At 39.4% G+C, this 72,089-nt stretch overlaps 3 protein-coding genes across 3 annotated transcripts; 1 reads left to right on the top strand and 2 right to left on the bottom strand.

Annotated features, from left to right (window-relative positions):
- Positions 1-34,943: 34,943 nt before the first annotated feature.
- Positions 34,944-38,867, top strand: LOC121785006 (malate dehydrogenase, mitochondrial-like). Its single transcript, XM_042183326.1, has 7 exons — positions 34,944-35,241; positions 35,747-35,920; positions 36,027-36,195; positions 36,278-36,339; positions 36,425-36,546; positions 37,137-37,254; positions 38,376-38,867. The coding sequence occupies exons 1-7, from the start codon at positions 34,993-34,995 to the stop codon at positions 38,514-38,516; spliced, it is 1,035 nt and encodes a 344-aa protein (XP_042039260.1). The 5' UTR covers positions 34,944-34,992; the 3' UTR covers positions 38,517-38,867.
- A 6,916-nt stretch (positions 38,868-45,783) lies between these two features.
- LOC121784873 (multiple organellar RNA editing factor 8, chloroplastic/mitochondrial-like) lies at positions 45,784-48,038 on the bottom strand. Its single transcript, XM_042183130.1, has 4 exons — positions 47,583-48,038; positions 46,972-47,069; positions 46,821-46,886; positions 45,784-46,706 (listed from the first exon to the last, which is right to left on the bottom strand). The coding sequence occupies exons 1-4, from the start codon at positions 47,972-47,974 to the stop codon at positions 46,018-46,020; spliced, it is 1,245 nt and encodes a 414-aa protein (XP_042039064.1). The 5' UTR covers positions 47,975-48,038; the 3' UTR covers positions 45,784-46,017.
- Positions 48,039-48,960: 922 nt separating this feature from the next.
- On the bottom strand, positions 48,961-55,209 carry LOC121783551 (dol-P-Man:Man(6)GlcNAc(2)-PP-Dol alpha-1,2-mannosyltransferase-like). Its single transcript, XM_042181656.1, has 10 exons — positions 54,872-55,209; positions 54,236-54,323; positions 53,987-54,146; positions 53,312-53,529; positions 52,865-53,160; positions 51,397-51,511; positions 51,157-51,295; positions 49,653-49,849; positions 49,461-49,550; positions 48,961-49,381 (listed from the first exon to the last, which is right to left on the bottom strand). Exons 1-10 carry the CDS (start codon positions 55,135-55,137, stop codon positions 49,247-49,249), a joined length of 1,704 nt encoding a protein of 567 aa, XP_042037590.1. The 5' UTR covers positions 55,138-55,209; the 3' UTR covers positions 48,961-49,246.
- Positions 55,210-72,089: the final 16,880 nt, after the last annotated feature.

Genomic DNA, 72,089 nt, shown 5'->3' with positions numbered 1-72,089 from the left:
TGGACTACTTATGAGAAGTCGGAATTCAATCCCAACTGACTACGCCGGGCACGCCCCAGCAGAACGGCGTAGCTGAAAGAAGGAACAGGACCTTATTAAACATGGTTCGATCGATGATGAGTTATGCACGTCTGCCTATTTCGTTTTGGGGGCATGCCTTGCTTTCCGCAAGTCACATTTTAGACAATTTACCATCAAAATCCGTACCTAAAACTCCATATAAGTTGTGGACTGGGCGTAAGCCCAATCTAGCACATTTCAAGGTTTGGGGTTGCCCGACTCATGTATTGGAAAAGGATCCAACTAAGCTAGGATCTAGGACGGAGGTATGTTTGTTTATAGGATACCCCAAAGGAACGAAAGGTTATGAATTCTTTAGTCTCCGAGATAAGAAAGTCATTGTGAGCACTCACGCGACATTCTTAGAGGAAGACTATGTAATGAATCATAAACCCAGCAGTGAAGTGGCTCTTGATGAGCTAACTTCTGTCACAAGTTCCATTAACCAAGAACAAGTACCAAGTGTACAAACAATTCCCCAAACTTCAACTTCTACTCAAAATATTGTAGTGCCACGCCGCAGTGGGAGGGTCTCACATGAGCCCGACAAATACATTGGTTTGGGAGAATCTATGGAACACTCCTCGGACAGCAATGTATTAGATCCCTGGAACTTTGCGGAGGCGCAGGCAGATATCGATCATTGCGAATGGGTAAAAGCAATGGATTCGGAACTACAATCTATGATACACAAAGACGTCTACGATTTGTCCGTCCTACCCGAAGGTTGTACTGCCATTGGGAGCAAGTGGATATATAAACGTAAACGTGGACCCGATGGACGAGTTAAAGTCTACAAAGCAAGAATAGTGGCCAACGGGTATACCCAAAAGGAAGGCATCGATTATGATGAGACCTTCTCCCCAGTGGCTATGCTCAAATCGATCCGGATACTGTTGTCTATTGCAGCTTATATGGATTAGGATGTATGGCAGATGGACGTTAAGACTGCATTTCTAAATGGCAGTCTTGAGGAGACCATCTACATGGAACACCCCGAAGGATATGCCATAAAGGGCAAAGAACACATGGTTTGGAAGCTTAAGAAGGCCATTTATGGCCTCAAGCAAGCATCCAGATCGTGGAACCAATGTTTCGATCTAACTGTTTGCAAGTTTGGATTCGAAAAGTGCCCAAGTGAAAGCTGCGTGTACAAGAAAGTTGATAAGGGGAATGCGGTGTTCTTAGTTTTATATGTAGATAACATTCTTCTAATTGGAAACAATAAAAAGATGTTGTCATTAGTTCGAACATGGTTATCAAACCAGTTCGAGATGAAGGATATGGGAGACGCGGGACACATCCTCGGGATCAAGGTTCTTCGGAATCGAGAGAAGAAGATGCTGTGCTTATCTCAAGAATCTTACATCGAAACAGTACTTAGTCGTTTTAGCATGCAGGACGCCAAGAAAGGTTTCTTACCTTTTAGACATGGCATCCATTTATCTCAAGAGATGTGCCCTAAAACGCCGTCTGAGATACAAGCAATGAGAAGGATTCCATATGCTTCGGCAGTTGGAAGTCTCATGTATGCTATGCTTTGTACTAGACCAGATATTTGCTTTGCTTTTGGCATGGTGGCAAGATATCAGTCGAATCCAGGCCAAGGACATTGGACTGCCGTAAAGAACATACTCAAGTACGTTAAACGGACTAAGGACTATGCTCTAGTTTACAATGCAGCCGAGCTCTGTCCTTTGGGATATACTGACTCAGACTTTCAAGCTGATCAGGACTCGAGAAAATCTACTTCAGGATATGTGTTCACCTTAGGAGGTGGAGCCGTAATTTGGAAGAGTGTGAAGCAGAAATGCATCACGGACTCGACCATGGAAGCCGAGTATGTGGCCGCTTCGGAGGCTGCAAAAGAGGCTGTATGGTTCAAGAACTTCCTTATGGAATTAGGTGTGGTTTCGAATCTGCCCAAGAGCATCACCATTTATTGTGACAATTCTGGTGCTGTGGCAAACTCAAAAGAACCAAGAGCTCACAAAGCGAGCAAACGCATAGAGTGGAAGTATCATATCATTAGAGATATAGTGCAGAGAGGAGACATAAAAGTGGTCAAGATTGCGTCAGAGAACAACCTGGCAGATCCTTTTACAAAGGCTTTGGCGGTAAAACCGTTCGAGTGCCACGTTGAAGGGATGGGAGTTCGACTCATTCAAGACCTCAACTCGCTTTCAGTATAAGTGGGAGAAATTTAGACGTGTACACTACTATTTAGTATACTCGAAAGCTGTTTTGAGTATAAGTGGGAGATTGTTAGGTTTTTGTATACTAGAAATCACCTTTCGAGTGATTGGATACTGTAAAACTCTAATGTTTATTTTCCAATAAATGCAACAGATTATTTTTGTCATAATGTTGTTATGTCTTACATTTAATGGTTGTTTATTGCATATTTAAATGTATGAGCAAACGTAACAAAGTCTAAGTCTTTGTTTTAGTAGACCGGTTGTGGGCGTAGTCCAATTTAAGGTAACACGGTCAGTTCTAAACAAAGAAAAATAAGAATTTCACAACCTAGATATGCCTAGACTACCTATCGCGAAAGGTTGCAATGTCAGTCCGATTATTTCTAAACCTTATTGAAATAAGATGACGTTGGTGTGGTATAGCACTGAATGGATCTAACAGGAAGACGAGTCTTTATGCTATCTACTGAAAGACGGGGTCTTGATAATTAATTTCTTAATTAATGTACGTTAGCATTGAGCATACGATATTGAGTATCCACTACTTTGACTTACCAAAGGTGCGGGTTTTTCGTAACCCAACGATCCAGGTATATTGGGTAGTGGTGATCATTATCTAGAGGTGCTAGGATTGCTATTATGTTGAAACGTGCGCGAGGAGAGTCTCGTTTGATAACATCCACAAGAGGAGCTCGAAACGAGGTTTTATTATTTGGAACCTAGCTAGTTGGAGTTTGATTACTCTATGAATAATAAATAAGAGTTTCTTGCTAAGTCCACTCTTGGAATTCGAAATATGTTAATTAATTAAGTCTATAGCAGACATTAATTAATGGATGTTTCTATCTTAAGCGCGGGAAATAAATCAAAAGCAATTAAAGGAAACCCGGAATACTTGTAATTTTGGATTTGGAAGGCAGTGCAATATTACTTCTGTAGTGGCTGCTCGTAATATTCCAATATAAGCTTATATTAAATTGTGGGTTCAATTTAATTAGTAAAAAGCTAATTGGGTAAGGCCTGTTCCAAATTCTTCCTTAGATCCCTGACTGTGCCCAATATGTGACTTATATAAATAGGAGAATAAAGCAGACAGAAAACACAACAATTATTGGTCAAAAAATTTCGTCCCCCCCTCTAAAGAGAGATTTCAAAAATTGTGCTCCCTCCATGAGCAGTTTCTGTCTTCCATTATTCGAGTCCTAGTACGTTGGTGAGATTTGCCCACACAAATATCAGCGTATAGTCTGGGACACCAGTCAGAAGATCCGAGGTCTTGTATTGAAGATCTTCACGTGGAGATGGAGCAAGCCATCAACGATTCTTGATTGAATCAACGAGGTAAATTGGCTAATTCCGCAGTAAGCATGTTTTAGGGATTTTATGTGCTAAAGCATGTTTTAATTCAAGTTATGAGCATGATACATGTGATAATTATGCGAATAGATTTTGTCTAAATAATCTGCTAAATAGATCAAATTCATGTGATCCGTTATGAACGCACGCTTCCGTTGCCAGCCCCTTCAGGGTCTAAGTGTGAGAAGATTATGCATGTTTTTCTATGTTTGTTTTGCTTGCCTATGTGTTTTGGGTTTTTGTTTTTCTGTTTTGATTGGCATGCTTTGATTGTTGGCACCATCTCCCACTTAGCTCAGTGTCTGGTCTAAGTGTGAGAAGTTTTTCTTGGTTTGTCTGTGCCGTTGCCTAACCATTTTTCCACTGCATCAAGTCCCTCGAGGACAAGTTCATATGCAGTGGGAGAGGGGAGGGTTAGCCTCAATTTAATCATTCATGTCGATTTATAAAAATGCAAAATATCAGTTAGTAATAATTAGGGCAGTATGCATGAAATTGGATAAATGAAAGACTTGATTGCTTTGGGAAGAGTACGAAAAATGAATCAGTATGTTTACATATAGAAACTTGATTGCTAAACTTGATCAGTTTGAACGACGCAAGTATGATGGAAATGCTCAATTTTAAAATCATCTGTGACGCCTCTCTATAGGTGAGTTATAAGCCAAAGTAGAACACTTTCTACTATTTTTACAAAAGATAAAATACGAGAGGCTGCTTTTTAATATTTTGATGAAAATTGCACAAGTAGTAAGGACTAAAGGCACTAGGACTTAACCATTTGAGCTTTTTTCTTCTTTCATTTCACAAACCCGCCTCATCAAATAAGGCACCCCCTAGTTAACCACGTTGAGCCCATATACACTCTTACCCGTTCTTTTAAACTAAAACCCACATCTTTATACTTTTTTTACAAACACGTGAGGAAAAGGGGTCAAGAGATGAATCATTTCAAAGAAAGGGGGATAACGATAGAAAGTCGGAATAAAGGGGTAGCCGGGTTGATCAGGTTAGTCAATCAGGTTGATCAAGTCACAAAATATATATATATATATATGTTGAAACTATAAGAAAAAAAAGTTTGAGAAAAAGAGGGCAGGAAAAAGTTATAACTAGACCTAGTAAGTCGAAAGTTAGGGAATAAGCCAAAAATTAAAGGCTAAAGGTCGCAACTTGACCCAGTGAGATATCCAGTGGCAAAATAAATAGTTCAGTCTGATCCAACAAGTTTGTTCAAGATCATTGGTCTCTTGACTCATGTGTTTTTCTTTTTCTTTTTACCGTTTATACTTTTAACATAGAACCCCTAGGACCCTACCTTAATACATTACTCCTCTTTAGCCTCATTACACCCGGAACAAAGACCTTAACGAACTATCTTGTGCAGTCCGATTTGAGATATTAATTGAGTGAACAGTCCTAACATCTCTGGTGAGAAATGAGTGACTGAGTGAATCCAACAGTTGGTTTTTAATTGAGCAATCTTGACAAACTGACACCTTGATCAAGTGAACGCGAAAGGGAAGAAACATAAGCTGCTGGCAAATGGATTGACCTCGACTTCGGGTATAATTGTTGAAAGTTTATTCGGTTTTATGCATCTATGTGAATATGTGTTTTTGTTTTGAGTCTTGTTTTTCTTTTCGTCTTCTTTTATTTTCTTCAAATGAGTAAACCATGCTTGAAATTTACCGTATCTTTTTCTTTTCTTTTTCTTTATACTTGGGGACAAGTATATTTTAAGTGTGAGTAGTTTGATAAGTCTTATTTCATGCATCGGTTTAGGGGTAAAATGTATGCTACTTGATCAGTTTATCGCGCAAAGCAAGTGTTAATTGTGCAGGAATGCCGCTTGACCAAGGCAACAAGGCCAAGCTGATCAAGTTGGTACAAAAGGCGAAAAAGGCCAAAAATCGGGTGAAATGATCAAGGGGGTGATCAAGTAGTTAGGCGGGGACCACTGCGTTCTAGAAGAAGGACACGTGACGCTAATGAGCTGGATGATGATCATCATTCTGTTATCAAGGACGACGTTCTAGAAGGGGACACGTTCTGAAATGCAAGACGCAAGGACGGAGCGACGTCATTCTAGAAGGAAGACACGTATCAACCGATGAGACGCTCGATCACAGCGTGGGCGAATATCCTCTTTCGAGATCGTTATCCAGCTGGAGGTCATTGCGGCGAGCTTATAAATAGAGGATGTGTCACCATAATTAAAAAATCTTCTTTTTAGCTTCTCCTTTTCAGTTTCTTCTTTTATTTTCCTTTTTTCCGTTCTAGTTCAGTTTTGAGTTTAGTTTCCAGTTTCGAAGGTAGCTTAGTTAAAGAAATAGTTAGAGAGAGAGCGACCGAAGGGAGCACGACAGAATACTCAATATCTGTTCAGCGTCGTCCCAAGTTTCCAACCGAGAGCTCCTCGGCCTTACTCGCTTTCTTACTTTCTGAAATTGTTAGCTTAGTTTAAATTCAGTATTGTTCCGTAGTTCAAGTTTTGATCTTTTTGTATTCCGCATGTTCACCGCACTGTTCTGAGCTATAAAAATCGGAGTTGTTTTGTTTTCGTCATCCTGTTTACTGTTCCAGTTCAGTTTCGCTTTTTAGTCCTTGATTTAGTGTTTAATCATGATGAATGGCAGAGTGTTTGTGTTTCTCGTAGCATGCCTAGGTAGTTAAGCTCTTATTTCTGCATGTCGCTTACTTGATCCATTAATTAAGTCAGCATGATAAATAGCTTGATCAAGTAGTTAGTTTACATTCTGCCTAGCATAAATACAGTAGCATAAAAACTCCCAACTTAAAGCGTGGCAGCAGCCGAACCCTGTTCACTACTCACACACTCGATACACCGGTTTCTCTGTGGGATCGACCCCGTTCTTGCCACTTTACTGTTAAAGTAGTGCGAGTTTGGGAGTTATAAATTATATTGGTGGTGAGCGAGAGCGAGAACGCCTTGATCAAGTGCCAACGACATTTGCTAACTGATCCACCCGATCGGTGATAATGTGATATTACTTAATTCGCTCATATCTCAATTCACTCAACCTTCCCACTACCCCACTCCAAGTAAGCTTCGGGATCGAACTTGCCATGAAATTGGGGTACGTTGTGCTTCAATGTCTTGGAAGGGTCATCAAATTGAGGCCGAAACTCCTCCCCATGGAAACCATCCCTTCTGAACCGATTTCTATATGGCTCCACCTCCGATGTTGATTCCCTACCCCAAAGTGACCATACACTTCATTTCCTCCCCAAACCTACCATTCTCCATGTGATTAACCCTATTTCTATCATTCCCACTTTGCCATCCCTCATACACCTCTTCTTCCATCATTAACTCAGGGGCAACATTAGGTTGATGGTTGCCCCTAGGAGTAGGAGTCCTAGATGTGCGTCCTACCTTCAAGGTGTTGAACTCTTCAACTAGAGTGTGTTGGGCGGCAAGCATACGATCCTCGGACTTCTTCATTCGTGCCTCCATCCGTGCCTCCATCCGGGTATCCCTTTCTTTAATCTCATGTTAAAAATCCGCCATCATTTGAGCCATCATGCTCACAAGGTCCCCCTCGGGTGTAGGGTGGATCATGCTTGTTTCCTTCCCCTCCGCACTTGTCCTCACCATTTTGTTGGACCGGGTGCGAGGAGGCATAGAGTAAATATCTACAAATAAAACAAACACTAGAAACTAGTCCTAGAGGTTAGTAATAAAAGAAAAGAGAGTTTAAGATGATGAACTCAACCTCAGTGTCTCAAACCCCCCTCAATTCACTCCCCAATAACTCTCGACAAAGGCTTAGAATATCATGAGAGGTGGATTCACTCACACTCGCAACTCCAATTCCAAGTTATAGGTTCTTGAGGTGGATCAATCAAGGTATACTCCTTGGCAAACAACAATCAAGAAGACTTAGCTATAAACACATAGTAGCAAGATGCAAGTAGGTTCAAGGCCTTAAGCAAAACACACACAAGCCAAAGAAACAAAACAAGGGATGAAGCTTTTTGCTGAAATTTAGCTGATCTTTATGAATTTTTTTGGTATTGATCCTCACTCCCAATTTGGATGAATTTTGGTGGATAGATTCACAATCAAGTCTGCATCTAGGAAAAAAATATTCATATATAGTCAGATCTAATAATTGGATATGATTTGTATGGTTTTCCTCAACTATGCTGAAACAGGGCAATGATGTTAATCCCCGCAATTAACTAGGCAAACGAAGGAAATTTTTTATGACATTTTTCAGGAAGCTAGGTCACATAACATAGATCATGCACACCAAATTTCAGCTTAATCTAAGCACATTGGATCAATCCGATCATCCTAACAAAAACATAGCAAAACAAGGAATAATGATGTGGATCTATGTTATCCATGTAATTCATGATCCATTTCCCAAGGAATTACCCATTTGTGATACTTGATCTAGATATTTTTGTGGGATTGATTTTCAATTTATCAATAAAAGCAAGAGGAAAATTATAGACCCAACAAGAACTAAGAAATCTAAGGTGAACAAGAAAGAAAATAACATTGGATAGGGTGGAAATTGGAATACAAAGCCATTGATGAAGTAAGCTAAGGCACTTACAACATAACTAATATGCATTCATGGCTAGATCTTCAAGGCAACCACAATCCTCAAAGCATACATTTACTTGATCCATACTTCACTAAGAATTGAAAAACCAAGCAACCTAAATCTAGGAATTAGATAGGAACCCTCTTCAAGAGGAACAAATCTCTCAAGCATCTAATTTCATCAAAAATTAAGGAATAAAATGGGAAAAAAGGGTGTTTATATTTTAGGCCCAAATCCCAAGAAAAAGGCCCACACAATCTATTATGCGTCACTCTGCCCGGACGGGTGAATATTAGGGTGCTAAATCACTCGGCTGCGCGAAAGCCCCTGGTTTCTTCATGCCTTCAACGAAGCACATGGGCGGGTGATGCACTTTTTATTAGCACTAAATAAACATGCAAGTATACAGAGTATATATATAGTATAGCTAAAGGTCAGTACTTGATATCGAACACGGGGAATAAAGTCACACACTGGCTATCTTCTATTATGCTTTGTTCACGATTTGGAAAATCAAGAATTTTGGAATTTTTGAAAACTAAAAACAGTTTAAAAGCAATAAAACAACTAATTGCAAATTATTAAAGAGGAAAAAGTATGAAAGATAAGAGAATTCCAGGGATGTGCATTTACAGTTATGGTTATACAAATTCCAACTACAATACCCTAGCACAACTTATACTTTGATAGAACGAGTCACATAAGTTTTTCCCATACGGCACAAGCGTAGATTACTAACACTAGAGTTGTCAATCCTAGATCCGTAACTCCCAAAAAGCTCCTAAGACCCTTATAAAGTCCTCACTCTCAATTAACAATGTCGTTTTAAGGGAAGCTAATTGTAGTGTCTACTAAGTGGATCTAACTCGCCAACCTCCTCTCACGATTATGTAGCAAGTTATATTAAATCATCACCAAATGTGTCACTCAAACATGAAGTATTATGGAACAACTTAGGGAAGAAACGAAGTAAAAACAAAACGGATATTAAATAGCAAAACAGAATTGTATAACTAAAGTCGTTACTAACACATCCCTCGAATCCTATGAATTTAGTTACACATAATTGAATAAGCTAAAAACATAGAATGAAGGGAAAACAAAAAGAACATAAGAACAAAAGCAATAAAACCCAAAGGTTGAATCCTTGTAGCCTTGATCTTCTCTTGATTCCTTCTTCAACCTCTTGCACAATGAAGAACTCTCTCAATTTTATGTTCTAGAATTATATGGCAAAAAGAAGATTCTAATGAAGACGTTAGAAGGGGTATTTATAGAGGAAAAATCGAGCTCCATCAAATAAGGAAAAAAGTGGCTAAGTTTGGTAAATCTTGGGGAGAAAGTAGGTCAATTTCGTGCGCCGCATTTTTGCAGCGGGCGCTGCACAATGATCCGTAGCCTCTGCCTCTTGGATTGCGGTCGCTTCACTTTGTTGCAGCGGTCGCTGTGAATATTCCAGTAGCTTCGGAAACTCTTCGAGCTGTCACTGCGCACTCCTCGGCGTTCGCTGGGCGTGTTCTTCGTTTCAGCACAACTTTCTCCGGAGCGGACCTCTACTGGTTCGGCGGTCGCTGAGCCCCAGCGGTCGTTGTGCATGTTGCAGCGGACCGTTGGGCATCTTGAATGCTCCAGATTTCCAACTTCGACCTTTTGTTGTCTTTTTAGGCTCAAATATGCACAAATCTCACAAAACATGTCAAAATACCAAAATAGAGAAAATATGTAAAATATGGACATGAAATGTGGTTTTGACATTAAATACGAACTAATAAAAAGCCTGAAAATAGTGCAAAATCCGAGCTTATCAACTCCCCTATACTTACATTTTTGTTTGTCCTCGAACAAAACAATAAGGACACAAAATAGATGCACGGAATGTACAAGGACTAGACGTCGTAATTGCCTCAAAGTATGGAATAGATAGATCAAGCATGTATTAATGCAATCAAATCAAGCAAGGCTTATTAGTGCACTTTCATTACTAACTCGTGGAACACCTTGAATTCATGCACCACATGTGGCAAACATCCAAAGATGGGAAGTGATTATTTCTCTCACTCTCAAAGTGTATAAAGGTAAAGTGTATAAGCACTCAAATTATGCATCATGCAAAGTTTACCATAGGCTTGCTCAAAGTCTAATCTCTCATCTACTAGATGTGATTAAGCATCAAAAGTCCGAAATGTCTTTATTTTTTGTTGTAATATAGGTTCTTTGGTAGGTGAGGAATTTTTGGCTAAAAAGTGACTCAAAAATAAAAATATCTCAAGTATAGTTAAAATGACTCCACTTTTCTAAAATCCCAAGACACTTTTAACACTTTATTTTTCTCCTTCAACTCACTTCCCAATCCTTTCATTTTTCTTTTCTTTTCACAATCTATCTTTCCTTTTCTCTTTTCTTTTCTTTGTTGTAGACATCTTTTCTAGATTAAGCACACTATTTCACAACTTGCACTTTTATACATTAAGCACACTACTTTTTACAACTTCTTCCTTATCTCTCCAATTCTTTTATAAAAGATATCAAAAGCTAACTAACCTAAGGAAATGTCCTCATTTATTTGGCTTCCAAAGAATAGGCTTAAAGGCTCAAAAGTTGGCTCCAAAGGGAAAATTTTTTAGAGGGTCGAAAAATTTGGGTATAAAAGTAGCTAAGAAAAGATGGTCTAACATCCTCCTAAATCAACTTAAACACTATGTAAACTTAGGCAGACTAGGAGCAAGTTCTAGAAACATATACATGAATGCAGATAAATCACACAAGAAAGAATTTAGGCTCAAATCTCACAAGGTATAAGCATGATTCAAGGTGAACAAGCAATTCACTAATTATGCACCTTTCCACCAAACCATCAAATCAAGACGTCAAACCATACTTAAACATGGATGGAATTAAAAATCATCAGCAACTCGGTCTAATGTGACCCTAAGCATGCGTATTTCTAAGTACTTCATGCTAAGTTCATGACATGGATTCACCTTCGGGTTTTTAAAACAAAAACTATAACTAAAACAATTAAAACAAAAACCTAAACTCACGGTCCACCACTTCATCTCCCCAAACTTATTTACAACAAAGTGTAAAATAAGTTTGTAGAGTTGGTAGGGACGTGAGTAAACTACTAAAAAGAAAACGTACCTTGAAAAATTTCGCGTAGTGGCTGGATCGGGCGAAATTCAAAAAATCACGCTGGAAACTGCATTTGGGCAGCGGTCGCTACGACGAGTCAGAGCCTTTCCAGAGAGTGGCCAGCGGGCCGCTGCGGACGCTACAGCGGTTGCTGCCTATTGTCCAGAAACGAAAATTTTCATCAACATAAAAACGAAAATTAAACCAAAAGGTACTCAAAAACTTAACCAAAAATTGTCAAAACACAAAAATAAAATTGTCTTAAAACGAAAACAAATGATACAATTGCTCATTTAAAGTCATGAGCTTGATTTCATCACTCTCGGGGAAGAGGGAAACTGGCATTGAGGTCTTCAAAGGCGCCAATGAGATACGCGATGTCGCCCCTCATGGTTTGGCGCTATTCTCTAGCCTCGGCGGCCATCCTTTGGAGCTCGGTGATTTGTTGACGTTGTTGTACATCCGCGAGCCTTTGAGCCTCCAAAAAATCTTGCTCTGCCGCCTGCCAATCGCCTTGCGCCTCCCTACCTTGTTGATAGAAGGTGTTAACTTGTTGTTGTTCCACCCAACAGTTGTCCCAAGTGTTGGACATGTTTTGCATGTAGGAGAACATCTCTCCTAGTTGGGCGGAAGTGTCGGCTTGGAACTCTTCGGTGGGATCCGGCCTTCCTCGTCGGCGGTTCCTCCTTGATAAGGCTAATTTCATGCATCGGTTATGGGGTTAAATTCAACAATTTGCGGGGTCTAACACACCTTTTAAGCCAGGTGTGCAGAAAAAATCACCAAGTCCAGGAAGGAAGGAAGATAATCACCTGGCGATGGAAATTGGCGAAGAAACAATTTATCCGCTTTCATTTCGTTTTCTGTTCAGAATTCTACCGAGTCTTCGCTGTTCGAAGCTCGACTTTGGTTATTTGTTGAACCTTGCTTATCTATCTATGGAATTTTTATTTTCTGTCATGATGATGTTGATTTTGAGTTTTGATGATGTTTGATTCTGAGTTTGGAGTTGTTTACTTGAATGGATGCTTTTCGCACTTTATCTGGTGAATTGGAATTGAATCGTGGTAGGATTGTTGTTGATCGGAGTGGATTTGTTAAATCGGAGTTCATGGAGTTGTTTTTTATCGTAGTTGGGTTCGGAATGCTTGGATCCGGAGTGGATTAAGCGTTCGACGTGTGGATCTGAAACAGAGTTGGTTGATTTTGCATGAATTTGATGACTCATTTCTGTGTTTCTGTTTACTTCGTCTAATAGAAGTAGATCTGTTCGGTTTCCGATTAATTGCCAGTTTCCGACGTCTGAATTATTATGTTCAGTTTGAATCTGGGTTATTACTCTGTTTTCTCCATGTTTGAGCTTGAATCAGGTGACGAGATGCAGAACGTTGTTGGTTAAATTCATAGTTAGTTATATGCAGCTTTTCATCCGTACTTTACTGTTTTCGGGAAATGGTCCCCACTGCATGTTTGATTCCTGTTTAGCTAGATTAGGTAGCGGTTTGCTAGGTCGAGGAAGTTTGTTGAGATATTGAAGTTAAGATGATGTTCCATGCTTGCATGATGTTCTCTGTTTCCTAGGTCTAGTGTCAGCCAATTTTCATTCCCCAGCCTAGTTATAATTTTCTCAACCCCAAAATTGCATGGCAGCAGCCAACCCCCTTTCTAGAGTCTCTTAAATGCATTCTTACGCATCTGTCTTCGTGGGATCGATCCCTACGTCGAAGGTGGAGTCCTCCTCCGGGTCGAAGATGGGCGTGCGCAACGTCATGTTCCTCTTCTTAAACTCCCCTTAAATGGGGTAAGCCTCAATGGCTCTCTGGTGGGTGGCGATGTCGAGCTTCCAATTGGCCTTGTTGTCCCACGTATCGACCTTGGTCAAATATGGGATTGGAACGGGAAAGTGATCCCGCTCCACTTGGAGAAAGAAAGCTTGGCCATTTGAGTCAGTCTTCAAAAGCCCCACCGCAAAAATACTTCATATGTGATGAACATCTCACCCATATCCGGAGTGAAGTCCGTGGTCAGAATGCCAAGGTGTTCAGCAATCGCCGTGATTAAGCCCCCGCAACAAATAGTGCTCTCGTCCTTCTTCGAGATGCGGTCGCCATAGATAATGAAGAGGATCCCAAAGTTGATCCCCTTCTTGTTGAGTAGACTCCACATCACGTCCAATTCGGTTTGAGAGACGCTTCCACCGTCGGTTCGAGCAAACATCTATAAAGTCATCGCCCGGTGGAGGTACCTTAGGATGGGGTTGCGGATGGAGGAAGACTTGGCATAAGCCGAGATGAAGTCCTCCCCCTCGATAGTCATGGCACCCCACACATCGGAGTAGCCGTACTCCACTTCCTCGCCGGGGTTGAGGTTGTAGCCTTGAAACACCTCGCATAGAGCCTCCATGGAGAAGAAATGGTTGCGGTTGCTGAGGCAGAAATCTATCATCTTGGGGATGCGGGAACGGTGGTTTTTGTGCACCTTGAGTGTCACGACCGCCCAAACTAGGGGTACTACAAATGAGGCGATCGTGACCACGGGATAACATTAAAGACAACATTTAAGGATAACATTTTATATGAAAACTTAATTAGCTTAAAGGAATAATATTTTAGTTCATTAAAAGTTTAGACAATAAATTTTTAGTTTAAAGAAACTTAATGTTATAAATTTATTATTAATTAGCAACGACTTATGGCAAAGGATTTTTCAAAAGAAGCAGCGGAGAAAATAAATATTAAAACCAATTAACTTCCAAAAGAAAACATTTGGTTTACTTCACGAAAAACCATTTTATTGTAACAGGGTAAACATCAGATTAACGCCTAACACAATCAAACATGCTCAAACACAGTACGAAACAGAATAAAGTCTTGAGGCATAGTTCAAAAATATAGCAGCGGAAATAAGGTTTAAAGAGAGTCAAGGATGACGTCTATGTATGAAGACACAACGCATCCAAAGTTCCTAGGCCAACTCAACATCCACCGCAACATCCCACTCAACCTGCAAATAGGGAAAAACATATGCAGGGTTGATTACTTGTTGTACTCAATGGGCTCATGCCGAAAACATTTATACAGTTATGACATCCATACCAGTGATCTCGAGTTTTATACGTAGTAAAGAAATATCATCGAGAACACAAAAACGTTTCATAGACTGGCCAGTCAAATAATCTCTCCATTTTCTCAACAATCCATCAATCACAATCATCAATCCACAGTGCGACGAAAGTGTGGCCACACTATTCACCCACGAGACCGGCCGACTAGCAAGGACGGCTCCCGATCTCACCAGTGTACACAGCCTAATAGGGTTTGCGGCCCTACTCAGACCCGAATTCGTTTCACAGCACAGCCATATAGCCTAACGGAGTAAACTCAGACGAACTAGGCATCAGGCACACAATCTCAATCAAAACAATCTGTGGCATGACATAACAAGTTAAACCACCCTTATAACACCACATCATATTTTCGGAAAATAAAAAGATTTGTAAGGAAAGCCCACCTCGTTGGTTTAATCAATTCAATATCCACTTAAGGCAACCCTCGTTCCTTGTGCTCACGTACACACAATAACCCTTGCCAATCATCGCAACACAAATCAGCCTTCCATAAATTCACATTACCATGCATGTCCTATCGTTCCTTTTATCATTCCCTTAATTTACCCATCCCAACATTCATCAACCTAAGGAACAACATGCCATAATATTTCTCAGCGTGTCACACATAATCACGTCACAGGATACCTTCCTAAATCATACATGCATCATATAATTCATTAAAACTTGGCAACAAGTGATATTTCCACATAACAACAAATCTGCCAGAACTGCGCGGTTTGTTTGTAAAAATCACCAAAATTCCATCTGATACCCATTGAGGCTGAAATTTTCACAAAACACATAAGACACTTCGAATTTCATCCAGTTCAAAATTCACATCAAAATGAGGCCATTTGGTCGATCAAATAGAAAACGACACTTTCTGGGCGAGAATACAAGTTTCTGGCAGAATTACGCAGTCGAATTCAAATATTTATTAAAAATTCATCTTTCATCAAAAGGGGCTGAAATTTACACACCACACAGAAAACACATTGAAGTTTACTCAGTTAAAATTCGAACCAAAATAAGATCCTTTGGTCAGTCAAACACACGTCGGAATCCACTGTCCGAACACCACAATTTTCAGGTCTCAAAATTTCGTAATTAGGGTTTCTTCCTCATTCAACCAAACACAATTTTTCATGCTTCCCACACACAAACATGCTTCAAAAGGTTCTCACAATCATGTTCTCATATAACCACACATCATTCACCAATGAATCATTCAAACTTTATACATATTCATTCACAATCGCATCTTCACAGTTTTTCTCATACAAACACAAATTCCCACCGATTAGTTTTGCGATATATGATTCCTACACTCACTATATGCATGAAGAAATCAAGAACAAGGTTTCAATGGAGAAGATGAGGAAAATATTTAGTTATACCTTCTTGAATCGAAAACCAAACGGTAGAAGCAAAGATTGATGCGATTAGCGGGAACTCTTGAAAATCAAACTTCAATGGATGCAAGAACAATGATGGAAGAAATTTTGGAGAGGATGAAGAGAGGGAGGAGAGGTGAGGCACGAAAATTATGAGGGAGAATGGGGGCTAGGGTTTAGTTTAGGTGAGTATATAGTCCTAGGTTTAATCCCATTAATTAATTAATTAATTAATTGTGGAGGAATAAAATAGAGGCCAATAAATATAATCCCACAATTAAAAAGAAGGCAAATTTTCGAAAATTAGGTTAATAAATTCAATAAGGAATTTATTTGGTATTTACTTGGAGAGCAATAGATTCACAATTTAGGAAATAAGTCAATGAATATTCCATAAACAAGGGAACAAAATAAATTAAATCTCCAAGTAGGAAATAATGAGGGGAGGGGCGAAAATCTTGATGGTGTGCACAAGGAAATTATTTAAATCCTCAATTAAATAGAATGGGATTTAAATTTGGTAATTTCTTTATAGGAAAAGACTCTCATAAAATAGGCAGCAATAAAACAGATTTCCCTCAAGGAAATTAAGCTAAAAAAAAGTGTGGGATGGAGACACAATAAGGAAAATATTCACATCCCTAATTAATTTGGCTTAGGTATTAATTTGGTATTGAATAAAGGGAATTCCACAAAATAGGAAACAAATATATTCTCCTCTACAAATAGGGGGCCGAAAATTGGCTTAATTAGCCACAAGAAAATAATGCAACTCTTAATTTAATTGGGGTGAGGGAATAAAATGTGGCAAGATTTAATTGGATTTAAAATAAATGAAGGAATCAACAAGGTACCAATTTTATCAAAGAAACTAATTCATCCTCTTAATTCAAGTAGAGGATATCCGAAACTCACAAAAATAATATGTTAGGTTTCGAGTTTCATGTAGCACAATTTAGGGATAATTTGATTTGGATTTAATTTGGATGAATATCCCAAAACAATTAATTAAATCCAAGAAAATTTCCAATAATTGGAGGGGCCGACATTAGCCACTTTACTTGGCTAGAACAAGATGCATGATCTTTATTTAAATTGATTCCCCACATTAAATATAACTAGCACTTCATTCCAATTTCCCATGACGATTTATTCCACATAATCAAACTCAATCACGTAGCAACAATTTAAATTTCATAAATGAAATTTCCAATCGACATATCTTAAATAAATGTCACAAAATTTGGGATGTTACATCCTTCCCCTCTAAACAGAAATTTCGTCCCGAAATTTGATCGTCTCACATAAACAACTCTGGAAACTTTTCTTTCATTTTATCTTCTAACTCCCACGTGGCTTCCTCGGGACCATGGTGCTTCCACAACACCTTCACGGATGCTATCGACTTGTTTCGCAACTCTTGCACCTTCCGATCTAGGATTGCCTCGGGTCTTTCCTCGTAGCTCATGTCGGGGGTTGAGATCACTTCTTCTTGATGAATCACATGCTTGGGGTCGAACACATACTTGCGCAACTGCGACACATGGAACACGTTGTGCACATTCCCAAAATTGGGAGGTAACGCTAAGCGGTACGCTATAGGGCCTACTTTATCAATAATCTCGTACGGTCCTACAAAACGCGGTTTCAGCTTGCCCTTCACTCCAAACCTCACAACTCCTTTCGTCAGGGATACTTTCAAGAATACTTTGTCACCAACATCGAATTTGATTTCCGTTCGACGCACGTCAGCATACTACTTCTGCCTAGCTTGAGCTTCTTTGATCCTTACGCGGATTTGATGTACGATTTCTGTCATTTCCCTTATAGCTTCGGGTCCTAACATCTTCCTCTCGCCAACTTCATCCCAATAGAATGGGGATTGACACTTCCTGCCATACAAAGCTTCATACGGAGCCATATCGATCGTAGCTTGATAGCTATTGTTGTAGGCGAATTCAACCAACGGTAGAACAGTTTCCCAACTTTCCCTTCGATCTAAGACAACGGCTCGCAGCATATCCTCAAGTGTTTGAATCGTCCTCTCTGACTGCCCGTCCGATTGCGGGTGATAAGCAATGCTGGAGTTCAATTATGTGCCCAATTCCCGTTGCAAACTCATCCAAAATTTCGATGTGAACTTCGTATCGCGGTCAGATACAATGGTCTTTGGCACTCCATGTAAGCGTACAATCTCACTCACGTAGAGTTTAGCTAACTTGTCCGCTCCATAAGTAATCTTAATCGGTAAGAAGTGCGCGTTTTTGGTAAGTCGATCGATAATTACCCATATCGCAGTGTTGCCCTTTTGTGACTTCGGCAAACCCGTCACGAAATCCATGGCTAGATGCTCCCACTTCCACTCGGGAATTTCAAGTGGTTGCAATTTCCCATATGGTCGTTGGTGTAAGGCCTTAACTTGTTGACATGCTAGACATCACTCCACATACGACGCTACGTCCCCTTTCATTCCATTCCACTAAAAATGTTGCTTCAAATCTCGATACATCTTCGTGCTTCCGGGGTGAGCAGTGTAAGGCGTGTCGTGTGCTTCACTCAAAATCTCGTCTTTTAGCGCCTCATCGCTCGGCACACACAATCGTCCATCGTACGTCAAGCTTCTCGGCTCTCACCTTCACACGTAATTCTTCCAACTTCTCATCACGTCGTTGGGCTTCTATGAGCTTGGTTCTCAAATCTGGCCCAATCACTAGCGTCGCTATTCTTCCTCCTACTGTCTCGGGCGCTTTCAATATCTCCAAACTCATTCTGTCGAATTCGCGAATCAACGCTTCCTCTTGCGTTAGGAAATAAGCCAATTGCGGTTGGTTCTTCCTACTCAAAGCATCGGCTACTACGTTTGCCTTGCCCGGATGATAGTGAATACCACAGTCGTAATCTTTCACGATCTCTAACCAACGTCGCTGCCGCATGTTTAGCTCCTTTTGCTCGAAGAAATACTTGAGACTCTTGTGATCCGTATATATTTCGCATCTCACTCCATAGAGATGATGTCTCCAAATTTTCAGTGCATGCACTACTGCTGCTAGTTCCAAGTCGTGAGTCGGAAAATTCAATTCATTCGGTCTCAACTGTCAGGAAGCGTATGCTATCACTTTCCCATCTTGCATCAACACGCATCCAAGTCCTACTTTAGATGCATCAGTATAGACGGCGAAGTCCTTGTCGGCTGTCGGTACAGCTAGAACAGGTGCTGTAGTCAACTTCTCTTTCAACAGTTAGAAACTCGCCTCGCACTCCGGCGTCCAAACCACTTTGATTCCTTTCTTCAACAGTTGTGTCACTGGTCTCGCGATTTTAGAGAATCCCTCGATGAAACATCGGTAGTATCCCGCCAATCCCAAGAAACTACGGATTTCACTCGGTATTTTTGGTGACTTCTGATTTTGCACAGCCTCGACCTTCACTGGGTCCTCTTGAATTCCATTAGTCGTCACGATAGGACCAAGAAAGTTCACTCGAGTCAACCAAACTCACTCTTACTGAACTTGGCATAAAGCTTCTCTTTTTGTAACGTTCCCAACACAGTTTGCAGGTGTCATCCATGTTCCTCCTCGTTCTCCGAGTGTACTAAATCGTCGACGATGAAGACTAACACAAACTTGTCAAGGTACTCGTGGAAAACTCGGTTCATCAAGTCCATGAAGACGGCCAGGGCGTTGGTCAGCCCAAATGGCATTACGACGAATTCATAATGGCCATACCGAGTGCGAAAAGCAGTCTTAGGCACATCCTCTCGTCGGACCTTTAGTTGATGATATCCCGATCTCAAGTCCATTTTCGAAAATATGCCCGCTCCTCGAAGTTGGTCAAACAAATCATCAATCCTTGGCAGTGGGTACTTGTTCTTCAAGGTCATCTTGTTAAGCTCACGATAGTCGATGCACATCCTCATTGTTCTATCATTCTTCTTAACGAACAACACTGGCGCTCCACACGGTAACACACTAGGTCGAATAAAACCCAAGTCTAACAGTTCTTGCAACTGGATCTTCAACTCTGCCAACTCTTTAGGGGCCATTCGGTATGGCGCCTTTGATACTGGCGCAGACCCTGGTTCCAAATCAATAGTGAACTCTACCTGTCTGTCGGGTGGCGGTCCAGGCAAAGCTTCGGGAAACACATCGGGAAAATCTCGTACTACTGCCACATCTCCCACTTTCAAATCCTTCTTTACCTCTCTGTTCAAGTACACAAGATACGCCGGACGCCCTTTTCTTATCATCGTGGTTGCTTGCAATGCGGAGATTATGGAGGTTCGTCGGTTCATGGAGATCCCATATAAGATAGTCGGCTCTTTGCCCGGGGCTTGAAAAGAAATCTCTCTCTTTACAGTGACTCGTTGCGTGGTTCTCGGTAAGCCAATCCATTCCCAAAATTATGTCTACGTTCTCCAAAGGTATAACGTGCATCAGTTGGGCCATTACTCATAATCCTCCTAACACAAACTCTATGTTCAAGCAAGTTCGGACAAAATCAATCAAACCTCCAACCGGTGAAGACAACCTCAAACCCAATTCAACCTGTCTACAAACACGTCCGCATAAAGTGTATTCGAAAAGCTCAACCTCACCCATTCCTCCAAGTGTAGCATTAAGAACTCGAAAATTGATCAAGCAGTCTTACTTGGATATGAATTGATTTCAAAATTGTAGCTACACTGCTGAAAGTGTCTTAAGCAGAAAGGTTGCAGAATTAATCAAGAAAACAACGTCTCTAGCTCGACTCTTTCGGGTCTCACTAACTTGCAACAATTAGTTATGATCATCTCCACGGAGCTTGAAAGAACATAAGATAGATCATGAATATAGGGTGGAATCGAATTAAATCTCAAGTCTTGTAGTAGGCTACGAAGGTCAAAGGAACTTTTGAAAGAAAATCTAGTGGATTGAATTCGTTAAGGCAAGGTACAAAATGTAGGCCTTAACTTTGTTTTGTAAAAAGAAAAGTTATAATATGGAAATGATACGTATAGTGGAACAGAACCAAAAGAATTTCACTCTGTATGAAAGATCTTGAACAGACATGGTTACAGAATGAAAGGCTGAAAAAAATAGTTCGAAGAAGAATATCACATAGAAAACATGTCTGTGAAACGTGAACATGTTGAAGGACATAACTGCAAGCAGCCTTAGAAATGAAGTTTAATAGCAAAGGCTCACAAGGTCAAAATATTGTTCGTAAATAATAGGTCAAGGAAGACTACAATCAATCAAAGTGTCCAAAGTTATGAAGGCAAGACCACTTTCCAAGAAATGAAAGTGAGTTATGACTCAATGGATGAAAATAAATAATAAGCGTTACTTGCAAATAGTGAGTGAAACAAGATGTTAAATAGACAGGGGCTCATGATTATTTGAAAGGTCCTGAAAGACAACTCCTTAGAATCCAAGTAAGAACTGTTGATTAAAAAGTTCGTTCTAGCTTTTAAAATCGCACCTCCTCATTCATCTTTCGCGGGCCGAAACTGGTAACATCGCTCAAGGAGCTGTGGGTTCCACGCTGAGATTCTTCATATCATTGCCACTAATAATGATAGTCGGAATCCATATCTTCATAATATTCTTTGCACATCATAAAACCCTTTCTCTTAAAACATCGCAATTATACTCGCGCTCCCAACGTGCTATAACAGTCATCTTCGTCGCACCACCACTTTTGACGCAAGAATGAGTTTACATCTTAGATCATAAGTATGATCTCTCCCCGTTGTAGGATTAAATCATTTAGCATCTCCTCTTGAAGTTCTTTTTGTACGTAATGTCTCTTCGTATTCTCTTTATTCTTATCGTTCAGGAAAAACGATAGTGAATTTGTAATCATCTAATGGAGTTTGAATTCGCACTACATATTTCCATTTATCTTATCTCTCAGAAAAGTGATATTGTAGTTGTAACAACTAAGTTCGATATCGTTCGATCAAACAACAAAGTTCATAGTATCATACTTTCTTCTACCAATACTTTCATAAATTACCTCACACCTTTACGTTCATAATTCATCACTTAAAACATGATTCACATACCAAAAGATCCAACATGCATAAACGTATATCGCCATGCATAACTACGTCATATTCCTCATTCACTTCCAGATCTAAATTTTCCCAAAAGAAACGAACTAACATGCTTTCGTTCAAGGTTCAAAGATTTTCCAAAATTTTCAACAATTTCCCATAACATGTTATAGTTTTATCAATCAAATTCCACTATGAACAACTAGTCCTTACCATTGTAGAACATCAACCTCAAAGTTTTTTTTTTACATAATCAGACACCATGCACTTCACCTATATGTTTGAAACAAACATTTTTTTAAAAAAGTTACAACATTCTCAAAACAACTCATCAATCTTCATCTTGCGTATAAAACACTCCATCTTCCTATGTTCACATGCTTACGTCATCACTTTCACACATATAACACATACTTAGGTCATCATACCAATCTTGCTCATGTCCCACATAATCATACAATAACAATATCATATTCACACATACAACACGTGCTTAGATCATATTACCAATCATGCTCATATTCCACATAATCACACTATCACAATATCGTTTTCACACATATAACATGTGTTTAGATCATCACGCAAATCATGCTCACATTTACGTCCTTTTCACATCGTTTATTCATGAATTTAGAATCACATCACATCATCACGTAATTACATGCTCATGCATTCTTTTGCCCAAACCATCCTCATCATATCATCAATCTTATACATCGTTCTCATATTTCATCAACAACTTAAAACATACCTCACTTTCCTTGGTTGAGCGTGATGCTTGGATGTTGAGCCTTCGTGACACTTCTAGTCAATAAGGGTTCACTAATCTAGACTTAAAGTGAAAGAAGACTCTCGGACCAGAGCGAAAGAACAAAGCTCTGATACCACTCTGTCACGACCGCCCAAACTAGGGGTACTACAAACGAGGCAATCGTGACCACGGGATAACATTAAAGACAACATTTAAGGATAACATTTTATTATAAATTTATTATTAATTAGCAACGACTTATGGCAAAGGATTTTTCAAAAGAAGCAGCGGAGAAAATAAATATTAAAATCCAATTAACTTCCAAAAGAAAACATTTGGTTTAGTTCACGAAAAACCATTTCAGAGTAACAGGGTAAACATCATATTAACGCCTAACACAATCAAACATGCTCAAACACAGTACGAAACAGAATAAAGTCTTGAGGCATAGTTCAAAAATATAGCAGCGGAAATAAGGTTTAAAGAGAGTCAAGGATGACGTCTATGTATGAAGACACAACGCATCCAAAGTTCCTAGGCCAACTCAACATCCACCGCAACATCCCACTCAACCTGCAAATAGGGAAAAACATATGCAGGGTTGATTACTTGTTGTACTCAATGGGCTCATGCCGAAAACATTTATACAGTTATGACATCCATACCAGTGATCTCGAGTTTTATACGTAGTAAAGAAATATCATCGAGAACACAAAAACGTTTCATAGACTGGCCAGTCAAATAATCTCTCCATTTTCTCAACAATCCATCAATCACAATCATCAATCCACAGTGCGACGAAAGTGTGGCCACACTATTCACCCACGAGACCGGCCGACTAGCAAGGACGGCTCCCGATCTCACCAGTGTACACAGCCTAATAGGGTTTGCGGCCCTACTCAGACCTGAATTCGTTTCACAACACAGCCATATAGCCTAACGGAGTAAACTCAGACGAACTAGGCATCAGGCACACAATCTCAATCAAAACAATCTGTGGCATGACATAACAAGTTAAACCACCCTTATAACACCACATCATATTTTCGGAAAATAAAAAGATTTGTAAGGAAAGCCCACCTCGTTGGTTTAATCAATTCAATATCCACTTAAGGTAACCCTCGTTCCTTGTGCTCGCGTACACACAATAACCCTTGCCAATCATCACAACACAAATCAGCCTTCCATAAATTCACATTACCATGCATGTCCTATCGTTCCTTTTATCATTCCCTTAATTTACCCATCCCAACATTCATCAACCTAAGGAACAACATGCCATAATATTTCTCAGCGTGTCACACATAATCACGTCACAGGATACCTTCCCAAATCATACATGCATCTTATAATTCATTAAAACTTGGCAACAAGTGATATTTCCACATAACAACAAATCTGGCAGAACTGCGCGGTTTATTTGTAAAAATCACCAAAAATCCATCTGATGCCCAATGAGGCTGCAATTTTCACAAAAGATAAAAGACACTTCTAATTTCATCCAGTTCAAAATTCGTATCAAAATGAGGCCATTTGGTCGGTCAAATAGAAAACGAAACTTTCTGGGCGAGAATACAAGTTTCTGGCAGAATTGCGCAGTCGAATTCAAAAATTTATTAAAAATTCATCTTTCGTCAAAAGGGGCTGAAATTTACACACCACACAGAAAACACATTGAAGTTTACTCAGTTAAAATTCGAACCAAAATAAGATCCTTTGGTCAGTCAAACACACGTCGGAATCCACTGTCCGAACACCACAATTTTCAGGTCTCAAAATTTCGTAATTAGGGTTTCTTCCTCATTCAACCAAACACAATTTTTCATGCTTCCCACACACAAACATGCTTCAAAAGGTTCTCACAATCATGTTCTCATATAACCACACATCATTCACCAATGAATCATTCAAACTTTACACATATTCATTCACAATCGCATATTCACAGTTTTTCTCATACAAACACAAATTCCCACCGATTAGTTTTGCGATCTATGATTCCTACACGCACTATATGCATGAAGGAATCAAGAACAAGGTTTCAATGGAGAAGATGAGGAAAATATTTAGTTATACCTTCTTGAATCGAAAACCAAACGGTAGAAGCAAAGATTGATGCGATTCGTCAGGAACTCTTGAAAATCAAACTTCAATGGATGCAAGAACAATGATGGAAGAAATTTTGGAGAGGATGAAGAGAGGGAGGAGAGGTGAGGCACGAAAATTATGAGGGAGAATGGGGGCTAGGGTTTAGTTTAGGTGAGTATATAGTCCTAGGTTTAATCCCATAAATTAATTAATTAATTAATTGTGGAGGAATAAAATAGAGGCCAATAAATATAATCCCACAATTAAAAAGAAGGCAAAATTTCGAAAATTAGGTTAATAAATTCAATAAGGAATTTATTTGGTATTTACTTGGAGAACAATAGATTCACAATTTAGGAAATAAGTCAATGAATATTCCATAAACAAGGGAACAAAATAAATTAAATCTCCAAGTAGGAAATAATAAGGGGAGGGGCGAAAATCTTGATGGTGTGCACAAGGAAATTATTTAAATCCTCAATTAAATAGAATATGATTTAAATTTGGTAATTTCTTTATAGGAAAAGACTCTCATAAAATAGGCAGCAATAAAACAGATTTCCCCCAAGGAAATTAAGCTAAAAAAAGTGTGGGATGGAGACACAATAAGGAAAATATTCACATCCCCAATTGATTTGGCTTAGGTATTAATTTGGTATTGAATAAAGGGAATTCCACAAAATAGGAAACAAATATATTCTCCTCTACAAATATGGGGGCCGAAAATTGGCTTAATTAGCCACAAGGAAATAATGCAACTCTTAATTTAATTGGGGTGAGGGAATAAAATGTGGCAAGATTTAATTGGATTTAAAATAAATGAAGGAATCAACAAGGTACCAATTTTATCAAAGAAACTAATTCATCCTCTTAATTCAAGTAGAGGATATCCGAAACTCACAAAAATAATAGGTTAGAGTTCGAGTTTTATGTAGCACAATTTAGGGATAATTTGATTTGGATTTAATTTGGATGAATATCCCAAAACAATTAATTAAATCCAAGAAAATTTCCAATAATTGGAGGGGCCGACAATAGCCACTTTATTTGGCTAGAACAAGATGCATGATCTTTATTTAAATTGATTCCCCACATTAAATATAACTAGCACTTCATTCCAATTTCCCATGACGATTTATTCCACATAATCAAACTCAATCACGTAGCAACAATTTAAATTTCATAAATGAAATTTCCAATCGACATATCTTAAATAAATGTCACAAAATTTGGGATGTTACATTGAGGGTTCTAAGAAACTCGAGCATGAGTCTCCTATAGGATGGCCACCTCCCTTGGAACATGTGGCTCAAGCCATTCCCGTTCCCGACGTCGCACAACGCCCAATTTAGTGCCCAACTTTTTCCACCATTTGTATTTTCCTTTGGCGGTCTTGATCACATAGATTTCGGGGTCGACTTGTAGTTAAGTTTTCTTCTTTTTCCTCTTTTTTGATTTTTCCTGCGACGGAACCTTAGGAAGATTAGGCTTGCCCTTTTTAAGAGCTTTAGGCAAAGCATTAACAACAAAAATAGAAGGGTTAGAAAGATCTTCCCCTTTTTGTGGTCCCTTAGGCTTTGTTGTGTCGGTCATCATTGCATTCATGCTCCATCTTTGCTCTTTGCGCCTCTTCATACTTGAGCATCGCGCTCTCTATCTTGTAGGTGGACTTGCTAATATTGTCACTAAGCGTGATCTCCCCCCTACCTACATCAATAAGAGCTTTGCTCGTGGCTAGAAAATCTCTGCCTAGGATTAGAGGTACATTCTTATCTACTTTCATATCAAACACAATGAAATCGGCAGGGAAAATAAAATCATCTACCTTTACCAACACATCCTCGATCATGCCCACCGCATTGATTGCAGAGTTATCGGCCAACCTTATGATCACATCTGAAGTTTTGAGTGGTCCGATGTTAAGCTTTTCATAGTACTTTAATGCCATGATGTTTATGCTGGCTCCAAGATCGCAGAGAGCTTTGTCCACCTTTCCATGCCCAATTGAGCACATAATGATGAATTGACCGGGATCCCTTTGCTTCACGGGCTTCTCCCTTTGTATGATTTCACTGCAGTCATGAGGTAACTTAAGGTCAGCTTTTGTTGGCTTCTTCTTCTTTAGCACAGCCTCCCTTAATAGCTTTGCATACCTAGGTATTTCCTGCAACGATTCAACAAGAAGAATATTAGTATGTACCATACAAAAAATGTTTAAAAAGTGCTTGAATTTCTCTTCAAGCTTAAACTTCCTCTTTGGATAGAAAGGGAGTATGATCCCATTGTGCCACACGAGTCCATCCGTCGCGGTTGCTTCTGTCGGCTCGGTAGCGGCCCGCTGGGCGTCGGAAAGACCCCAGAATTCACCCTGGAGTTGCTAACTTCGCCCGTTTTCTGCTTTGCAACCTACTTTTTGTTGATATCGGTCACCCGTGCTGCTGCCTTTGCCTTGTCCTCCTCTATCTTTTGTTAGACTTGGTCCATTTGATTTTTTATGTTGGTGACGGCGGTGGCAATGGTGTTGATTCCGACCTCGAGATTGTTCAACCTTGCTTCAACGACCCCAACCTTGGTGTCGTTGGTCTTTCTATCTTGCACTAGCACCTCCAAGATCTTCATGATCCCTTGATCGTACTTCTCCTCCTTCTTCACGGGCTCAACTACCCCACCTTTGCTCACATTAAATCCTGCAGGGGGTTGCAAGAAATTGTTGTTAGAATATGAAAGGTTGGGATGAGGACGGTTCCCATTATAATTATTAAAATTACCGTCCCCCGACCAGGGCGATAATTGTTGTTATAAGGCCTATTGTGACCATCTCCTTATTGCACATAGTTGACATCCTCGGTGGGAGCGGGAGAAATGTCGGGTTTGGTGACCGCAATGATGGAGGTCGGCGGAATCGAATCCTCTCTTCTTGACGTGTCCATTTGATCAACCCGCACTCTAAACTCGGCCAACTCTTTAGCAAGAGGATTCTCTTTGGCTGCGTTGATAGCGGCAATCCTTCGCGAGCTATGTCTCTCCTTCGACCACCCTCTGTTGTTAGTGGCAAACTCCTCAATCCACGCCATGGCTTCCGGTCCACTCTTCCACAGAAATCCTCCGTTGGCCCCTGAATCCAACATAGCACAGATTTGTTCATTGAAACCATTGTAAAGTATGCCTACCTGATGGGCCACGGTGAAACCGTGGTTGGGGCATTTGCGGAGGAGGCCTTTGAAACGAGTAACGGCCTCATAGAGAGGCTCGCCGGGGCCTTAAATGAACTGGAATATTTCACTCTTCAATTTCATAATGGTGCCCGGCTGATAGTACTTATCGAGGAATGTTGCCACTATATCCTTCCACGTGGAGACTTGCTCTGTAGGTAAACACTCGAACCACTCTTTAGCATAATCTGTTAATGAAAAGGGAAAGAGTCTTACCCTAATAGCGTCGTCGTCGACACCATTCAATTTCAGCGTGTTTGCAATCTCAACGAACTTCGAGAGGTGGTGGTTTGCATCTTCTGTAGCCCTACCTGCAAAAGGATGCTGCTCAACCCTTTGTATAAGGGGTATTCGCAGCTCAAAATTAATAGCATCTACACAAAGGCCTTCGGGAAATGTGATCATGTTCCCGTGATTAAACATATGCATAACAGGAACTATCTCCATGTTTTTCTTTTCTTGGGCATCTCGAGCAATCTTCTTGTCCATCTTCTTGAACCAACTCAACTCTAGTCTCGTCCTCTATTGCGTTTCGACCACTTCTTATTCTCCTACGTGTCCTTTCAAGTTCGAGATCGAGCGGCTCTAAGATGTCCTTCCCAGAACGCGTTCGCATACACTACCTGAAGGGGGACAAAAACAAAAATTAAACTAAAAATTTAAAAACAGAAAGCAATTAAAATCCAAATTAGCAAATTCGTCTGTTTGAAGATATCAATCACGAAGTGAATGTATTCCCTAGCAACGGCGCCAAAAACTTGATGCACTTTTTATGAGCACTTAATAAACCTGTAAGTATACAGAGTATATATAGTATAGCTAAAGGTCAGTACCGGATATCGAACGCGGGGAATAAAGTCACACACTGGCTACCTTCTACTAAAGCTTTTTTAATATTTGGAAAACTGAGAATTTTGGAATTTTTGAAAACTAAAAACAGTTTAAAAGCAATAAAACAACTAATTGCAAATAATTAAAGATGTAAAAGTATGAGACATAAGAGAATTCCAAGGATGTGCGTTCACAGTTATGGTTATACAAATTCCAACTACAATACCCTAGCACAACTTATACTTCGATAGAACGAGTCACATAAGTTTTTTCCCATGCGGCACAAGCGTAGATTACTAACACTAGGGTTGTCAATCCTAGATCCGTAACTCCTAAAAGCTCCTAAGACCCTTATAAAGTCCTCACTCTCAATTAACAGTGTCGTTTTAAGAGAAGCTAATTGTAGTGTCTACTAAGTGGACCTAACTCGCCAACCTCCTCTCACGATTATGTAGCAAGTTATATTAAATCATCACCGAATGTGTCACTCAAACGTGAAGTATTATGGAACAACTTAGGGAAGAAACGAAGGAAAAACAAAACGGATATTAAATAGCAAAATGGAATTGTATAACCAAAGTCGTTACTAACACATCCCTAGAATCCTATGAATTTTGTTACACATAATTGAATAAGCTAAAAACATAGAATGAAGGGAAAACAAAAAGAACATAAGAACAAAAGTAATAAAACCCAAAGGTTGAATCCTTGTAGCCTTGATCTTCTCTTGATTCATTCTTCAACCTCTTGCACAATGAAGAACTCTCTCAATTTTATGCTCTAGAATTATATGGCAAAAAGAAGATTCTAATGAAGACGTTTGAGAGGGTATTTAGAGCATCAGCAGTGGCGGACGTCAACGCGGAATTCCCACCGGCGTGCGGGAATTCCGTGGCGGACGTCCGCCATTGTGCGTGGCATGCACGGATACGGAATTCCGTCGAGGAATTCGCAGTTCCGCGGCGTTCCGCTGAATTCCGCGAGGAATTCCGTGCGGACGTCTGCCATTGCGTTGACTCCCACGGAATTCCCTTTATTGAATTATATGTTTTTTAAGGTCCAGCACTGACTAATTGGGCCAATGATAATGATGATGCTGCGGGTCCAAGCCACGGCGTGGCCACTAGCAATGTACGCATGGGGATACCCCATGACGAAGTCGATCGAGTCTGTGCATTTGCCGACATGCACCAAAAACAAGCCCATGTTCGACTCCAGAATGATATTATTGAAGAAGTATGGCAGCGGAGGGGTCTTCGTTGATGTAGTTTTAAATTATTGAAATGTATTTTTTTTAATTTGGTGAAATGTACTTTTCTTTTTTAATGGAATTTTTCCCTATTTGTGTCGAAATTTTAATTTCGTTAATTGTTTAATTTCAGAAATTGTTTAATTTGTGAATTTGTGAATTTTTTTTATTGTGGGAAGTCCGTCGGGAATTTCGCGGGAAATTCCGCCACTGTGCACTGGGAAGTCCGTATGACGTGGCTGTGCAATGGGAAGTCCGTATGAAGTGGCAGGAGGTGTTTTTGGGAATTCCGCGGGGAATTCCGCTGGGAGCTCCGCTCCACTGCTGATGCTCTTATAGAGGAAAAATCGAGCTCCATCAAATAAGGAAAAAAGTGGCTAATTTTGGTAAATCTTGGGGAGAAAGTTGGGCAATTTCGTGCGCCGCGTTTTCGCAGTGCGGTCACTGCACAATGATCCGTAGCCTCTGCCTCTTGGATAGCGGTCGCTACACTGTGTTGTAGCGGTCACTGTGAATATTCCAGTAGCTTCGGAAACTCTTCGAGCGGTCACTGCGCACTCCTCAGCGTTCGCTGGGCGAGTTCTTCAATTCAGCACAACTTTCTCCGGAGCGGACCGCTACTGGTTCGGCGGTCGCTGAGCCCCAGCGGTCGATGTGCATGGTTCAGCGGACCGCTGGGCATCTTGAATGCTCCAGATTTCCAACTTCGAATTTTTGCTGTCTTTTTAGGCTCAAATATGCACAAATCTCACAAAACACGTCAAAATACCAAAATAGAGAAAATATGCAAAATATGGACATGAAATGTGGTTTTGACATTAAAAACGGACCAAATAAAGGCCATAAAACGGTGCAAAATCCGAGCGTATCAGTGGGTGGCCATGAGGCTACCCGGCCGGGTAGAACAACTTGCAAGCGACTCTTTTAGAGAGTTGTACTTGGCCGGGTGGTTTGGTGTGTCAAATCCCACCCGGTCGGGTGGAAGCCTTCCTCCTTCATTTTTCAGCACGTTCATCATCGCGGGCTCCTCGTTCTTCATGGCCTCCTCCAGCATGGCCTTTTGCACAAAAGTATAGAGCCCCTCCCGTAGCCGCCTCACCATGGACCTCGTCATGAGGCCTCCACGTGGGGTCGTATCATTTATGTTCAGACTTTCAGCAGTTGTATCAGAAGGCTTGGTGTTAGATTTCTAACCCTTTGTTTACAAGAGTAATGGCACTCTCCTTTCCATACAAGATAGCATTTTTTTAATTGCTCGAAGCTTCTTGGCAAGGTATTCAGAAGAATTATAGCCTTGTCTTCTTCAGATGTTACAACATCAATGCTTTCTAGATCATCAATATCCTTTTGTAAACTCTTGCAATTGTTTTGAGATGCTTCTCCCATCTAGACATTTTGAAGGATATAGCATTTGCTTCATGTACAACCGATTTGCCAATGACTTAGCTGGTTTACCATTTTAGTCCGTCCGCCATTAGGAGTCTCAGTTCACTTTTACTATAAATAGTAGGTAGTACCCACATACAATTAACTCATTTCACTCACATTTTATTACTCCATCCGTCCCGCATTAACTGTCACACTTGCGTTTCTGCACTCATTTTGTAAAAATGATAATAAATAGTTGAAATCGAGAAATAGTAAAATAAGAGAGAGAATAAGGTAGAGATTTTACTATTTCACTATTTTTCGACTTTAGCTATTTATTATCATTTTTACAAAACGAGTGCAGAAACGCAAATGTGACAGTTAATGCGGGACGAAGGGAGTATAAAACTAAAAATGTGTCTCGCATTCCACTATCTCTTTTCACCCACTTTTCTTATATTTCTTAAAATTGGTGCCTAACTTAAATGAGATTTCTAATGGTGAACGGGAGGAAGTAATATTCAATTTTTTTTTGTTTAAATAGATTAACATTTTATATTTTTAATTGTAGAGTGGTTAGCTAGATTAAAATTCTAAAAGAATATGGAGTGTATTTGTATTTCAGATCATGTCCAAATATGACACAATTTACGTTTTATTCATCGAATAAAAACAAATATCTCGACATAATTTACGTTTTATTCATCGAATCAAATCAGTAATACATGATAAAAACGTTTAAATTGAATTTAGCGTTATAAAATCAACATACCTTTATAATCTCTGTGTTTCCCAATAAATATGATATATTTGATTTTCGACAGAAGATTTTATGCAGTGTTATTTTATGAATTAATAAATAGAGAGTAAAGTAAGAATAATGTAGAAATGATGGTCTTTCTATTTTAGGAAATATTACATTTTTAATGAAATAATCTAAAAAATATATTTTATTTTTTAGTGAAACAAATAGTATATATTTTATTTATGAAAATATCATTGGTTAACCTATTAAACCAACCAGATAATGAGTGCTAAATATCAAAGCCTACCTAGTAGCATTAGTAATTCCATCTAAATTCCAAGTCCACAACTTTTTATCACAAGATAAAAAAAAAACTTTGTTCGAATATTTCAAAGGAATAATGTTATGTAGCCACATTATGGCCAGCCATAAATTAATTAAATAATAAAAAAAATTGATTTTTTTCAAATATTTGGTTTAATACTACTTGATTTTACTTTTATATCATCTTCATTCTATGTTGTTCAACATGTTAGTGTTGCTCTTTCGTAGTTTTTGCTCAACTTATTACTACTGTCATTTCTTGATTGTTGCTCAACGTATACAGTAATTCGTGATATTAATGTGTTTTACGTAATGGAATTCAAATATAAGTATCAACTCACAAGTCCATTCACACACATATAAGTTTATATCGGTAATTCTAATTTTTTTTATACATGTAAATGGACTAAATTAACTCTTTGTGTCCGGCTACATTATTACCACTTAGACCATCCACTACGCTGTCTCTATACCGTCCCTTAACTACTATTTGACCACTATTTGAGGGCCCCACTGTCCTTTTTTCCTCCATCCCTTAACTAAGGGACGGAACCTGCAACGCTCCGTCCCTTAACCGTCCCTTATTCCGTCCCTTAATTACTATTCATTCAATTTCATTTTTTATTTTTTTTCAACCCAATTCAATTTAAACAAACACAATTCATTAAAATTAAAACAACATTACAACTTAAACGTAAAAAAAGAAAAGAAAAAAAGACATAATTAAAATTCTAAAAAAATAAAAAATGACATAATTTAATCTTCTCCGCCAAAGTTTTCCCAAATGTGCTCAATTAGATCCTCTTGGAGTTGGGTGTGGGCGCTAGAGTCGTGTGTCCTTGCCCGAATAGCCAACCGTTCTTGTATAGACGGATGCGCTCCACTTCGCGGCGGACTACTTGCGGTTGAGCTTCCGGGATATTCAGGGTCGAACCAATTTCCCGCATCGGGTCCTTCGTCTCGGACAATCATGTTGTGCAAGATTATGCACGTATACATGATGTCGACCATGCTCTCCATGAACCAGGAACGAGCCGGGACTTTGATGATGTTGAAGCGCGCTTGGAGAACCCCAAACGCCCTCTCCACATCCTTACGTGCAGCCTCCTTCTTCTGCGCAAAAAGAGCCTGCTTTGGGTTCGCAAGCCTGCCGCACGTCTTCACGAAGGTCGGCCATTTCGGGTAGATGCCGTCGGCGAGATAGTACCTCATTTTATACAGCCGGTTGTTGGCGACGAAGTTGATGGCCGGCGCTTTACCATCCAAAACTTCGGTAAGAGATCGGACTGGTGGAGCACGTTTACGTCGTTGTTCGAGCCAGGGACCCCGAAGTACGCGTGCCAGATCCAAAGCCGGTAGTCGGCAACGGCCTCGAGTACAACGGTTGGGTGGGTGCCTTTGTGGCCGCTCGTGTAGGACCCCCTCCAAGCCACCGGGCAATTCTTCCATTGCCAGTGCATGCAATCGACACTGCCAAGCATCCCGGGGAATCCGTGCACTTGTTCGTGCAGGTTGAGGAGGAACTGACAATCGTCCGTGCTTGGCCTTCGGAGAAATTCGTCACTGAAGGCTGCTCGGACGCCTCTGCAGAAGTTGAGCAAGCACATGCGCCCAGTGGTGTCTCCGATGTGGAGGTATTCGTCGAATATGTCGGCCGTTTGTCCAGTCGCAAGCTGACGGATGGCTGCAGTACATTTCTGCAGCGTCGTGTGGCTGGGACGGACGACCCGTCGAACCCTTCTCGGAAGAACTCTTCTCGGGCCGCCAAAGTATTCGCTATGTGGAGAAATAGCGGTTTACTCATGCGGAAACGGCGACGGAAGTAGGTATCTCCCCAAATCGGGTTATCGCAGAAGTAGTCGCGTACTAACCGTGCGACGGCTTCCTCCCGGTTCCGATTGATGTACTTCCGGGTGCGTCGTGGGGGTGGCGCGGCTTCCTCCGCCTCTCGTCGTCGATCTTCTTCAAGTGATTGTTCCATTAATTGACGCATTTGCTCAAAAGGATCCATTTGTTTGAGTTGATTTAAGATGGAAATTGGAGTGATAGAGAGGATTTGAGAGGAATATATGTGTGTTTGTGTGTGAAATGAGTATGAAATAAGATTATTTATAGAGTAAATAAATAAATAAAAGAAAATAAAAAAGAAAATAAAAAATTAACGGTAACATTACCGTTTGAAATTTTTTTTATTAAAATTCGATTTTTTAAAAAAAATTTGAATTATTGCGTCATCCGTGACGACGCCCACTCGCGGGCCAGCGAGTGGGTGTCACGCATGCATCGGGGGCGCGCCACGTCGCCCGGGCGCGTGACGGGCCGGTGCGTCCCTTGTCTCGCGGATGCGGGCTACGGGACGGGTTGGGGACGGGCTACGGGATGGGACGAGGGTTGCAACGCGTCCCGCGGCGGAACCGTCCCTCCGGGACGGAACGCGAGCCGCGCGCGGGACGCGTAGTGGATGCTCTTAGCATCACTCTATTTCAAAGCATGGTCTCTTAGCATCACTCTTTCTCCATTCTCTTTCTCTCTCTTTCTCTTCTCCATAAACAATGACGGCCGCCTTGTTGAGATCTGCTCTGCGACGGAGAGAGGCAGCGTCGTGGATGTCGAGCCGTGGCTTCGCTTCGGCGTCGGGGCAGCAACGGAAGGTAGCTATTTTGGGCGCCGCTGGCGGGATTGGACAGCCGCTATCTCTTCTAATGAAGCTGAATCCAATGGTTTCACACCTCTCTCTGTACGATATCGCCGGAACGCCTGGTGTTGCCGCTGACGTTAGCCACATTAATACCAGATCTGAGGTTTTAATCCTTCATTTTTATCCTCTTTTGGGGGTTTTAGATCTGAGTTTGTTTGGTCTTCCCGAGTTGATTTACTGCTAAATTTTAATCCCAACTCTACTAATAGCTACTGTATTAGCTTAGCCTCTCTTTTTTTCTACTATATTTCCTACCAATATTTGCATATTAAGTAGATATTTGAATATGTTCATGTTCATTCTCCAACCATGATCGAATGATGAGAATGTATTACTTAAGTTTTAATATAGTATTGCTTTCTTCCCTTTCTTATCCTGTTAAAATGGAAAAATGAAAATATAATTAGTTAGCTTTTAATTTGTTTGTTTAGCATTTTTCCAGCCTATATATAAGCCCCAAAATGTAGTCAATTAATGAAATTTCCCCTTTTTCTTCTCCATCTTTAAGTCGATGGTCATCTTCCATGGATTTTCTGTATTTTGATTCTCCATTTTTAACACTTCCCTTTTGTAGATTTTTTTATCATATCTTGTTTTCTGATGTAAAGGTGAAAGGATATGCCGGTGAGGATCAGCTAGGGGCAGCTTTGGAGGGTTCAGATATGGTCATTATTCCAGCTGGTGTGCCAAGAAAGCCCGGCATGACCCGCGACGACCTCTTCAAGATTAATGCCGGCATTGTTAAATCTCTTTGTGAGGCAATTTCCAAATATTGCCCCAATGTAACATGCCTATCTCTCTTTCTCTTTGCATTCCCATTTGTTAACATTTGATTTCCTATGCTATTATTGTGTGTTTTGATTTGTGTGGTCCTTTTCAAAAATACAGGCTCTGGTCAATATGATCAGCAATCCTGTGAATTCAACTGTGCCAATTGCTGCTGAAATCTTCAAGATCAAGGGAGTATATGATCCGAGGAGACTCTTTGGTGTAACCACTCTTGATGTTGTTAGAGCCAAAACGTTCTACGCTGGCAAGGCCAATGCCAATGTTGCTGGTATGATTATTTTTCTGTCCGGTAAATTGCTTTTTCTTAGGTATTTCATCTGGATTTATATTTTTGCAATACATATTTGCAGATGTCAATGTACCTGTTATTGGTGGACATGCCGGGATTACTATTCTTCCTTTGTTTTCACTAGTACTGCATTTTCACAAATCTTTTTTCCCATTTCATTCATGCAATTGTAGCATATTTGAGACTAAAACTTACTACATTTGTATAGGCCACACCATCAGCAAATCTGTCAGCTGAAGAAATTACAGCTCTTACTAAAAGAACACAAGATGGTGGGACTGAAGTTGTTGAAGCCAAGGCTGGGAAGGGATCAGCTACGCTTTCAATGGCGTAAGTGATAGAACCCACTTTTTTTACATTAACTATTTTCTTATATTTTGGAAGACTATGTTTGTGTAGGGATATAAATTCCTATTATATTTGACTTAGTGTGGTTAGTAGAAGAGCAAATTGCTGGAAAATATCACTTAGTTTGGTCAAATTCTAGTCATTCTAAAATAGCAGATTATATCATAACTTTGACATTTTTCTCATTGTCCCACTTATTTGTATTTGGAGGAAATTGTGTATGATGTGTAAGCTGAAATCCATGATTTTGTTTCTAAATTTGTATGTTGGCTTAAAAAGCCATTGATTTTTTAGTATGGAAAATATACTTAGAATATAAGATCAAACTAAAGTATTTAAGCTTTGAAATCTTACATAATTTTTCCTCAAATCTAAATCAATGGGACAATTGAAAAATGTTAAAGTTATGGTAGTATTATTTTTAATGTTGTGAGATTGACCAGAATTTGACCAATTCTAATAGTTTTTCTGGCAATTTGCCCTAATCAAAACAATCTGCAACTAGGTCATGTTCTATTTACGATACAAAGTTGATCGTATTCTATTGGTTTCTCTACGCAATGAATTATCAGGTATGCTGGTGCTATATTTGCGGATGCTTGCTTAAAAGGACTTAATGGAATCCCTGATGTGGTGGAATGTTCATTTGTTCAATCAACTGTGACAGAGCTACCTTTCTTTGCATCAAAGGTGAGACTTTGATACTTTACAGTTTGCACTTTGTGCCTACTTTACAGTCTTCCAATAAGCATATGTTATTCTTGTAGGAAAAACGTGTGGAATTGTGAAAAGGCTAGGCCTTTGGCCTTTCACTTCCATTTTTTTATGAGGTGTCTTGAAGGCTTTGCCTTTTGGAGTCCAATTTCCTATCCTATAAATAGGTAGGATTTGGAAGAAGAGATACACAACAAAACAAATCACTCTCTCTAGCTTAAGCATTCTAGTTCGCATTAGGAGCATTGCATTGCTCGGTTCTCGCCTCCAATTCAAGTTCGCCGGTGCCTACGAGTTTGAGGTGCTTCAACTCGATAGGAGGAAAGTCGTTTCATCTTTGGGGACATTACGCCAATCCGTGAGCACTAGCCGGGGCGTATTTCGTCTTGCGGAGAGAGGGATACCTCGACTCGACTTGAAGAATACTATAGTTTGCATCTCTTTACTTTCGTTGTAATTTATATTATTATATTTACCTTCCAGTTTTGTTCTTTTGTAATAGCAAGAGTTTTCCCGTGTAAAGGCTACAATATTTCCAACAATCGCAAGGCTATTGGTTCTTTTGTAAGATTGTTGGAAATATTGTAGTCTTTACACGGGAAAACTCTTGCTATTACAAAAGAACAAAACTGGAAGGTAAATATAATAATATAAATTACAACGAAAGTAAAGAGATGCAAACTATAGTATTCTTCAAGTCGAGTCGAGGTATCCCTCTCTCCGCAAGACGAAATACGCCCCGGCTAGTGCTCACGGATTGGCGTAATGTCCCCAAAGATGAAACGACTTTCCTCCTATCGAGTTGAAGCACCTCAAACTCGTAGGCACTGGCGAACTTGAATTGGAGGCGAGAACCGAGCAATGCAATGCTCCTAATGCGAACTAGAATGCTTAAGCTAGAGAGAGTGATTTGTTTTGTTGTGTATCTCTTCTTCCAAATCCTACCTATTTATAGGATAGGAAATTGGACTCCCAAAGGCAAAGCCTTCAAGACACCTCATAAAAAAATGGAAGTGAAAGGCCAAAGGCCTAGCCTTTTCACAATTCCACACGTTTTCCTACAATTCTGACAATATCTTGTACAATGGCATCGACAGGTGAGACTTGGGAAGAATGGCGTGGAGGAAGTTTTGGGTCTGGGTCATATGACTGATTTTGAGAAACAGGGACTGGAAGCTTTAAAGCCCGAGTTAAAGAGTTCGATTGAGAAGGGCATTGCTTTCGTCCATGACAATTGAGAAAGCCATACTAATACTGACTCAATTTTGGCAGTGTTGTATTATCTACTGGTTTTTCAAGCCACATGAGTGGAGTCTGGCTTCCTTTGCAAGGTGACATTGTAGCAATAAGGGGAGTGTATTCTTGGTTCTGAACCAATTCTACTGGAGTATTTTTTTTTAGAGATTATGTGCGCGAGCTTTTTAGAAGGACAAGGTGTCAATTCAAGTCGCTGGTTCCTTGAAACGAGCATTCAAAAAGCTGGTTTATGGAAAGAGGCAAAAAGCACATAATATTTAAATGGATAAGGCAATAAAACGAGCACATTTAAGTTCATACTATATTTTATTATTATTTGCTAATTCCGTAAATTTGATCTATTTGGAATAACCCTTTTGTGAGCATTTTGGTAATGTATTTTTTTGGATAACACAACATAAATTTAAAGGCTGGTTCACTTTCTTAATAGTTTGCCAATTTTTTTTCTTAATAGTTTGTCAATTTTTTTGACAAGCAAATGAACGGTACTCCCTCCGTCCCAAAGTAAATGTGACACTTGAAATTGGCACGGGATTTTAGGAGGTATTATTTTGTGTGTTAGATAGAAAGAGAAAATAATATATTTATATTAATGTGAGAGAGCTTTTTTTAAAAAGAAAATGTGACATCTTTTATTGGATAAACTAAAAAAGAAAGTGTGACATCTACTACGGGACGGAGGGAGTACTATCTTTGTCCTACTCTAAGTTGAGCATTTATATTATGACACGAGATTTTATGTAGTGTTGTCACGCCCGCATTTTCTAAAGATAGAAAACACGGTTGATCGCGACTAGGGGATGATTAAAGAAGCGGGGAAGAAATGGGAAAACAACACAACTCGACCATAGCTCGAAACAAATGGGAATAGCTCGAATAAAATCAGAGTATCTCAACAATCAACAACTCAAAAATGAATATTATCTCAGCGATACAGGAACTCAAAAGAAGGACAACTACTCAGCGGAAGTATTTGAGAGAAGGAATATGTCACGTGTGAAGACATGACACATTCTAGACACTTTAATTTCTTCAACGGTCTTACTCAACACTCACCGCACCCGTCACGCTCAACCTGCACATTTTTTTAAAAAATGCAGGGCTGGGTACTTGATGCACTCAGTGAACACATGCCGAAACAATTTTCATAAAATATTGTGTCAGCATTTAAAAGTGAACTCGGGGTTTTACAAAAGACCAAGTCACCAAAACATTTTCTCGCTCAAAAGTATGGTTGCAGTCCATTTTTCTCTCTCCCCGTACCATATCTGAACCTCATATGTGAAATGAGAACGTGGTCACATTCTCGATCACTGGACCGGCCAACTCGAAAGATAGCGTACGATCCCCTCTGTGTACACTAGCTTGAATAGGGACTCACTCCCTAGACAAACCCGAATTCGATTAAACTCATGACTTCTAGTAGGGACTCACTCCTCACTAGGCGATCAGATAGGTACATCCTCAAAAACAAAATACGGCATGACACAACATATTTGGAATTTAAGCACATAACTCATACTTGAAAAAATATTGCATAAATTTAAAAGTAAGCCTACACAATAATGTAGGATAGAAAGCCCACCTCGTTCATTTAATTTTTTTGAATTTGAATTCCATATTTCGACTTCAATTTTGTCCGCAGAGAAATCCCTTCACGAGTCCATGCTTCTCTTCTCTTTCATTTATTTTCAAGGCCGACCATTGCGTTCCCAACTCCATCGACCCAACACTCCCAAAACTATTTTCTCTCTTTTTATTATCAAAAGCCCAAACATTAACTACTCCATTCCAAATCCTTTATCAAAACCCTCTGCCAAGATAGGCAATTTCCCATTGGATTTACTAACCCAAAAATCAGTGTGTTCCCCAAATTCCAAAATCACAGAGAACTCCAATTCCACTCCTAACATCATTCTTCTTCTTCTTCTACAATTAATTTGTACAGCAACGTCTCTATCTCCGACCTCTCTTCCCCAAACTCCTCTCTTACTCCTTCCTAAGTTCACATCATATATTTTACTTTCTCTCTCAATCTTACATTCATCTTCTTCTCCAGAAACAACACCCATCTCTCTATTTCTCTAAATCTTCTACCACCAAGCAGCCCCATTTCACCCTCTTCTTTCTCCATCGATCTCGCTGCTGCTCTCAAGTTTGCCTGCAGCGCTGGCGCTCACACGCCGCCGTCTCCTTCCTTGCTCTCTGCTTCTCGCTTTCTCCTCTCCCTTACGTTTTGTCCCTTGGAATTTTGAGATAATGGTTTAAATTGTGGAATATATATTTCCATGGGAAAAGATTTGACTAATTATTGGGCTCATAACAAGCGGTTTCCGACGATGCCTCCATTGTGGGTGTCCGCCATCGTCCGCGCCCTACTCCTACGCCCGATGCATCGTCCGCGGCCATCTCCTACGCCCGATGCATCGTCCGCGGCCATCGTCCGCGCCATTGTGGGCGACGCGGACGATGAGAGTGGACGATGGCACGCATTTTACTTGCTCGGTTCTCGCGCGAGCCGTCCCCCCGGGACGAGACTCTCGGCAAGACGGGACCGGGACGGAAGGCTGCAACGCTGTCTCGCGGCCGTCTCGTCTCTCTGAGACGAGACCGAGACGCCCGCGAGATTCGTTGCGGATGCTCTAAGGACAAGAAGAATACCAAATTGGACAACCCTAATGTGTTTGAGACAAGGGTGTTTTCGTTTGTACTATAATTACCAATAAACTCCTCAATCTTTGGTCATCTAACACATGTCTTTGGCAGTATAGTGGTCAAAACCTTCAAGTGTTTAAACACTAATTATACTTTAATTTCCTAAAATTAATTCCTTGATGCTTTTAATCCAAATTTTATTTTATTTCGCAAGTCTAACATATATATAAAAATTCTATGCTTAATTAATTCAAGCCCAAAACTTCGTCAAACAAATACACAATACATAAAAATAATTTTGTCTCGCAAAAATCAGATGCTCAAATTTAAGGGATAGGATCCCCTGCTGTGCTGAAATGCACAGCAGGGGCTGCTGCCTCAAACATTCAATTAAAATAATAATTTATTAATTTAATTAAATTAATTAATTAAATTGATTATTTTATTTCTTTGTATGAGGCTGCAGCCCCTGCTGTGCATTTCAGCACAGCAGGGGATCCTATCCCCAAATTTAATTAATGAAATTCTCAACTCCTACTTATAATAACTTTAGTTAATATGATAAATGAAGAAAATACAATTATAAAATCAGAACTAACTCGATAATCATCAATAACTTATCTCCAGGTGCACCACTTTAATTCGGAGAATTTCAAAGTTAACATGCTTGTCTTCAAGAAGAACTCGTTCACGAATCACAGCCGATTTCAAAATATTCCATCGAATAAATTTAGGTAAGTTCGAACTAAATATTACTCCATCCCTCTTATAAAAATAGACTACTTTTGTTATTTTGGTCCGTAATAGACACTTTTATTATGGTAACTTTTTCTCTAATGAGGCTGGTGAGCTTGCTTCATTCCACACTAACAATTACTCCAATTAGTTTTTTTATACCTATCTCATACTTTATTAATTGCACATTAAAATTGTACCGTTGTGTCATCCAGCATGTGTTATTTTTGTGGGACGGATTTAATACATACTCCTTCCATCCGGCCTTAAGCTAGACACTCTTTGTGGCATAGGATTTAAGAAATTACTCACTTTGTCCCACAATAAAAGTCATTCTTATTGTGGGCACGAGTTTTAAGAAATGTAAAGAATAGTGAATAGGAAAAGCTAGTGGAATATGAGACTCATTTTTTATATTGGTTTTATAATAAAATGTGAGTGAAGTGAGTTAGTGGAATGTGGGACATATTTACTATTTATGGTAAAAATGAAGTGTGACTTTTATTGTGGAACAGACCAAAATGACAAAGTGTGACTCTTATTATGGGACGGACCAAAATGACAAAATGTGATTCTTATTGTGGGACGATTGAATAAAATTTAAAGAGTTAAATGAAGAGAGAGTAAAAGTTTGGGAGAAAAAAGTACATGAGTGAAGGAATAAAATTAGGTGGGAGAATAAAGTACTTCATCCGTCCCATCAAGATGTCCACATTTTCCTTTTAGTTTGTCCCATTCAAGATGTCTACTTTCGATATTGAAATTAAATCTCTCTATCTTCTATCATCATTAAAATATTCAATTCCTTTTTTCACTCTACTTTATCACAAACAACTATTCCACCTAAAACTCCGTGCCACTCAAGAATGTGTTCATCTTGAGTGGGACGGAGGGAGTAAGAAAGATGAAATGTATTACTCCATCCGCCCGCCATTATTTGTCGGTTGTCACTATTTTTTGTTTGTCTGCCAATACTTGCCACACTTATTTTTTACTGCTCCCTTCATTTCATTCAAGATGTCCATATTCTTAAGTGGCACGTGATTTTAGGTGGAGTTGTTAGGTGGAGTAAGCACAAAAAAATAGTTGAATATTTTAATGAGTAGAGAAATGAGAGAAATTTATTTCAAATATAGAAAGTGGACGTCTTTAGTGGAATAAACTAAAAAGGAAAGTTGAAAATCTTCAGTGAGACGGAGGGAGTACTACTTTTCGTAATGGATCTCACATTCAACTAACTCATTCTACTCATATGGAGTATTATTATAAAACTATTATATAAAGTAAGATTCATTAACTTTTTCAATCCACTTTGTATTATATATTTTTTAAAACTTGTATCGGATCAAAGTGTGATGTTTAATAGCAGATATAGAGGGTATTTGTTACTATAAACGAAAATAACTTACTCATGGTGGGACATCTAAAAAGTAGAAAGTAAGTTGAAGAGTACATATAATATATGATTATTAAAAATGAACAGAAAAAATAGAGTTAGAGCATCTGCAGCGGCGGACGTCGGACCAGCGTGCCGGATGTTCAGGTGGGACGTCTGTCATTAGACGAGGGAGGGACGGATGCGGACGTCCGCTGCGGACACCGCAGATCCGCGGCTTTCTGACGACGTCCGTCATTGCGGGTTCCCGACGGACGTCCCGATTTTTAATTTAAAAAAACTCTATATATACGACTCGTTGAACTTCATTTCATTCACACCACTTGTTTTAACGAGTTTCTCTGTCTACGTTTCTTTTATATATCCAAAATGGCTAGTGGTAGTGGTGCGGGTGGTAGTGGTACGGGAGGTAGTGGTGGGGGTGCTGATGAAGTACTACGGCGAATTAAAGAACAGTTGCAGGCCGTTACGTCCAGGGAGATAAATCACGCGATACAAGCAGCCTTGCAGCAGCAACTGCAGCAGCCGGCGGTACCTCGACCCATCCATCGTCGAACTATAGTACCCCGGGACTACATCGCTGCACACCGTCGGCTGTATGAGGACTACTTCGCTCCGGAGCCGCGGTTTGGGGAGAACATGTTCCGACGACGTTTTAGGATGCATCGTCCGCTATTTCTGCGTATCGTGGGCGCTTTAGAGCGTCGATACGAGTATTTCAGGATGAGGGAGGATGTTGTTGGTAAACCCGGCCACACGCCCATACATAAGTGCATTGCCGCAATCAGGCAGCTGGCATACGGAGGTGCGACCGACATGTTCGATGAGTACCTCCACATCGGCGAGACGATTGCCCGCGAATGACTTAAGTATTTTTGTGAGGGCGTTAGGGAGATATTCAGGGATAGGTATCTTCGGAAGCCTACCCCCGAAGATTGCCAGGCTCTGATGGATATGCACGGGAGTCAACACGTGTTTCCGGGAATGTTGGGCAGCATAGATTGTATGCATTGGGAGTGGAAGAACTGCCCCGCCGTCTGGAAAGGGGTGTTCACTACCGGTTTCAAGGGAAAGAATCCCACGATGATCCTTGAAGCGGTAGCTGACGACCGGCTGTGGATTTGACATGCGTATTTTGGAGTAGCCAGGTCGATCAACGACATCAACGTCCTCCATTCGTCGCCCCTTTTCAACGACCAGTGCATGGGCGTTGGTCCGGCCTTCAGTTTCGTCGCCAACGGCAACCAACACAATATGTGCTATTATTTGGAGGATGGGATATACCCTATGTGGCCCGTCTTTGTGAAGACGATCAGATGCGCAACAGACGGAAAGAAGAACTATTTTGCGGGTCGTCAGGAGGCAGCGCGCAAGGATGTGGAGCGGGCATTTGGTGTGTTCCAGGCTCGATGGGCGGCAGTGAAGGGTCCATCACGGCTGTGGTATATTTACAACATCGCTGATATCATGTACGCATGTATATTATCATGCACAACATGATTGTCGAAGATGAAGGTCCAGCATTGACTGATTGAGCCAATGATGATGTTGATGCTGCCGGTCCAAGTTACGGCGTGGCCATCGCCAATGTACGTATGGGAATACCCCATGAAGAGGCCGATCGAGTCCGTGCATTTGCCGACATGCACCAACGACAAGTCCATATTCGACTCCAGAACGATATAATTGAAGAGCTATGGACGCGGAGGGGTTGATATTTATAATGTAATTTCTTTAAACTTTTATTTTGTTGAAATGTACTTTTTTTATTTTTTTTATTTAATGAAATTATCATTGCACTTTCTCCGTCCGTATTCGTGTTGAAATTTTAATTCTGTAAATTGTTTAATTTGGTGAATTTGTGCATTTTTATAATTGGGGATGTCCTTGGGATGTCCGTCATTGTGCAGTGGGATGTCCTTATGACGTAGCAGAAGGTGTTTTTGAGAAGTCCGTCGAGATGTCCGCCGGGACATCCGTCCCTCTGTGGATGCTCTTAAAGTACCACCTAAATATTACTCTCTCTGTTCCATTGAAGATGACACATTACTAATATAGAAACCCCTATATCCAAGAAAAAAGTAACCCCTGTATCCAAGAAAAAAGTAATCTTCCTTGGGATAGAGGGAGTAATTTCGAGCTGGAAAAAAGTTGGGAATGTGGAGTCTTGATCTCTATTTTCAATTCATGCAAAAACTGAGGGAAAAGATAATTCAATCTAAAAATTTAATATGTAGTGTAAAACAAAAATACAAGATCAAACTTAACTAATCAAAGTAAAACAGTTCATTATCTATTTTGTTAATTTCAAATTATAAAAATTGAATTTTATTAGAGTCAGTTTCAAGAAACTCCTCGGATAACACAGATTGAGATTATTCTAGAGAAATCGTAATAACATAAAACAATCAATTCATCTAAACATATGCATACCACAAACTAATTCACATCGATAACCAAGATGCAAGAGCAAGAAGAAATTATTCCTAAATTTAAATAATAAATTAAACAATAGAGAAGAGGGGCAAGGTTCTGTGGATAATAGTTCATAGAAACATGACTTGAAAAGCTAAGCATTTTTCACATATTTTAATAAAACCAAGAGCATAATAAACCAGTGCAGCAGAAGCAGAATTCTCAAGAAACAAGAGAACCACACAAGGTTAGGACACTCAGTTCATCTCGATATACATGTCTCAGTGGTTTGAAGAGGGAGGGAAATCTCTTCCTGGGATGTTCTGGCCTTGTGAAGGGTTTCCGGCATTTGGACCATAAGCATTCTGATATTGCCCTGGACCAGATCCCGGGTTAGGAGCGAAGTTGTGCTGACTTGGGCCAGGACCATATCCTGGGTTGGAGCCGAAATTGCCAGAGTTTGGGCCCGGGTAGTTCTGGTTCTGGTAGGGGCTTCCACCACCTGCATTAGCATATGGATTCTGATTTTGTCCCGAAGGAAATCCACCAGGACTTGGTCCAGGCCCTCCTGCAGGGAAACCACCACCGTGATTTGGTCCGGGACCAGGTTGGTAAGGAGGACCTCCACTGTTTGGGCCAGGGCCCTGCTGGAAGTTTGATGGATTGTTCGGTAGTGGTCTCTGATAGTTTCCAGTGTTGTTAGGCACAGGCCCACCACCCCCATTGTTAAGCTGTCCGCCCATATTGGGGCTGGGATTGGCTGGTGGTGGACCACCATTGAAGTTTCCGCCTGGGCCTCCAGGGTTCGGGCCTTGCAATTCTCTTCTTCGCTCGAAGTTTCTAGATCTGTCAAAGTTGCGAGGCCTATCATTACGCCTGTTCCTCTCATTTGCCCGGGCATTGTTCCTCACCCATTCCTCATGATACTTGGGGTCATATGGAACAGCCTGCCCATTGATAAATGGTTCACCTGCATTAAAAGACGAAAGGTGAAAGAAACTGTTAAACAGTACACTTTAATAATGGAAGAATATGAATGCGAACAAAATACTTAGTGAAACAGATATGACAAGAAATTCTATACCTCCATAGTCCTTGTTTTTAACATCCAAGTATGAATCAGGCAGCACCCACCGAACCTTTGGCAGCTCTAAAGACAATAGGTTGTTAAATCTAGATTAATCGATCCCATAAATATTAATTCCAAACAAAGCAACAATGAGTAAAACCTTTACCTTTTAGCTTGTAAGAGAGTTCTTCAGAGACAAGTGCTCCAAATGCAAAGTAATGCCTTGTAGAGACCGAATATATTTTCATCCTTGCTTCTTCCTCACTGAAATTTCAAATGTTAACAAGACATAGCATAGAATGTAACAAAAGTATATTCATCTATCTCATAGTTCTAAGCAGGGCACGTCAAAACTAATGCGCAGTCACTCTAATAAATCAAAATTGAAAAGAAGTCTTTTCCCCCTAAAGCAAATTATATTAAAAAAATGATGCAAAATAACCACTCGGCTCAGCATTTCCAGTATTCAATACCACTTTAATCATATTCAGAAACATCCAATTATCATACCGTTTACAACATAACCAGCAAGGCACTATTCATCATTAAAATACAAAACCGAACCCTAGATATACACATCATATCTCTAGCAATTCAATGAACATCACCAAAAAAACAACACAGATAATAAATAAGTCTAAAATTGTCAAACGATATACACATCATATCTCTAGCAATTCAATGAACATCACAAAAAAAACACAGATAATAAATAAGTCTAAAATTGTAAAACGTTATACACATCATATCTCTAGCAAAAGTCTGAAATTGTCAAACCTGCCAACCACCATAGCAAGCGTCTTAATGTAGCTATCGATGATTTCATCTCTAGTCGGATCGCCCTCCGGCTTCTCCACAACCACGAGCCAGTGCTCGAAATCACAACCGTCGAGCAGAATCGTCTCCTTCGGGGGGCGATTCGACCAGTTAGGGTTCGGATCATTCAGTGACGACGCAGTCTGCCGAGTCGAGAACGCTCTGGTGGAAATCGACGGAAGCAGGCGGCGGAAATAGGAAGCGGAAGCCGCGGCCACGATAGGGCGGAGACGGAAGAGAAATGAAGAGGAATTCGGCAGAACGGCGGAGACGGAGGCGCAGGAGTGTGAGAGCGCCGATGAGAGAGGCGGCTTGGAGGTGAGCAGGGAGCGAGCGAGGAATCTCGTTGCCATTTTCGCAGAGCGAGGGTTTCGTTAGTCGCTAAACCCTACCGATAGAGTGGAAGCTGATTAGTTTGAAGAGGAGGGTTTCGGTGTATAAATACACACAAATATTGTCTAAAAAGCCCCTGCTTTTTCTAAATATTGCTAAATGAGATTTCCATGAGTTGAGAATTGGTACACAAATAAAAATAAAGAACAATGAGAGATATTCTGTACAATATGCGATAATTACGTAACTCATACGGAAGGTCAGAATTTAAATTTATTTGCGAACTTATATCACTAAGATCCACCATTAAATACTAATAATTACGTGGGCAATTTTTCTCAAATTTTGTATATTTTATAAATTTTAAACAATTTATCCCAATACGAAACAAATGCGAAACATTTTATATGAATTAATTACCCTTATAATACACGCTCCCTTTTTTTCATTTGTGTCTATTAGTAGAAGTTTCATTCACATTTGACAAGAGAGTTTCATTCATTGGTGGCCTTGTAAATGGGTCTATGTCTCTGCATTACCGGAGAGTTTCTTCGAAAGGCCCGTGATGAAGTAGACGCGACAACGGATGCAGTAAACGTCGCCTTCTTAATTGAAAACCGAGGAAACATGTTGCCAAGATTAGAGTTTTTGCCATTTTACCAAACAAAAAAAACTCTCACTTCTCTTGTTTATGGAGAGGATAAATCATGCAGTTAAATAAAACAGCGGACACCACTACATTTTATGGTGTTGGAATTAGATACTAGACTTTTTCACTTTTTATTGGATGAAACAGTTCCTAATTTATTTCAAATTAAATGCTAAATAACCAGGATAGATAGCTATAAAATTGAACTATCTTTGAATCAATGAAGGGAAAATTTCAAAATTATTGTATGCATATAGATTAAATACCAACCTATTATCAAAGTAATGTATTCTTATACCATATGATCATCTCCTACAACGTAGGCAAGCATTCTTAAAAAATAACAGATGCTTGATGTGTGTAATCAAGGTATTTCCTGTATAAAAAGAAAGCTCCATAACCACAACTAGTGCAGGAGTAAAACCATGGAACCATCCTTATGAACCAAAGCTACAAGACCAACACCAAATCTACAGTTTACAAAACCGATGGAATCCATTGCCAGCATTCTAGAGGGAAATAGATGATGATTGACAGACCGACGACAGCAGTTATAAGCTGTCAAAAGGAAATTAGCTTGGATCACTAGCTGATCTGCTCATCACTATAGTGTTACAATGACTTGGAGAATTCGCTTATGTGGCTATGATTTTGATATTCTCTTAAGTAGTTTGTACAAACCGAACACGTTATTCTGCTGCCAGAGATATGGAATAAAGAATGAACGGTACTTGGGAGGTGACATTTCGCGATCCATGTAATGCATTGCTGCCATTACCTGTGAATAAAACAATCAATGAGATAACTGATGATGTTTTTGTGCATGTGTGTGTGTAAGAGAGAGCGAGAGTTCAGACCTCCCATGTATTCAAGTCACTCCCACGAGGAATGTAAGGTCTTTCGAGATGCAGCTCTACAAAGAAAGTGCATTTGGCAATATCTTGGAGCTGCATTGTTATTAGAAGAAAGAAATGGAGAAAAGTTAAGTCATTGATCCTAGGAAAAAATATATATTCTCAATTTTTTAGTAAACAGGAAGAATGAGTTACATATTGTTGATCTGTTGCCTGGTTCTTGTTGTTAAAATAGGGTGGAGCAGCAGATGTGCCACCCAAGGTAACGTTGAACGGAAGAGGGAGAAGACCTCGGAATCCATCGTCTATCCATCTTACTTCTCTGATGTAATCAGGGACAAAAAAAGATGATGGGAATCTGTGCCATTCACTTCCAACACACACGACTGAACCTATAATACGTACAAAACTTTGGCAAAGTGAGAAAAGTGTAAACAAAATACACACAACACCAAAGAAAGCCTGCATATGAGGATCAGAATTCTAAGATCCTGGAATATTTGAATAACATTTTTAAGAGATACTGCACAAACACAGCTAGATTATATCAAAGAATATCCAGGATATAACAGAGAATGCAAGTGTGCATATTTGTAAATCTTGTCAACGCCTAATAGGGTTATAATCTATGGGTTATGCTGAGAATCCTCACTATGTATACTAATGTGGTACCCCGTACAAAAGAAGCAGGGGAGTTAGCTTTAAATACGCCGTCTTTAGTCTACAGTTGCCAAATCGCAAGCCACATTTATAAAACTCTCGGGCTATATGACTATCATATTAGAAAAATACTAACACTAACTGAATCCAGCTTTAAGATTTATAAAGCAAATAGCATTTGACAGAAAGATAACATTTTATAAAAAAAGATTATGTCAGGGGTTAGAACCCTAAGAGCTCATTTTTCTTTTTTAGTACACTAATGGCCTAAAATATAGCAATCCAGGCCCACAGTTCGGATACACTAATGATTTTTTAAAATAGAAGGGAACTAATGATGGCTGGATAGAGTAGAGAGTTAGTTATAGTTTATAGCCTAAACATTGAAAAAAGTTCATTACAACCTCAACTTTGATTTAGCATATTTTATAGCCTGAACTCTGAGATTTCAATTATAGCCCAAACTTTGAGAGATTGTTAAATTATAGTCAGCAACAATGTCAAGCTTGTGGCTAATTTCCTATAGTTTAAAAACAAGATTCATTTAATTGATGTATGGGCTTTGCCTACAGTTACAACACAAATCGACAAGTTGAGCAATGAGGACAAATTTTACTGGAAAAGAGCGAAGAACGACTAGTGTCACAGTTTCACCAAAATGTGTCCAATACTGAACCTAAGTTGTTGAGTATCAGTACATCAAAAAGATCGAATTGTCACAGTCGACAAAGTTCAAGCATCAACGAAGGAATTTTTATAAAAAGACTGAAAATATGCAGAAATTTTTTTGACAATATTGTTGTTACCGGCTATAATTAAACAATTTCTCAAAGTTCGGACTACAATTGAAAGTTGAAACTTTTCTCAAAGTCCATGCTATAAAAAAATAAATCTAAATTAGACTATAATAGAATATTTTTTTTTCAAAGTCCAGCCTAGAAAATAAACTAAATCAAAATTGAGGCTATATATACACTGAGAGCTGGGAAGTAGCTATAAACTATGATTAAACCAAGGGAATGTAAAAGGTGCTACCTACCTTCCCCAACATCATCATAGTGCTCCAAATGTTTGTAAATCTCCACAGGAGCTGAATAACCATTGATTAAGGAAAATGTCCTAGAATGAGAGGCACATAAAATGAGTCCAAGAACCAAAGGCCTCACTGCTTTTGCAATCTGTAAAACCACATCAAAAGTAAGTTCAATCAGTTGATTCTGCTCCAACCGAGCCAAATCATAATAATAAGAAGATTGTTTTCTGAAGAAAGAAGCCACACCGTAACAAGAAGAGAAGGATCATTGGGATTGTACTTATCCCGAAATAAATCAGGAAGGCTCTCAATGACAGCTGAAGCAGAAACACAAATAAGAGGGTATATCGGATAAAGGAATCTGCAAAACATCAACCACCATTGTCATCTATATTCAGTGTACACTAGCTAAGTACATTTTACCTCTCTGATTTGATGAAAAGATACTAGAGCAATCATAAAAATTACTCCTCCGTCCCAAGGTAGATGTCTCACTTAACCTTTTTAGTTTGTCCAACAAAAAATGTCACATTTCTTTATTTTGGAAAAAATCACATTTATATATACAAATATGTTTTCACTCCACTCAACACACAAAACAAAATCTCCTAAAATCTTGCGTCATCACCCAAGTATGACATCTATATTGGGATGGAGGGAGCATTATTTTTTCGATTATATACTGATATGAATGCATCGATTGTCTTGAACTAGTGGAGTGGATAATCATGGAAAGTGGTAGTTAGAAGATCACGAAGAAGTGAGCAGAGGTTACTCCATGGGCTTCAGTTACTTTCTAATACAATAATTATTACTTCTATTAAGTCATTATCATTATAGTATTATCTTTTGGAATTCCATGTGTGACGACAACATATATGGTAGGCCTGGAAAAGAGCATCAAAGTATATTATAAGAGAACGATAATGTGGCCAAGACTTTCCTTGTTGGAAAAAGTAATCTATTTGAATACTTATTTCATTCTCATTGAATTCTGTAAGGTTACCATGCCTACTGTACGTTACGCTTCTATTGCAAATATCTTATCGAGAGTAAACGGAGGAGCCGCCTTTCACTTCGTATCATATACAGTGTCTGCTAACAAGATATCCAGAAACCTGAGAGAGTCTTTGCCCATTTTACTTTAGAAGTTTAGGAGTTGGATACACATAGAATTTCATATACATGTTTACGTTATGATAAGGAGACAATCAGATAAAAGGAAGTTTGGCAGTATTTAGGCGTTTTCCAATTTAAGAAATAGCAATGATCCACAACAAAAATATACTCCCTCCGTCCCACCTCAAGTGATTTATATTCTTTTTTTATCCGTCCCACCAAAAGTGAGTCATTTCCCTTTTTGGCAAAAACCAACACTTTCACACTTCCTACTTTATTATATTTCCTACTTTGTTCTCTCTTCACCTCTCTACTATATTCACTCACTTTATTCAATCCACTTAACTCACTAGTCACTAAAAATCACATTTTAATTAAATCCTATGCCCAAAGTAGCGCCTCACTTGAGGTCGGATAGAGAGAGTATTAGTGTTTCTACTAGGAAGAGAAGACTTAGTCATGCAACACCTTTAGAGAAAAAAAGTGCATAGATTAAGGATAAAGATTGTACAAAAGAAGCCAAACCCAAAGAGGATACATTGAGAAAATTTTAAAAAGTTCAAGACTTGAGTCAAAAGAAGAATTTCATTTTTACCTCTCTTCCTTGTGCGGCTGCAAAGACATAAAAGCTAGCCAGATATAGACAGGTGAGATGATGACTAACAAATCCGGAGCATATTTTTTCTTTACAATGGGAAGGATCGCAATGAAGAGAAGCGCAAGGATGAAACAAAAGTTGAAGTTATTGAACCCATTCTTCAGGTAAAACAATTGCCCTTCAGTACCATATAAATGGCTCTCTCCACCACCAAAAACATTATATATCAATAGATTGAGAATGGATGATGTCCACTTTCCATAGTAATATTGGTCAACTACAGCCGATAGTGCCTGTAGAATTTGAAGGGGCGTGTGTAAAGACCATATCAAATAATGGAAGAATTAGAAAATTGGAAGAGATGGCAATGTTTATAATAGGCGTATGAAGAGTGGAGCACGAATTTGGTTAGACATGTTTGAATTGTCGGAAAATTACACTCACCACTAGAAAAAGAGAAGTGATGACACCAGACAGAAATGCATGATAAAACCTTTTCTTGAGGGAGAAAATTGTAAGTGGCAGAAATGCTAGGACTGAGAATGGCCAACCAAGAATAACTCCAGTGGCCGCACTTAAAACTGCAGCAGCGGGCTTCTCGAAGAGATAAAGTGCTGATGATAGAGACATCGCATACATAGAGAATGAACTTGGAAGGAAACCTGTATGTGCAGCAGTAGTCATGAGTTGATGTGAGAATTTGATAAGAATTCAGGCCTCAATGCTACATGCATTGTTTAGGTTAATAAGTCGAAAGTGGTATCTAAATAATTACTCCTTCCGTCCTTTAAAAATAGCAACTTTTGAAGCAACACGGGTTTTAATGCACGATTGGAAAAGTAAGAAAGAGATAGAAGAAAAAGTGATTGAAATATTGTTAGTGGATAATGGGCCCCAACTCATTAGAGAGAGAAAAAAACTTCCTAAAATAGAAAGTGCATAATTTTAAGGGACGGACCAAAACAGAATAGTTGCTATATTTGAAGGACGGAGGGAGTCTATTTTTTGGGAGTAAATGGATATCCATTATTGACCCTCTTCCTTTTTTAAGTCAGAAGTGGAAACTTAAAAAATGCGTATAATGAAGAGTAAGGACCAGGTCATATTAATTGCACTTACTAGTGCTAGCAAAAAAACAACCGCTGGCCAAGCATAGCATTGCCAGTGTATACGAAGCGAGACGTTTCCCATACTTTCTAGAAAGGGCCACAACAAGGGCAGCATCCGCAATTACAGAGAGAATACCAAGAAAAATCCTAACTGCATAAAAGACTCTCACCTGAGTTTTTAGATTAAAAAGAGTCACTATGAGTAGAAAAAGTGGGTTTCAGCATCAAAAAGGGAAGGGATTATGAAGAGACATCTTACTTTTTCTTCTCCAAACCACCAAGAAGCAGGCAAACCGACCAATTTGTGGAAAATAATGTACAAGTATGACCTCAACGCAAACTGGGAGCTGCAGGAATGATGCATAAAGGATGTTGGAATCAAATTGTAAAACATGACAGTGTTTAAGGACTATATCAGAACAAATTTTGATTAGTTTTGTACACTTCCAAGGAACACATTTTAACAGACGGTCACTGACTCTAACAATAGCACAGAGAGTGAAAAGTCTTAAATATCCGTAATCACAAAAGATAAAATTAAGTATGATAATAAAGAGATTGGAGAAGAATACAACATCAACATGAAACAAATACTCCGTACAGTGGGACGGAGGGAGTACGTTGCAGCAAACATATTAATTTTACAGACATGGCGTATATCCTTGAGCAATTATGGAACAGAACATGTAAACAGATTATCATGTTAATGATATTTCCATCTCCCTCAAGGCGTTTGAAACGCAATTCAAAACTAAGGAACGCTAGAAAGGAAAAAAGACAACAACAGACGAACAGATCACTGAATCAATCGCCGCAAAAGAAAACCTAACCGATCAACGAATTACAGAGTCAATTGAAAACAAAAGGAGTAGAGAAAAAAAAAATCGGCGGTGACCTGTATTCCCAGGTTTGGAATCCGGTGTTGTAGAGTAGGAAATGGAGAGGCTCCCAATAATTGAAGACCTCGTCGCAGTCGTGAATAATGTTGGATGAGGCGCTCATGTAGCGCAGCACTGCCAGTGACACGAGCGGCAGGACCCACCCGAGCCTCTGGTCGCCGGCCGGATTTTCCGGTTTGTCCACCTTGGAGTAGGGAGAAGGGGGCGGCGCCGTCTGGAGATCAGGCGGCGAGGAGCGCCGCTGCCTCGTCGTTAGAGCCATTTTCGGTTTTAGTAGTGATGCTTTTTCCCTCTGTTTTTGCTTGTGCTTTCGGTAATGTCAGTCAGCTCCGTGTCTTTCACTTTAAACCACTCGGGTTGGTTCCCATTAATAAAGTTTACTACTCCCTTTTCTTTTTTCTCCCTTTTTTTTGTCAAAGTATAAATGTATATGAAAATTCACTCTTATTTTTATTATATATTTTGACCTATTATTCTATCCTATAATTCAGATAATTCCTTTAAAATGTGATCAGCCATTCCATTGAGGGCTAGGATTTTTTTAAATTAATACTACTCCCTCCGTTTTTTAAAAATAACAACAATTTTCATTTTGGATTGTTCCTTAAATTAGAATCTTTCTATTTTAGGACATGAACCACACAATCTACTAACTGTACTTTCACTATTTTTTCTCTTACTCTCTCTTACTTTACTCATTTTTCTTTTCTTGTCTCTTACTTTACCAATTCTTTTCACTTACTTTACTAAATGCGCATTAAAACTCGTGTCATTTCAAATATTTCTATTTTTTTAATACAGAGGGAGTACTAAGCAAAATCTTCTTTAATTGAACACTCTAACCTACATTGAAAATTTCATTACTCGACTTCTTTTCAGTCGATCAGGAGAAGACGAGAAATATATTTCTTGGTAAGCGGTAACTATTAATTTATAGGTGATTTCACTTTTCGATTTTTTTATTTTTAATTTCATTTAACTATGGCAAAATCTTAGTAAGTATTCCATCTGTCACATTCAAGATATCCATATTCTTGAGTGACACGAGATTTTAGAAAGAGTCATTAGATGGAGTTAGCAGAGAGAAAAAAGTAGTTGAATATTGTAATATAGAGAGAGGAATTTATTTCTAAATATAGATAGTTGACATCTGGATTGGTAAACTAAAAAAGAAAGGTAGACATCTTGAATAGGACGAGGGAGTACTATACTCCCTCCGTCCCACAAAGTTTGTCGCATTTTACCATTTTTGTCCGTCCCACAAAGTTTGTCGCATTTTACCATTTTCGTCCGTCCCACAAAATTTGTCCCAATTAGAGTTTTCAAAAATAGACATTAAATACACATCTCAATCCCCTCAATGTGTGACCCCTTATTCCACTACACACCTCTATTTAATACAAAGTCAAATAATTTCTTATATTGGTTAGATATATGTTGGACAGTCTAAAATATTTCGCCGGGTCAAACTAGGACAAACTTTATGGGATGGAAAGAGTATTTATTTTATTATGAGAATTAAGATATAAACATGCATTGATATTTTTTGGTTAGATATTGTTGGACAGTCTAAAATATTTAGGTATTTATATATACTAATGTGATTGTAATTTTTTCAAATGTATACTTATATTGACTATATAAAGTGTACTCTTTTCATTTCGTGGTAATAGATGTGTCTCTTTTTGGAACGTAAATTGAAATATATGTGTTTAATGTGTACAGTGAAGAGAGTAAAAAAGATAGAGAATGAAGTAAAAGAGATATAGAAAAAATAAAGTAAGATAGAGAATAACATATTGAAAAGCAAGTGTATTACTCCCTCTATCTCATAGTAGATGTCACACTTTCCTTTTTAGTTTGTCCCACAAAAGATATCACATTTCCTCTCACATCAATTATAAAATTATATTTTCTCTCACGTAACACACAAAACAACATCTCCTAAAATCTCATGTCATCTCCCAACTGTGCCATCTTCTTTGGGACGGATGGAGTACTATTTTATTATATAAATAACTCTATTATATTGGAATGTTCTAAAAATAAATACGACTCTATTAACGTGGAGCAGATAGAGTTATAGTAGAGTCTCAGCTAGAAATATTTTTTGCATCCGCCACTGGTTATAATAATTGTTTATGTAAAATCCAAATTTTGTTAGTTAGTAAATAAAAATGGATTATAATAATTTAAATAAAATCACAAATAAAATGTCTTAACTGACCGGGTAAAAGACTAATATGCCCTTAATGGTCTTAGAGGTAAAATGGTAAAAAGTGGCACCTAAAATGTGATTATCCATCGTTTTGGACTTGTGATTATTTAGACATTGATTACTCAAAAGATGCGAACGCCTATTTTCTGGGTATCATTTTGTAGTTCAGTCAAATTAGAAGAGAAATAGGATTTATAGTTATTAGTCTTATTTGGGCCTGCACAAGGCTGTGCGTTGGCTTGGCCTGGACTGGATTGTGCGTTGGCCTGGACTGTGTCTAGGCTGGAATTTTAGTAGTCCTGGGCTTGGTCCTGGATTTGAAAATTGGCCCAATTGAAACTCATTTCCACTGGTGTGCCCAACCCAACCCATTTTTAATCAGACCATGTACTCCCTTCGTCCCAAGATAAGCGACTCACATTCCTTTTTGGGACGTCCCAAGATAAGTGAGCCATTTCATTTTTTGGTATTCTTTCTCTTACTTTATTAACTCTCTTTTTTTATTCACTTTCCAGTTTATTAACAAAATCTCATTTCCTTAAATCCCGTGGCGAAAAGTTTGTGCTCACCTATCTTGGGACGGAGGGAGTATTATTTATTAACGGAAATCAATAAATCAATAATTGATTCATTTACGTATTAGGTAAGTCTGAAGATTTAATCAAATAATCAGGATATTAAATACATTAGATCTTAATTAAATCCGAAAACCTACATAACTAGAAATACTTTAACAAGAGTTAAATTGCTCTAATTAGGCTGAGCCGATTTTAAAAGGTCCATCTGCCTAGGCCCAAAATCCGTATAGGCTCAAGGACTTAAAGGGAAAAATCCTAAAGTGTGTTTTTCACTCAGTGCTATTATAAATATCAATGTTTTAAAAATCGGACCCGTAAGCGAACATGCAAAGCTACTGGTTCATGGTTTAACAGGTCCAGTCGGTTCAATCACTGGTCGAACAGTTTTATTGTTACAAATACACATAATTAAATATACAATCTACAAAATATATTAAATTTACATATAATTAATAATGTATCAAAAATATTAACCTTATATTTTAGTTCAAAATATAAATATGAAGATTAAGTAGTAAATCACAAAATTTCATAAATATTTGTGTTGGTAAATAAAATTAAACATACGATTCATTAGTTATTGTAGTTAAAACAATTTAATATTTTATATATAATTAGATAAATTCATTATAATTAAAAAGTTTATTGAACAAAATAATATTATACTATTAATATATAATTAAACATGGATAATTAGTTATTTTACTTAAAAATATTAATATCAATGGTTAGTGTATAAATTAAATATATACAATAAAGTTATTAATATTAAGTAATAATAAATTATATTTACATATAAAAAATATTAAATTTATATATAATTACAAACTCATACTAAAATTTAGTGATTTATAATTAACAATCTCGTGAGAGAATATAAAATTAAAATGAATTATTAGTTTAGGTGGATAAAAATTTCGTTTTTAGTGTACAACAAAAATTAATGTTCAAACTTTTTCAAAATGGCCATATGATGAAGTGGTTAAGGTCTTGGTATCTAGTGTAGAGGTCATGAGTTCAAGTCCTACCAAAAACAAATTTTGAAACTATTATTTTGTAAAGCAAAAAATCGGTTTCCGGTTCATGGTTGGACCGGTCCAACCGGCCGGTTTCGCCGGTCCACGGCGGTTCAACGTGTTGGTGGTTTCTAGGGGTGAACCGGACTGAACTGCCTACCGGTTCGCGGTCAAACCGATCGAACCGGCTGGTCCTGTCCGGTTTTTAAAACATTGATAAATATTTATCACATGCCTTCGCTCGATCGATACGTTTTTATTTAATATTACCCTCTTCGTCCCAATTAAATGATACATTTATATTTTTATTAATTTTTTCTCAACAATACACCAACACTTTTTTTCTTTCTCATATTAAATATTCAACTCTATTTATCTCTCTATTTAAGATTTACACCCACTCTTTCCCTCTTCAATTAGCCACATTAACCAACAGTTCATAAAAAATCTCATGGCGACTAAGAAACATGTCATCTTAGCCGGGACGGAGGAAATAGTATTAGGTTGACAGGTTTATTTTTGTTAGATTTATTTATGACAAGAAATTTACCTACACTTACTAATTTTTCTCAGTTTACTTCATAACAAATAAAAGTAAACGAATTAAAATGTTCAAATTCAGTGTATAACTGGGTTGATGTATCTAATTAAAATGTTAAAATGTTCAAATAGGTGGAATGGGGGCTTCCAAAAATTGACGAGTGAACCAGCCGCAAGAGAGCAGAGTCCACTTGTGTGCCGTAAAAGATTGTGTTCGTTGCGTGGGTGTTGGCACGACACATCATCTCTATACGATCATTGACGAGTCACCTCAGCACACCCGAAGGGACGGGTTAAAACTCGCCTCTCTATACCTTCAAGTATATACAACGCCTCTTGCTTTCCTATGTGGGATTATGTAACATATTTTTATCAATGCAGCAGCAAAGAAAGTGATGGATGCATAGTTCAATAATGAGGCTTTTAATTTTATTGGGTATGGAGAAAATAGGATCCACATTTCCTTGTACACTTTCCTCCCATCAGCCATTTAAGAATCCACAATTTCCATTTATAATTGTATATAGCACAAGAGGAAGAGGGCATAGAGGTGTGGTGTTTAGAAAGAAACCCAAATAGGAGTACCAACAAAAGATTCAATCACTAATAATGAAAATGTTAAGCCACTGCAAACTAAACCACACCTCTATCGTTTTGTTATGAAGTACTAGAATAAAACTTATCAGACATAAAATCTCCAAAATTATTAAACACAAAAATGCAAGTCGCCTCATCGATATAAGGCTTATTAGAGCATCCACAGTGGGGCGGACGATGCCTGATGCATCGTCCGCGCCCTATACATCGTCCGCGAACGATGGCGTCGGAACACGCATCGTCCGCGGTATCGTCCGCCCCACTGCGGGTCACGCGGACGATACCGCGGACGATGCAACGCGTTTTCCTTTTTTTCTGAAATTTTTATCTATTTAAACCTCCATTTCTCTTTCATGTCCCACACCAATAATTCTCTCGCATCTCTCACTTTCTCCACACACCAATATTTCACTCCCAATCTTTCTCACTGAAAAAATGAGACCCGGCGACGACTGGAGTACCTCGGAGGGCATTACTCGGGCCTTGACTCGGGCCATATTCGATTGCGTTCATGAGGTTGCGGCGGAATGCTTGGCCGAAATAGAGCGCGAAGCGGTGGAGCAGGCCAAGGCGGCGGTGCAGATCCCACGTCCGATTCGACATCGGACGTTTGTCCGTCACGAGCAAGACGTAGCTCACCAACGTCTGTTCGCAGACTATTTTGGCGAGGAACCACGGTGGGGCCCGACGGTTTTTCACCGCCGTTTTAGAATGAGGCGAGATCTTTTTCTCAGCATTGTCCAAACGTTGGAGGCACGTGATGAATACTTCCAGTATCGGGAAGATGGCATCGGCAGACCTGGACTTACGCCGTTGCAGAAGTGCACGGTTGCTCTCTGGCAGTTGGCCTACGGCACCACGACGGACATGTTTGTCGAGTACCTTCACGTCGGGGACACAACTGCCCGCGAGTGCCTGAAGAATATTTGTAGGGGAGTTGTTGTAGCACCCCGAAAAATTTGTGACTTTTTTTTATTATTCTTCTTATTTGATGGCTTATTTTTTTTATTATTAATGTGGATGTTGAATAAGAATTTCTTTTGTAGAAATTGAGTCTCTATGTGTTTGAGTTTATTATGTGAAATTAGTTGTTGTGGGTTATGTGAGTTAATGTGATTAAGCTTCCAATGCGTGAATTAAATTAAATGGGATCATGCATAATCATTCTAGCCATTTTATTTGAAATTTTCGGCCCTCCTATTTATTGGAAATAATACTTTCTTTCTTGGATTTAATTAATTGTTTTGGGATATTTATCCAAATTAAATCCTACAATACCTTGCCAAATCTTTCCTTAGCCTATTTATATTGGGATTTAAATTATTTCCTTGTGGAAATACTTATAATTTTCGCCCCTTCCCTTCTTTTCTACTTGGAGATTCTTGAATTATTTTGTTCCTATTTTATGGGATTCTTTCTCTCCAAATAAATTTGAGTTGAACCATATCTCCATATCTCTATTTAATTAATCAAAAAATCCCCACAACCTCAATTTCCTTCAAAAGTACACGCCTATTCCCTATTCTTTTTCTTCCACCAATTTTAATTTGTTTTATTTAAGTGGGGGAGTAATTCTTGAATAAATAGAACAAAAAAAACCCTAACCCTATTTTCCTCATTCTCAAGCCTCCCTCTCTCCCTCCCACACGTTTTCTCCCTCCCTCTCTTCATCCTCTCCAAAATTACTTCCAATCCTTGTTCTTGCATCCATTGGAGTTTGATTTTCAAGAGTTCCCGACGAATCGCATCAATCTTTGCTTCTACCGTTTGGTTTTCGATCCAAGAAGGTATAATTGAAAATTTTCCTCATCTTCTCCATTGAAACCTTGTTCTTGATTCCTTCATGCATATAGTGAGTGTAGGAATCTTAGATCGCATAATTAATCGGTGGGAATTTGTGTTTGTATGAGAACAATTGTGAATATGCGATTTTGAATGAATATGGGTGAAGTTTGAATGAATCATTTGTGAATAATGTGTGATTATATGAGAACTTGATTGTGAGAACCTTTTGAAGCATGATTGTGTGTTGGAAGCATGAAAAATTTGTGTTTGGATGAATGAGGAAGAAACCCTAATTTCGAAATTGTGAAGCCTGAAAACTGTGGTGTTCGGACAGTGGATTCTAACGTGTGTTTGACTGACCAAACGATTGAATTTTGAAACGATATTTTAACTGAGTAAACTTCAAGGTGTTTTCTGTGTTTTGTGTGAATTTCAGCCCCTTTTGACGAAATATGAAATTTTAATAAATGTTTGAAGATGACTGCGCAATTCTGCCAGAAACTTGTATTCTCGCCCAGAAAGTTTCGTTTTCTATTTGACTGACTAAATGGCCTCCTTTTGATGTGAAATTTTGAACTAGATGAAATTTGAAGTGTCTTCTGAGTTGCGTGAAAATTTCAGCCTCATTGGACAACGGATGGATTTTTGGTGAATTTTTCAAACCAACCGCGCAGTTCTGCCAGATTTGTTGTTATGTGGAAATATCACTTGTTGCCAAGTTTGAGTGAATTATATGATGCATGTATGATTTAGGAATGTATCTTATGAGGTGGTTATGTGTTATACGTTGATGTATGCTAGGGTGTTGTTTCGTTATGGTTGTGAACGTTTGGGATGTGTAAATTAAAGAGACGATGAAAGGAGCGTTAGGGCATGCATGATAATTGTTGTGATGGAAGGCTGATTGTGCTATATATTTATGGTGTTGACAAAGATTGTTGTGCGTACGTGGGTGCGAAGAGCAAGTGTTTCAATAAAGTTGTGAACAATGTTTTGTAAGCAATCGAGGTGGGCTTTTTTTAACTAAACTCTTTTATTTTTCCAAAGTATGATTGTGGAGCTTTAAGGGTGGTTTAAAGTGTTATGTCATGCCGTGATTGTTTTGATGTTGAGATTGCTGCCTGATGCCTAGTTCGTTTGAGCTTGCTCCGTTAGGCTATAGGGCTATGTTGAGATTGTGCTTGATGCCTAGTTTGTGAGTTCGCTCCATTAGGCTATAGGGCTATGATAAACGAATTCGGGTCTGAGTAGGGCCGTAAACCCTATCAGGCTGTGTACACAGAGGGGATCTTGTGCCGTCCTTGCTAGTCGGCCGGTCTCATGGGCGAATAGTGTGGCCACACTTTCGTCGCACTATGGTAAGATGATGTGAATGATTGATTGTTGAGAAAGTGGGGAGATTGTTTTTCCTGGCCAGGCTATGAAACTATTTTTGTGATACTCGATGATATTTCTTTTCTAAAATATTAAAACTCGAGTTCACTATGGTATGGATGACATAACTTTTATCAAATATTTTGGCGTGTGTCAACTGAGTATATCAAGTACTCAGCCCTGCATATGTTTTCTTTATGTGCAGGTTGAGCGGTGATGTTGCGGCGGATGTTGAGTCGAGCCTTAAGAAATTCCGGATGCGTCGTGTCTTCATACATAGGCGTCTCCCTTTGACTCTTTAGATACCTTTATTCCACTGCCTTGTTTCGAATCGTTTTTTTATAAAGTCTTTCATTTTGCTCTACACTACTTTATGACATTATTTACCTTGAGACATTAATCCGTTGTTTAACTATTCGATAGACCAAAATATTTCTTTTTGAAGTTAATTGGGTTTTCATATTCAATCTCGTCCTTTATTGTTGTCTTTCATTGCGTCCCCCTTTTCTTCCCCGCTCCTTAGTCCCTCCCCTCGTCACGTTTTCCCCGTCTTCACTATCCTTAGTAAGGGCGGTCGTGACAGTTGTGGAGGCTTATAGCAACACCTATTTACGAAAGCCGACTGCTGAGGATTGCCAGGCCCTGATGAAGATGCACGAGACGCGCACGACTTTCCTGGAATGCTAGGGAGCATAGATTGTATGCACTGGGAGTGGAAGAATTGTCCAACGACATGGAGAGACCAATATACCAGTGGATACAAGGGCAGCCACCCGACGATGATCCTCGAAGCCGCCGCTGACCTTCGGCTCTGGATCTGGCATGCTTACTTCGGTGTAGCTGAAGGGGTAGGCAGCGGAAGCGTGCGTTCTAATGGATCACATAAAATTCTGATTTATTTAGCAGATTATTTAGACAAATTCTATTCGCGTAATTTTCACATGTATCATGCTCATAACTTGAATTTAAACATGCTTTAGCACAAATAATCCCTAAAACACGCTTGCTACGGAGTTAGCCAATTTACCTCGTTGATTCACTGAAGAATCGAAGATGGCTCATGTCTTCTCCACGATAGGTAGTCTAGGCCTATCTAGGTTGTAAAATTCTTATTTTTCTTTGTTCAGAACTAACCGTGTTACCTTAAAGTGGACGGCGCCCACAACCGGTCTACTAAAACAAAGACTTAGACTTTGTTACGTTACTTATACATTTAAATATGCAATAAACATCCATTAAATTTAAAACATAACAATATTATGATAAAAATAATCTGTTTCATTCCTTTGGAAAATAACATATAGAGTTTTACAGTATTCAATTACTCGAAAGGTGATTTCTAGTATACAAACTCTAACAATCTCCCACTTATACTCAAAACAGCTTTCGAGTATACAAAATATAGGTGCACACGTCTAATTCTCCCACTTATACTAAAAGTGAGTTGAGGTCTTGAATGAGTCGAACTCCCATCCCTTCAACATGGCATTCGAACGGTTTCACCGCCAATGCCTTTGTAAAAGGATCTGGCAGGTTGTTCTCTGACGCAATCTTGACCACTTGTATGTCTCCTCTCTTCACTATATCTCTAATGATGTGATACTTCCTCTCTATGTGTTTGCTCGCTTTGTGAGCTCTTGGTTCTTTCGAGTTTGCCACAGCACCAGAATTGTCACAATAGATGGTGATGCTCTTGGGCAGATTCGTAACCACACATAAATCCATAAAGAAGTTCTTGAACCATACAGCCTCTTTTGCAGCCTCTGAAGCGGCCACATACTCGGCTTCCATGGTCGAGTCCGCGATGCATTTTTGCTTCACACTCTTCCAAATTATGGCTCCACTTCCTAAAGTGAACACATATCCAGAAGTAGATTTTCTCGAGTCTTGATCAGATTGAAATTTAAGTCAGTATATCCCAAAGGACAGAGCTCTGCTGCATTGTAAACTAGAGCATAGTCCTTAGTCCGTTTAAGGCACTTGAGTATGTTCTTTACGGCAGTCCAATGTCCTTGGCCTGGATTCGACTGATATCTTGCCACCATGCCAACAGCAAAGCAAATATCAGGCCTTGTACAAAGCATAACATACATGAGACTTCCAACTGCCGAAGCATATGGAATCCTTCTCATCTCTTCTATCTCAAATGACGTTTTGGGGCACATCTCTTGAGATAGATGGATGCCATGTCTAAAAGGTAAGAAACCTTTCTTGGCATCTTGCATGCTAAAGCGACTAAGTACAGTATTGATGTAGGGTTCTTGAGATAAGCACAACATCCTCTTTTCACGATTCCTAAAAACCTTGATCCCGAGTATGTGTCCCGCGTCTCCCATATCCTTCATCTCGAACTGGTTCGACAACCAAGTTCGTACTGATGACAACATCTTTTTATTGTTTCCAATTAGAAGAATGTCATCTACATCTAAAACCAAGAACACAACATTCCCCTTTTCAACCTTCTTATAAACGCAGCTTTCATTTGGGCACTTTTCGAATCCAAACTTATGAATAGTTTGATCGAAACACTGGTTCCATGACCTAGATGCTTGCTTGAGGCCATAAATTGACTTCTTAAGCTTCCAAACCATGTGTTCCTTGCCCTTCATGGCATATCCTTTGGGTTATTCCATGTAGATGGTCTCCCCAAGACTCCCGTTCAAGAACGCATTCTTAACGTCCATCTGTCATACATCCCAATCCATGTAAGCTGCAATAGACAACAGTATCCGGATCGATTTGAGCATGACCACCGGGGAGAAGGTTTCATCGTAATCGATACATTCCCTTTGGGTGTACCCCTTGGCCACTAGTCTTGCCTTAAAGACTTTAACTCATCCATCGAGTCCACGTTTATGTTTGTATATCCACTTGCTCCCATGGCAGTACAGCCTTCGGGTAGGACGGACAAATCGTACATGTCTTTGTCTATCATAGATTGTAGTTCCGAATCCATTGCTTTCACCCATTCGCAATGATAGACATCTGCCTGCGCCTCTGCAAAGTTCCAGGGATCTAATACATTGTTGTCCGAGGAGTGATCCATAGATTCCCCAAAACCAATGTATCTATCGGGCTGTTGAGAGACCCTCCCACTGCGGCGCGACACTACAATACTTGGAGTTGAAGTTGAAATTTCAGGAATTGTTTGTACACTAGGTATGGGTTCTTGGTTAATGGTACTTGTGACAGAAGTTAGCTCGCCAAGAGCCACTTCACTGCCGGGTTTATGATTCATTATATAATCTTCCTCTCAAAATGTCACGTGAGTACTCACAATAACTTTCTTGTCTCGGAGACTATAGAATTCATAAGTTTTCGATCCTCTAAGGTACCCTATAAACACACATACCTCCGTCCTTGATCCCAGCTTAGTTGGATCCTTTTCCAATACATGAGCCGGGCAACCCCAAATCATGATATGTGCTAGATTAGGCTTACGCCCAGTCCACAACTCATAAGGAGTAGTAGGTACGGATTTTGACGGTAAGTTATCTAAAGTATGACTTGCAAAAAGCAAGACATGTCCCCAAAACGAAATAGGTAGCCGTGCAAAACTCATCATCGACCAGACCATGTTCAACAAGGTCCTATTCCTTCTTTCAGCCACACTGTTCTGCTGAGGCGTGCCCGACGCGGTTAGTTGGGATTCAATTCCCGCCACCGATAAGTAGTCCAAAAACTCGGTACTGAGGTATTCGCCTCCGCGATCAGATCGCAGGCTTTTGATACTCTTTCCATGATACGTCTCCACATATGCCTTAAACTCTTTGAACTTGTCAAAAGATTCAGACTTGCCTCTTGCCTCTGTTGAAATTGGTCCACATAGTGAAGGGGTTGGCAGCGGAAGCGTGCATAAAATCCAATCACATGAGTTTGATCTATTTAACAGATTATTTAGACAAATTCTATTCGTGGAATTATCACATGTATCATGCTCGTAACTTGAATTTAAATCATACTTTAGAACAAATAAATCCTTAAACATGCATACTACTGAGTCAGCCAATTTACCTTGTTGATTCTCAAAAGAATCAAAGATGGCCTGCGTCTTCTCCACGTGAAGATCTTCAGAACTCAACCTCGGATCTTCTGTCTGGTGTCCCGAACTGTATACTGATATTTGTGTGGGTAAATCTCACCAAAATACTAGGACTCGAATAACGAAGACAGAACTCTACTCACGGAAGAAGCAATTTTCGAACTCTCTCTCTCTAAAGGGGGGGACGAAAATTTTAATGAGAATAAGTATGTTTTCTGTCTCCTTTATTCTCCTATTTATATTAAGTCACATATTGGGCCCAGTCAGGGATCTAAGGAAGAATTTGGACATAGCCTCACCCAATTAGCTTTTTAGTAATTGAATTGAACCCACAATTTAATACAAGCTTATATTGGAATATTACAAGCAGCCACTACAGAAGTAATATTGCACTGCCTTTCCAAATCCAAAAATTACAAGTGTTCCGGGTTTCCTTTAATTTGTTTAATTCATTTCCCGCGCTTAAGATAGAAACATCCATTAATTAATTAATGTCTGCTACGGACTTAATTAATTAACATATTTTAATCTCCAAGAGTGGACTTAGCAAGAAACTCTTATTTATTATTCATAGAGTAATCAAACTCCAACTAGCTAGGTTCTGAATAATAAAACCTTGTTTCGAGCTCCTCTTGTGGATGTTATCAAACGAGACTCTCCTCGCGCGCGATTCAATATAATAGCAATCCTAGCACCGCCAGATAATGATCACCACTACCCAATATACCTGGATCGTTGGGTGACGAAAAACCCGCACCTTTGGTAAGTCAAAGTAGTAGATACTCAATGTCGTATGCTCAATGCTAACGTACATTGATTAAGAAATTAATTATCAAGACCTCTTCTTTCAGTAGATATCATAAAGACTCATCTTTCTGTTAGATCCATTCAGTGCTATACCACACCAATGTCATCATATTTCAATAAGGCTTAGAAATAATCGGACTACATTGCAACCTTTCACAATAGGTAGTCTAGGCCTATCTAGGTTGTGAAATTCTTATTTTTCTTTGTTCAGAACTGACCGCGTACCTTAAATTGAGCGCAGCCCACAACCGGTCTACTAAAACAAAGACTTAGACTTTGTTATGTTGACTTATACATTTAAATATGCATTAGACATCCATTAAATGTAAAACATAACAAGATTACGACAAAAATAATCTGTTGCATTCATTGGAAAATAATTATTAGAGTTTTACAGTATTCAATCACTCGAAAGGTGATTTCTAGTATACAAACCCTAACAATCTCCCACTTATACTCAAAACAACTTTCGAGTATACAAAACAGTAGTGCACACGTCAAATTTCACCCACTTATACTGAAAGCGAGTTGAGGTCTTGACCACTTGTATGTCTCCTCTCTGCACTATATCTCTTATGATATGATACTTCCGCTCTATGTGTTTGCTCGCTTTGTGAGCTCTCGGTTCCTTTGAATTTGCCATAGCACCAGAATTGTCACAATAAACTGTGATGCTCTTGGGCAGATTCGTAACCACACCTAAATCCATAAGGTAGTTCTTGAACCATACTGCCTCTATTGCAGCCTCCGAAGCGGCCACATACTCGGCTTCCATGGTCGAGTCCGCGATGCATTTCTGCTTCACACTCTTCCAAATTACGGCCCCACCCCCTAAGGTGAACACATATCCTGAAGTAGATTTCTCGAGTCCTGATCAGCTTGAAAGTCTGAATCAGTATATCCCGAAGGACAGAGCTTGACTGCATTGTAAACTAGAGCATAGTCCTTAGTCCGTTTAAGGTACTTGAGTATGTTCTTTACTGCAGTCCAATGTCCTTGGCCCAGATTCGACTGATATCTTACCACCGTGCTAACAGCAAAGCAAATATCAGGCCTTGTACAAAGCATAACATACATGAGACTTCCAACTGCCGAAGCGTATGGAATCCTTCTCATTGCTTGTATCTCAGACGGCGTTTTAGGGCACATCTCTTGAGATAGATGGATGCCATGTCTAAAAGGTAAGAAACCTTTCTTGGCGTCCTGCATGCTAAAACGACTAAGTACTGTGTCGATGTAGGGTTCTTGAGATAAGCACAACATCTTCTTTTCTCGATTCCGAAGAACCTTGATCCCGAGGATGTGTCCCGCGTCTCCCATATCCTTCATCTCGAACTGGTTTGATAACCATGTTCGGACTGATGACAACATCTTTTTATTGTTTCGAATTAGAAGAATGTCATCTACATATAATACTAAGAACACTACATTCCCTTTTTTAACCTTCTTATACACACAGCTTTCATTTGGGTACTTTTCAAATCCAAACGTGCGAACAGTTTGATCGAAACACTGGTTCCACGATCTAGATGCTTGCTTAAGGCCATAAATGGCCTTCTTAAGCTTCCAAACCATGTGTTCTTTGCCCTCTATGGCATATCATTCGGGTTGTTCCATGTAGATGGTCTCCTCAAGACCGCCATTTAGAAACGCAGTCTTAACGTCCATCTGCCATACATCCCAATCCATGTAAGCTGCTATAGACAACAATATCCGGATCGATTTGAGCATGGCCACTGGGGAGAAAGTCTCGTCGTAATCGACACCTTCCTTTTGGGTATACCCCTTAGCCACTGGTCTTGCCTTGAAGACTTTAACTCGTCCATCGGGTCCACGTTTACGTTTATATATCCACTTGCTGCCAATGGCAGTATAGCCTTCGGGTAGGAAGGATAAATCGTAGACGTCTTTGTCTATCATAGATTGTAGTTCCGAATCCATTGCTTTCACCCATTCACAATGATCGACATCTGCCAGCGCCTCCGCAAAGTTCCAGGGATCTAATACATTGCTATCCGAGGAGTGATCCATGGATTCCCCAAAACCAATGTATCTGTCGGGCTCATGCGAGACCCTCCCACTGTGGCGCGGCTCTACAATTCTTGGTGTAGAAGTTGAAGTTTCGGGAATTGTTTGTACACTTGGTACTTATTCTTGGTTAACGGAACTTGTGACAGAAGTTAGCTCTTCAAGAGCCACTTCACTGCTGAGTTTATGATTCATTACATAGTCTTCCTCTAAGAATGTGGCGTGAGTGAACACAATAACTTTCTTATCTCGGAGACTAAAGAATTCATAACTGATAAGGCTAATTTCATGCATAGGTCTAGGGGATAAATCCGTGAATTTACTGGGTCTAACACATGTTTTAAGCCAGGTGTATAGAAGAAATTTGCCAGGTCCAGGAAAAGAAGGAGGCAATCACACGCCCGAGGAAACTGGCGAATAAGTGAACGTTGTGAAAGAAATTGCAAGACGGAGTAAATCTCAGAACTGAAGGGTAGAATGGTGATTTCTACGAAGGTTCTAGAAGATTATGTCCGTGTCTATAAAAGGAAGGATGCATGCATTCTGGAGGGACCTTCTCGGTGGAGGCCTCACTAACAGTCTGCAGCTAGTTCACTTTTCTATACACTTGGGTTCTTAGAGGGAAATTCAGGGGTTTCGCACTTGGGTTCACCTTTAGCTTTCATACATTTGTTGTTGGGTTGTAACACCGTCCTATTGAGGGCGAAGAAACAAGCTCCACTTTAGTGCTTTCGTGTTTCGTATTTCACCGAGCTTCGTTGTTCGAAGCTCGGCCTTCCGATTTCGCCGAATATTTCTGTGTTTAATGCAAGTTTCATTTTCTATTATGACGTTGGTGTTGATTTCTGATTTGGTTGTCGAGATTTTCTGGAGTTTGCGTTAGTTTGCCTGTGTTGGATGCGTTTCGCAATTGTTTTCTGAACTTATGCAGGTTAATGGTTGAATCTGGGTGATCGGAGTTTGCTGGTGGTTGAATCGGAGATTTAAGTTTGGTGTTGTTGCTAAGTTGTGTGCGATTGCTGGAAATTGGAGTTGATCAGGGTAGATCTGTTAGATCGGAAGTTATGGAGTGGAATCTAGTTGTTGTTGGTTTCAGATTGCTTGGATCCGAAGTGGATTAAGCGTTCGACGTGAGATCTGAGCAGAGTTGGTTTATTTTGATGCCTAGTCTTCAAGTTTTCATTTCTCTTCATCTAGTATATGTAGATCTGGGTTATTTCTGGCTTGTCGTAAGTTTCCGACGACCAAACTTTTACATTCTGTTCGAATCTGGGTATGTGCTCTGTTTACTTCATCTTCGTGTTTAAATCCGTTGAAGAAAAGCTTGCCGTAGTTAGTTATTTTCTCAGTCAGTTATTTGCAGCTTTTCTGCCGTACTCGCTATTTCTGGGTCATGGTCCCCACTGTTAGTTGTTTCCTGTCTAGCTAAATTAGGTAGTCGTTTACACAGTCTAGGAAGTGAATTCAATATATCGAAGTCTTGATGATGTTTGGTCTCAGCATGTTTACAGCTTTCTAGGTCTAGTGTTTACATTTCCTGCCTAGGTCTAGTAGTAGTTATATCTTAACCCTGTTTGCGTGGCAGCAACTGCCTTTGTCAAGAGTCTCTAAATGCTTTCTTATGTATCCATCTTCGTGGGATCGACCCTTGCTTCTCTATACTAATCCATAGTATTCGGGTTGAGGGATCTTTGAAGGAGAGTTTGTGTGTACAACGACAGAGTATTCCTTGTTACATTGAGTTCCTAGACCAAGTGATCTAGTGGATTCATAGGACTTGGTGTCTCGACCTAGCATCGCATTTTCACAACAAACGAAAACACATAACAACCTCTGTACTTCAAATGGCGCCGTTGCCGGGGATGGATGGCGTATTTTGTGATTGTTTTTAGAGGTTTTTGGCGTACATAGTTTTGATTTATTTTTCTTTTATTTTTCAGTTTATGAGCAGAGGCTCGCGGACTGGATTCTGGAGTAACTCATCTAGGTGGAAGGACGATAGATTTATTTGGCAGATCAAAGATACAGCATCCACGGTCACCACCAGATCAGGGTTATCTACGGGAGATCCATTTCCGTTCGGTTCGGAAAGTGAAGAGGATTGGAATTCATCCGGAAGGGAGGATCCCAAGTCACCACCAGAGTAGGAAACAAAGTCAGAAACAGAGGAAGTAGTCATGGCGCAAGTAGTAGATCCAGATCCAGAGATCGGTTCGTTAACCCCCCATT

Source organism: Salvia splendens, chromosome 21 (assembly GCF_004379255.2).
Source record: "Salvia splendens isolate huo1 chromosome 21, SspV2, whole genome shotgun sequence".
NCBI classification, from domain to species: domain Eukaryota; kingdom Viridiplantae; phylum Streptophyta; class Magnoliopsida; order Lamiales; family Lamiaceae; genus Salvia; species Salvia splendens.
The sequence above is the reverse complement of the archived record's forward strand: the minus strand, read 5'-3'. Positions and strand labels throughout refer to the sequence as shown.

Coding starts and splice junctions, on each gene's coding strand:
- LOC121784873 (XM_042183130.1), bottom strand. CDS start 47,974: ATGGCAACGAGATTCCTCGCTCGCTCCCTGCTCACCTCCAAGCCGCCT. Junction 47,070..47,582: donor CTTGCTATGGTGGTTGGCAG/GTTTGACAATTT, acceptor TTGAAATTTCAG/TGAGGAAGAAGCAAGGATGA. Junction 46,707..46,820: donor TAAAAACAAGGACTATGGAG/GTATAGAATTTC, acceptor CTTTTAATGCAG/GTGAACCATTTATCAATGGG.
- LOC121785006 (XM_042183326.1), top strand. CDS start 34,993: ATGACGGCCGCCTTGTTGAGATCTGCTCTGCGACGGAGAGAGGCAGCG. Junction 36,547..37,136: donor TCAGCTACGCTTTCAATGGC/GTAAGTGATAGA, acceptor ATGAATTATCAG/GTATGCTGGTGCTATATTTG. Junction 37,255..38,375: donor TACCTTTCTTTGCATCAAAG/GTGAGACTTTGA, acceptor TGGCATCGACAG/GTGAGACTTGGGAAGAATGG.
- LOC121783551 (XM_042181656.1), bottom strand. CDS start 55,137: ATGGCTCTAACGACGAGGCAGCGGCGCTCCTCGCCGCCTGATCTCCAG. Junction 54,147..54,235: donor GGTGGTTTGGAGAAGAAAAA/GTAAGATGTCTC, acceptor CTAAAAACTCAG/GTGAGAGTCTTTTATGCAGT. Junction 53,161..53,311: donor TCACTTCTCTTTTTCTAGTG/GTGAGTGTAATT, acceptor CAAATTCTACAG/GCACTATCGGCTGTAGTTGA.